The sequence below is a fragment of the Amphibalanus amphitrite genome, unplaced genomic scaffold, assembly GCF_019059575.1.
Source record: "Amphibalanus amphitrite isolate SeventyFive unplaced genomic scaffold, NRLGWU_Aamphi_draft 001812F_arrow, whole genome shotgun sequence".
Taxonomy (NCBI): Eukaryota; Metazoa; Arthropoda; class Thecostraca; order Balanomorpha; family Balanidae; genus Amphibalanus; species Amphibalanus amphitrite.
In genome coordinates, this window is record NW_024883305.1 from 15 (window position 1) to 71,000 (window position 70,986).

The 70,986-nt window shown below is 48.4% G+C and overlaps 5 protein-coding genes across 6 annotated transcripts in view; 3 read left to right on the forward strand and 2 right to left on the reverse strand.

Moving 5' to 3' along the window:
• The first annotated feature begins 643 nt into the window (after nt 1–643).
• On the forward strand, nt 644–38,458 carry LOC122375296 (KH domain-containing, RNA-binding, signal transduction-associated protein 2-like). The gene is made up of 7 exons (XM_043354599.1): nt 644–930; nt 3,309–3,470; nt 19,714–19,884; nt 20,769–20,932; nt 21,327–21,379; nt 28,772–29,300; nt 37,973–38,458. Exons 1-6 carry the CDS (start codon nt 889–891, stop codon nt 28,855–28,857), a joined length of 678 nt encoding a protein of 225 aa, XP_043210534.1. The 5' UTR covers nt 644–888; the 3' UTR covers nt 28,858–29,300; nt 37,973–38,458.
• A 7,579-nt stretch (nt 38,459–46,037) lies between these two features.
• Nucleotides 46,038–70,986, reverse strand: part of LOC122375295 — a 46,775-nt gene continuing 21,826 nt past the window's right edge. The window contains exons 2-7 of the mRNA XM_043354598.1: nt 53,045–53,204; nt 51,906–52,028; nt 51,460–51,564; nt 47,455–47,700; nt 47,099–47,198; nt 46,038–46,681 (exon numbers count right to left, since the gene is read on the reverse strand). Of these exons, the coding sequence (XP_043210533.1) occupies nt 46,491–46,681; nt 47,099–47,198; nt 47,455–47,700; nt 51,460–51,564; nt 51,906–52,028; nt 53,045–53,200 (921 nt within the window). The 5' untranslated portion in view covers nt 53,201–53,204 and the 3' untranslated portion in view covers nt 46,038–46,490. The remainder of the gene's footprint in view (nt 46,682–47,098; nt 47,199–47,454; nt 47,701–51,459; nt 51,565–51,905; nt 52,029–53,044; nt 53,205–70,986) is intronic.
• On the forward strand, nt 63,350–65,350 carry LOC122375293. Its single transcript, XM_043354596.1, has 2 exons — nt 63,350–63,796; nt 64,080–65,350. Exons 1-2 carry the CDS (start codon nt 63,459–63,461, stop codon nt 65,134–65,136), a joined length of 1,395 nt encoding a protein of 464 aa, XP_043210531.1. The 5' UTR covers nt 63,350–63,458; the 3' UTR covers nt 65,137–65,350.
• On the reverse strand, nt 65,298–67,216 carry LOC122375294. Its single transcript, XM_043354597.1, has 2 exons — nt 66,842–67,216; nt 65,298–66,720 (listed from the first exon to the last, which is right to left on the reverse strand). Exons 1-2 carry the CDS (start codon nt 67,047–67,049, stop codon nt 65,552–65,554), a joined length of 1,377 nt encoding a protein of 458 aa, XP_043210532.1. The 5' UTR covers nt 67,050–67,216; the 3' UTR covers nt 65,298–65,551.
• Nucleotides 70,206–70,986, forward strand: part of LOC122375292 (zinc finger MYM-type protein 1-like) — a 5,520-nt gene continuing 4,739 nt past the window's right edge. For both annotated transcript variants that reach the window (XM_043354594.1, XM_043354595.1), the window contains exon 1: nt 70,206–70,407. The gene's annotated coding sequence lies outside the window, so the exon portion shown is untranslated. The remainder of the gene's footprint in view (nt 70,408–70,986) is intronic.

A 70,986-nucleotide genomic window follows, 5' to 3' on the forward strand; every position in this document is an offset into this window, starting at 1 on the left:
GCGGCCACTTCGCCATAAAACGATCAGTTTTATATTTACCGTGGTGGCGCTATCATTCAATGGACGGCGGCGCCATATGGTGGCGAGGCTGGACGCTGCAAGGGTCTGCCATTGCTCGGAGCTGGCTGGATCGCTGCGCCCCGGCTGACTGAGCAGAGCACCAGGCCCAGATCCATGCCCAGACTACCCGGCGCCGAGGCATACGAGTTATCCCACATGGGATGGTCACTGTTTGGACTGGTTACCTGTTCTGTGTATGGGGGCGGGGAGGGGGGGGGGACATGAGGAGGCTGATGAACTGTGCTGAGGACCCCCTGTTAAGATCAGCGGTATTTATTGACACATAATTTGATATGACTTCGCCCGATAAATTCTAGAGCGCAATGCCGACGATGGACAATGTCAGATAAGCACTGAGAGCGAAACGATGGCAGTAATGCTGGCATGTTTCCTGCCTCTGTTTGAAAATGGTGACATATAATGCTGTCTGGGTCCAAGAACAAAGATCTACTAGATACCAATACAAATACCTACACTCAAAGCCCCATCAAAAATGTGCAATTTAATGCCTCTTTAAACTTGACGCATTAGTAATAATGTTTCTCCTCACCCTCAACTGAGGTATGAATATATAGATCCAAAATCAAATATAAAATGCTTTTCTGTGCGAGCATCGTGCAGTACGTACACATGACCTCTCTAGCCAGTTGGGCAGTTGGCCGGGCTTTGTACTCCTCAGACGACCAAGTTTGAGCAGGTCCATAGAGGCTGTGCGCGACGCCGCACTACCGGGTGACCTTTGGTGCGTTTCAGTTCAACTTTGTCGGTAAACTGCTCGGCCCGAAGGGCAACTCTCTGAAGCGGCTCCAGGAGGAAACACTCACCCGAATGGCGATCCTGGGACGCGGCTCCATGCGAGACAAAGTCAAGGTGAGATAAAGTAATGTGGGGGTCAGTAATGTATTCGTTTTTGAAGCGAGTGTTTCTGATCTCTCTTTGTTTATTGTGCTTTAACTCGCATGCTTTTATTATGTTTAAAAGTTTGTTACAATTACGGCAATAAGTGAGATATTTCAACGGAACATATTTGTTTCGGCTCAACTCTGCGATTATAAAAAACTCTTGTGTTTCAGCTTCCATAAATATTAAATTCCTACACCCAGCTGCATCCTTGACTTTTCAGCGTGGACTCATGTTCCATTTACCAGATTGCTCTCATTTTCCGGATACTTTTAACCAGATTACTCATTTGAAGGTGACTGGTGAAAACAGGTCAAGGCATATGCCGAGCACATGTCGATCTTTTTTAATGACAACAAATGTTGCGGTAACAAATGAATAATCATACGCTGCTGAACGTATGGCGTAGTCATAGTGCATCGGTAGACTGTGGCTGGCGCGGCGGAGCGCCGGTAGTTAGACTGTCCCGCAGCACGACGATGTGTTGCGGCACAGCCTACCACCAGCCCGGCGCCAGCCGAGCCACGGCGTTCACCCAGACGCGCGCGTCTCCCCGCGAGCTGAATGGCTCGATGGATGGGCCGCACATTTGGCTTTATCGTAGAACATTCCCGTTAAGATGACTTTCCAATCTGCCGCTAGTGAGTGCCATCGGTGAGTAGAAGTTCACCTGAAACTCAGCGTCAATGTTTGCCTTCTACCTATCGCAAAGCTAGCCTTAGTTTTCAGCCTTGGCGTGAAGAGATACCAGCGTAAGACTTTAAATCGGGATCATTTTGGGCTGCTGTTTGGAAATAAAGATATGTTTAGACCAGATTGAAAATGTTTGGAGTTCGCTCTCGGTGGTCTGGCGCTTAGCCAGCACGCAGGATAGAATGCATATCAAGCATCACCGTGAATAATTCCCACCAATACATCACGGGAAATTGAAATGGTGAGTTAACTGAAAGGCTTTATGGTAAGATATTATCAGATATAATTAAAATTTGGAGAAAGTGGGAGACGCTTCATTAGCCTATTCCACAATTAAAAGTTATTCACGTACAAGATGCAAGATATCCTCCTATTTGACGTAGTTTTTAAATCATATTGATGCTACCCATCGCTTGGCTCCCATTTTTATTCATCCTTCACTTCCGCGGGCCGCATTGCCCTATTTATAGGACGGATCCCACTGCTCCTCTTCCATCCCTCCCCTATGGGCCGTGACAGCAGTGAAAGCTCGCCCTACTCCTGGTGGCGCAGAGCTGGAGTCGACGGTCCGGGAAGAGGGGGAGGCGATGGAACCGGGACCTCCGACCCCCGGGATAACACCTCCAGCAATTAAGCCAATAGGACCACCGCGCTGGTGAAATTAAGTCGAAAAAGGCACTGATTGGTTACTGGGGCTCTGCTGAAGAGTCTAAATATTATTTTAATTTTTACATCATGACTTGACAAAAATCTTTAGTACTATTGGTAGTGCCATATGCTTCATTTATTTCATACATGTTGGAAAAATATAATACGTGATTCTGCAACAATTGCTAAATCCACGCTGTCATCAACTTGGGGTTTCTGGGGATTAAAAAGCCGTTTGAGATTGCTGAAACTGTTGACCGTCTCCATTTGCGGCTTTGAAAGAAATAAGAATTGGGTTATGGAAGATCAGCATCAGCGTTTCCCTGCACTCAGTGATGACTTTTTCTTAGAGATCGCTAAATCCCTATAGATTTATCTTATCCCCATGGTGACTGTTTCACAATACAGCAGATACTAACTATAATTGTTGCGTCTGGAACCGTTTTGTGGATTTCTATTCCCAGCGCACTTTAGAGGGAACAAGGAAGTAGCATTAAAAATAACCAACCGGGAAATACCACCCAAGACCAGTCCCCACCGCAGCTGACATTGTGACTGTTCTGGCTGACAGGCTGACAGTTTGTCTGATAGGAGTCTGATGTCGGTCTGATGGTCTGTGTGAAGTTGGTGTGGTGGTGTGTTGACTTAGGCCTGATGGTCTGTCTCTCGTTGGTTCAACGGTGGGGCTGACGTCGGTGTGGCGGGATCTGATAGCCGGTTTGCCAGCCTGACGGTTTGGCGGTCAGCTGGTCTGTCTGTCTGTCTGTCTGTCTGTTTAATTGGCTCACTAAATAAGGTTGACTGGTTTCTGGCTGGTCTGTCTAACTGACAGACTGTCTAATGACTCGCTGCTGGTCGGTCTGTCTGTGACGCGGTCTGCTGGTCGGAGTGACATGCAGGGTTTACTGGTCTGACTGACGCGCTGGTTGAACTGCCTGACTGACGCAGTCCGCTGGTCTGACTGACTCGGTCCGCTGGTCTGACTGACTCGGTCCGCTGGCCCCCAGGAGGAGGAGATGAGAAAGTCCAACCACCCGCGAACAGCCCACCTTCACGAAGAACTGCACGTGGAAATCGTCGCCTTCGCCCCGCCCGCCGAGGCGTATGCGCGCATGGCCTACGCGTTGACGCAAGTGCGACGTTACCTGATACCGGACAACAACGATCAGGTCAGTGGTGTCCGAGGCAGTGTTCGCCACGGGCCCCAAAATCCCCAGCCCAGCCCGGCCCGGGCCCATGGGTTCAGAGCCCGGCCCAGCCCGTAGCCCGCTCTTGGCAAATATTCCAAGCCCAGCCCGGCCCGGCCCGTCAAAAATAGCAATCTAGTTATTGTCTTAGTCTATTGCTATAATAAGCATGATTGATTACACTATTTTCAGAACAATTCAAATTGCATGAATATTAACGTGGCAATCATGACTCCCTTCTTTTCAATGAATATAATCATTTCAAGCACCTATGGCACAAATTTTAACAGTAACAGCAAGCACCTCAGTCAATTAGGTCATGATTACACACCTATAAAAAGTTTACATGATTATATTAACTACATTCTATGAGTAAAGTTATCTTGCAAGCTGATGTGTGTGAACATTATCATTCAAAATTGGTGACTCTAATGCATACTTGAAGGAAGTATTTGCAACATGCTCTATACTTCCCAGCACTTACCAGCAGAAAAAAGCTTGACTTATGGGAATTGATGAATGATGAATCTGTCTGGGATTGACCTTGCTGTTAAATTCACTCCATAGATCAAGATGCTGCAATATCAAAAGCCTGAGAAAGCATACAAAATAGGTGACACTAACTTTAGCACTGTCTTCCAAAAAAAGATAAAATCCATCCATTTATCAGCAAAACTGATTTAATCTATTTTCAATTCATGCCCACGTGTCAACCGAATCTCTGTGGACAACTATCTGCTACTTTCCTTGCTATTTTATGTTAGGCTCTTTTCAAGATATGGATATCGCTAGCAGCGTAAGCAGAAAACATGGTAAGCTTGAAATGTCATTGGGCACTTTTGCGACTTTTACGCATCATCATCATCAATTGAAAATAAGCGAACACTTCTTGATTGTCGCAGCTGCGGCAGGTAGCGAATTTGACCAATTGTATAATAAAACATATATGATCAAGTTTTTGTTTTGTTTTTCGTTCGAGTTTTCAGACTTCGTGATTAAAGTTTTATTTTTTATTTGTTTAATTTTGTTTTTCACCTTGATACTTACTTAAAAAACGTATTTATTTGATATACTGTTGTTATACTACCTAGATGCCGCCACATAAACATAGCGCCGCCGCGGCCGCCGCCATGATTGCAAATTTTGTTGAGAGGGGGCTGGTTTGTTGTGATTTATTTTGACAAATTTATGGACATTTAAAGAAGCTTTCATCGCGAAATACTCTGTAGAATTCCTCGTTACTTACAGTGTGTTTTGTGAGTATCCTTTTAAGGTTCTGTTCGTTAAAAAGCCGTCGGTGAAGGAAAAAAGACTGTGTTGGAATTGTCTCACTATCGCCATATATAAGTGTTAAACTTAATGTAGCCCTGTAGCCCATCATTGTTGAGTGGCTTCTTAGTTTTTGGAGTTGTAGTGCTAAGTAAGTTATTTTGATGACTACATTTTAACTTTTATTAACAAACTAATGATGCTAGAGATTCTCTGATCTTTTTGGTTGCGGAATTTTTATGAAAACCCTCCTATGTGTGACATGATGTGATATTGGATAATTCTCAAGATTCCCAAAATTCAATATCAAGTAGGTTTTCTTTCACATTGCTTAAATTTGGTTTAGTTTTTGTATTTTCCCAGTGGGTTTTGTTTGCATCAGTTTCCAAATTTTCTTAAATTGACATTAGTCGCAAAACCCATAGTGCACAAAGCTCTTGGCCCGGCCCGTCCATAGCCCGTTAACTAATGATATTTGGGGGCCCGGCCCAGCCCGTAGCCCAGCCCGGCCCATGGCCCGTTGGGCTGGCCCGGCCCGTGGCGAACACTGGTCCGAGGATCTCATTTGTCGCTAATGTTACCCGCAGATACGGTGATACCGGTACGGAATTGTGGTGGCTGAAAAGTGTCCAAGCCACAGCGACAACACTATAGCCGCGTTTACATAGGGCTAGTTGCCAGATAGTGGAATTCCGATACCGAGACATTTATTCCACTAACGAGACATTTCAGGCACATTCCGCTAGTTCTGACGACCTATCCGGCCAGAACGCCAGATAGGTCGTCAGAACCAGCGGAATGTGCCTGAAATGTCTCGTTAGTGGAATAAATGTCTCGTTATCGGAATTCCACTATCTGGCAACTAGCCCTATATGTAAACGCGGCTACTGACGCATTCCGATGCTTTATCATCACACTAACACATGCACAATAGCATGTTGACGCATTCGCATAACCCATCATCACATATTCGCCGATTATGTGAATGTGTTAACGCCCTGATAAAGCATCGAAACCCGTCAGCGTTTATACAGATTTGAATATTCCATGTAATTACCATAATTTTCTATACGTGAGCTCTGACCAAAAAGGACACATTTCACCCGGAGCCCGTATGCTATTGACATTCTCACCTGAAAATAACAAAACAAGTCTTTTCATCATCAACACATTATAACATATATTAAGCATTTCAAACGTTACGTATCGGTGCATTTTTGCATCGTATGTATGTTTTCATGAGCAAATACATTTATTAAACATCGTATGTTGAGCCACGATGCAATAAATGTAATAGTTAAGTCAACTGCATACATAGAGGCCGTTATCAAAGCGCCATTATCAGAATAATACAGTTCCCTGTACACTAACGACCTGCCTGCAGCAACTGCAGCGGTTCGGCAGCATGACCTGGTGGGAATGCAGTCGCCCATGAACCGCTTCCTCGTGGTTTTTACCAGCAGAGGTTAGAACGACTATTATAAACGGCGTTACCCGTCTAAAACATAAAGCTTTGAGCATGAATGTACTTTCAACGAATAAGCAACGATGCCCGCTGGGGTGAATTGTGAATCCGGTTCGAAGCGGACGTGGGCTGAGGCCTGCCACCATTCATTAATAATGCAAGCCTGCATGTTGTGACGTTTCCACTTTCAGGATGGCCTGGCATGAGATCGGGTGACCTGACCCACAGTAATCGAATGGTATAGTCTCCGCCGAGCTCATCTTTATAGGCAGCATCGCCATTTTATTTACTATGCACAAGCGATGCGTCTCATTTGATGGTATCACCAAGGATGCAGAGAAGACACCAGAAAAAAATTAAAATATGTCGTCCTTCGATAACCTGCCATTATATAAATTGCATTATCTTCAAAAATCATATTGATTATGAGATTGTCTGTTCGGCGGATATGTTTTTGTAGGGATGCAAAAATGACTATGTCCGGCAGAAACCATTAGTGGTCTCAAAGGCACTCGCAGCGCAAAGTCCTGCACTACCTTAAATGCCTCATTTAGGTAATGAGTTCACTAAGGGTCTCTCTAGCCGCCTGTCATACGCTTTGGCCGGAAATCTTGGGTTTCAAAGTGTATTTAATAACATTGTGTCTCATTCAAGGTTACAAGTAAATCATTTACGATCAAAACAAACCAATGCGTATTGCGTATTTACATGCATTGTATAAATCAATATCAGCTCGCTAAAACAGGTCAAGACGCAGGCATTGACGCTTGTAGGGTAGTATTTTACTTAAGTACGAGGTGTTAATGCACTCCAACTACTCACAACTCAGTGCACTCAGTGGTCGTTCATTTTATGTGACGACTAGAGACGTCAATCGGATACCAACTTTTTGGTATACCGATACCAAACCGATATCAACCTGGTATTTGGTATTTCAAGACTAACATATTTGGAATTTCGTTGGTATTTTGAATCCTCGCTAGGTAATGTAAAAGAGGCTGTGAATTTCGTTAAAAGTTGATATTTCCCTGATATTTCCAAGTCGGTTCGGCTTCAGTATATGCCCACGGTTCCTGTTGATATTTGATTTCGTATCGGTATCACAATTTTCCCAAATCGACGTCACTAATGACGACCACAGTCCACAAACCACATACAGCCACGCACACCATAGTCACCTTGAAGAGGCAAAAAGTGATAAAGTGAGGCCGGGCAGATGGCATATGGTCAGCACATGCCTACAGCCAGTAAAAGTGAGCCATATAGCAAACTGTCAGACATACATGCAGACACTAGACAGACAGACAGACAGACAGACAGAGCCAGCGGCCACCTCCCTTTCCACGGCGCGGTGGGTGCTGGACGGTGGACCAGACGGACCGGGCGTGGTGGCCTGGCCTGCAGTGGCCAGGCGGCGGTAGCTGGATAGGACAGTGGATGGACCTGCAGTGGCCGGCCATAGTCGGTAGCAGTGTCAGACGGCGGCCGGGCCGGGGTAGGCTATTATCGCTCTATCGCACACTGGTCGGAAACGCCCTCATGAGAGGCCATGGGCGATTCCGGAGTTTTGGATGATTTTTTATATAGATCGATTTGAAATTGATCAAATTATTATACTTAGGCCAAAAAAACTAATCCGGGTGACTAAAAATAGCTGTAATCAGCCCCCGAAGATGGGGTATTCCAGAACTCGGAAACTGACGCGGAGCAAGAGGTTTCTTGAGCCGGATATTCAGAGTCTTATTGCTGACAGACATTAAATTGAAATCCCACATATTATGCATCAAAATGTTCGTTATGAAGTTGCCGACTGGTCAGTGCAAAATTTTTGGTATACTTTTTCCCTAACTAAGATGTACTATAGCTTTTTTATGAAGGCTCTTCTACAGTGATTCTGGAATATAACTGCAAAGTTTAGGTAAGGAAACAACAGGTAGTCCCATCTAGTTCCACTCTGATTTTTTGTGAGATGAAGTAGGATTTAAATTTACACCAGGGCAACATAAAAGCTAACTGCGCATATTTGCGCAAAATTTGCAGGAGCCGCTCTTCCTACCCAACTACCGCCCGCCCCGCCCCAGTTTCGGCTCGGCCGCCGCGCCCGGCTTACGCTGACCTGTGTGGCCTGCACGCATCCATGCGTAGTTGACTGGTCATTAAAAACAGATGCGCTTGAGTTTATGAATTTTGTGAAAAGCGCGTTTTATGTATGCATTTATGTATGTATTGACATCAAAAGCCTTCCACATATTGCGTGGCGATTACGGCTTGCATTTAGAGAGCCTTGCTATTGACAACCATCACTCGGCTGAAGAAAGTGGAAATTGAAGCCTTCGTGAATATAAGACGCTGCAAATATAGGACACCTGTCACTGACGTCGGGTTACCTTGGGCCGTCTCTTTACATTAGATCACAATTCCGGTATTTAACCCTGGCCGGACCGATTGGTTTTCTACATTGACCGGAGAGGGTTGGTACAACTCCCTCGCCGTTTCGCCTCTAGTTGAGCTAGAGCCTCGCGGAAAAAAACAAGCTTGTGTGCCGTTATAAGACGCAAAAATTAGGTACTACCCGATTTTAAGGTCTTAGGTCAGCCAGTGACCTCTTAGGTCAGGTAAGTGCCACAAGGCACGGGCTCGGTTTTAGGTTAGGGGAAGTTGGGGCAATGCCGGAGTTGGGGCAAAGCCGAAATTCGAGATATTTCGAAAACCGTAAGACATGGATGCCACCTGTCAGTGATGCTCTGAAGCTTAAGTGACTACAATTATCGCATGTTTGTTACGAGTCGTCATTCGGAATACTTCGACTGTGAGGGCGCCAAGAGCGTTTTCAAGGTACGTTTCCCTTGTACTACATGCGCCTTTGAAGCTGCATTTCTTACTCATTATGCTACCGTTTGTCTGGCCAATTCGGTCAAGTAATCTTTAGCATGTCTTTGCATAAGTGTGCTGCCTATTTGAAATTTATACAGCACGTTGAAAAGTTATGGGCCTGCAAATGAAAGTATGGCAGGTTGGGGTAATGCCGAAAACGTGCGATTACGCACGTGTTAAAAGCACGCTACGTGGACTTTACTGCTGTAGAATAGCAACGCGTATTTTTAGTCACACAAATTACACTTTCAACCGACACAACGGCCTGTTACCTATAAGGAATGATTTACCTGGCATGTTTTTATTATATCACACAATTATAACTTCCAGTGTGCACCGCGTCCTCAAGCTCTTAAAACGCGTGTCAGCTTTGATCAATTCTGGATAAAGTTTGAGATAAAATGGCAAAACATCAATGTCGGCATTCCCCGTAGATCATTTCTCCCATTTTCGGCTTTCCCCGCAGTCCGGGGCAACGCCGAAAAAGTCACTTCTTTGATATTTTTAGTTTGTGCGCTTAACGGTATGCGAATTCATCAAATGCGCCTGGTATGTTTGAAAGGCAAAAGACTGGCCTCTCGAATGACGCCAACAAGAATAGCTTATGTTGTCTACCTTGCGTGCTACGGGCGTCAGAAAAAAAGTCTTCGGCGTTCCCCCAACTTCCCCTAATTACTTTGCCAAAAATGGTCGCACTGCCGCGATTTTGGCATAATCGTGTTTGTCTAGCTCAGGCGCGTTGAATGCTATACTTGGTGTTCGGGTGACAGTGTGGCCAAATTGGTTTAGCGTTAGGGGGAGGATGTATAAAAAAGTTGTATGAGGATGTCACTATTTTCAAAAAAAAACTCGTCTTCAGTGTCATTTTAGGTGCAGTTTTTACAAGTTATGTGGAAAAACTATACCTGACGTCAAGCTCTGGTGGAAAGTAAAAAAAAAATCAAATATTGTCATCAAAGATGAAAAAACATTGCAAGCGTGACAGTACGAGTATGACGGTGTGAATCGTACATTGGAACATTTTTAGTCTTTATTCCTTCACTAGGTATGCTTTCACAACAAAAACGTTGTGATGATGTAATTTTAAAATTTCTGAGGATGTCATTATACTTTTCATTGGGGGCGACTTTCCCCGCAACATCACCAATTTGGCCACACTGTCGGGTGAAGTCAACTTAACCCTCGCCGGCACAGGCCATTTTGCGTCCTTCGACGGCACAAGGGGGGGGGGGGGTACGACTCCCCCCTCTCGCGTTTGGCCCCTGATTGAGCTAGAGCCTCGCGGAAAAAACGAGCGTGTTGCCCGTTACGAGAGGAAGCCGATGATACCCAATTTTAAGGTCCTAGGTCATCAGGTGACCTTCCAGGTCAGGTCAATGACCCGAAAACCGGGAAAATCGGAACCTGTTAGAAAGTCGTAAATTGTGGCTGCTATGTGGTTTTCCGGGGTGCTGATCACGAATATTGTATTAGTTTTGATCAGAGATGATGTCTTTAAGCATTTAGACCAGGTCGGGTCAGGTCAGGTCAGGTCAACCGGTAGGGGTTGTGACGGGTATTCGTAATACGTGTCAACCGCCTCTGACAGCTTCGTAACATGTTACGAAGGCGCCAAAACTACTTCGTAAATGTTCAAATGGTTGCTAAATTAAAATTCAGCTCCAAAAACTAGCCTAGAAACATGTAAAACTCGAAAAAGTGAACCGAGGTCACCCGAGGTCACCAAAGGTCAATGACCTGACCTGACCTTCAGGTGACCTTGACACCCATCCTAATGTATGGGAGCAACATCAAATCACATGTTTGAGCTTCTGAAACCACGAAAAGCTTGCAAACGCGCAGCTAATGCGAGCCGACATACGCCGAATCGCGATTTCGGCCAAACATGGTCACGGAAAAGAGGTCACAGGTCAAAGGTCATTGGGGTCAGGGTCATTAAATTTTCAGGGTAGGTGTAAAATTGATCAATGCGAGGGTACTGAAAGTTTCGTCGCGATCGACCGCTTTTTACGCGAGTTATTCGCGAAAAACCTTAGGGGGGGTTGCATCAACCCCCCCCCCTGTGCCGGCGAGGGTTAAGGTGTTAACCTCGGGTCAAGGTCAGGTCAGAGCCCCTCAGGTCACGAAAATGGTTGAAGGAAGTCATATCGCATATCATTCGATTCGGCAGGTCTTCCTGAGTCCAATGGTGGCTTTCCCGACTCTCTAGCTCCATCTGATCAGGAGTTATTGACGAAAAACTTACATGGCCTTAGTGACGTCATAAATGACGTCACGCAAAGTCAACAATGCTTAAGTCAAGCACTGGACCTTGCAAGGAGTGCATGAAACCATTCCCGGTGCCCGAATAGCAGCTCCCAATTTCCCTTGTTGACTTAAAGTGGTGCTAGATCCTGTATTATACTTAATTATGACGTCATAACTTAACAGATTCACGTCATATATTTAGTGCTTGACATCCAAATGATAGCTTACATATGACAGAGAAGGTATGCAAAGTTTTATGAAGTTTGCTTCACTAGTTGTGGAATAACAAGCAAAAAACTTTTGCGGAAAGGCCGCTGGCCTCGCGCTGGAGCGTTTCCGACCAGTGTGTATCGTCCGGCTATTGAGGCGGCCTGTGCAGGGTGGGGGACTGCCAGACCCGGGGAGTGGGTAGGGGGGGGGGGGACTGCGGCCGGCCGCTTTTGTTGGGCCTGGCCGGTTTTACAAACCGTACCGCGCCCCGTATCGGTTATCAATGTTGGTATGACATGGCACAGTTGACACTGGTGAGGGTGTAGGTGACAGTCACACCGAGAAATAGATGAACAGGGGGTGAAATGGGAGGCTAGTGATGCTAGCTGGCGTCTCACGAATCGACATTGTAAATGTAACATACGTGCGGCAAATGTGACAATGTAGAATAGTTGGATGAATGGAACGGTGTGCATATATAAAAACATGTGACACATGTGGATTATTACTCATAAGACACAAACACATTTTTGCTTCTTTATTGCACTGTCGCCTAACCCGCGCCCCACTGGGGTCTGTGTATAACACGCCCTACTGGGGGGGGGGGGGGGCTATTCATAGCCCCCCCCCTCCTAACTCCGAAACTACTGGGCTGATCGTCAAAATTCAAACGGCGTCTGATAGCCCCGGAAAAACTGTCGAGCGAAACCTAATTTCATTGACCTCGAGGTCACCGATGACGTCACAGGTCAGGTCAAAGTAAAAATTATTAGCATTTTGGCTTGTTCACGTTTTGGGCTCTGGCCGCTGTCTTACAAGTCAGAACAGGCTCATTTTTGGATCACACACTCGGGAACAGATGCTCTTGTTACCCTGAGGGTACCAAACTTGTACTTTGATTTTCAGGTCAAGGTCAGGTCATCACAGGTCACGAAAATATTATATCATGCGTCGGTCACGTGACACATGTTTTATGGTCCGTTTAGGTCAGAGATTTCGAATTTGATGTCGTTTGTGTCATTCGAGGTCATTTTGAGTCGAATTTAGCTTAGGTCAGGTCACTTTCAGGTCAAAAAAGGTCAAATTTTGAAGTTATAATTTTTCAGCAAAAAAGGTGTCTATTGGATGCAGTTTGAGCTCAGGAACACGATGGTGCCATTTATATTGGTGTACGATGTCAAATACGTACTGAAATATTGATTTGAAACATTGATAATTGTGAATTTTTTTGCAATAATGCGTATAACTTGGCCATTTTTGAAGATATTTAGGTAAAACTTGCTAGAGTTAGTCATAATAATGCGTTCTATCACATATATTCCGGTTTTTTCGAAAAGTCAAAAACTTTTTGGAAAAAATGTAAAAATGTAAATTTTGAATTTTATTTTACAAAATTTTCGAAATTTTCAAAATTTTGAAAATCCGAGATAGCAGTTTGATAGCCCAGTCTATTCTGAGTCCTCCCATGCAAAGAAATTGGATCTAGCTTAAAATCTGAGCCCTTGGGAGCGATTGCCGTGGTTCAATGTTTTGCGTCGAAATCGGCCGAACATGACGTCACTCTGACGTCATTTCCGGCCGACCTATGGTAGCTACGAAGTTCAAATTTTGACACAAGGTGTCAAATTGATGCAGCCTAAGGTACTGAAAGTTTGGCGTCGATACGTCAAGCGGTTTGGAAGTTATTGCCGAAAAACGGGAGGGGGGGGCTATAAATAGCCCCCCCCCAGTGGGGCGAGGGCTAATGAACCGTTTTCCTAAACATATCCTGGACATATTTTTTCAATATATGTATATGTTTGTAAGCCAATGCAGCGTGTTCGACTTTGTGTAACCTAACTTCGCTGATTTGCGTTGTGCCAGCACGGCTGGTCGTTTAACTTGGAGCTTCTCAGATATCTGGACGCCTAACTGCAGACTTGTTTTCGGCCATATCGCAAATCAAATCAAAACTGGGCATAACAAGCACATCGATCAGAGTAGCAAACTATGTGCCCTGCAGGCTTAATTCGGGGCTTCCGGACAGTGAGAAATATGTAAAGCTTCAAAGTTTACAGCTTTCAAATGAAAGTCAATTTAACTGTGTCAACAATTCAAAAACAAATATTTCCATTTCCGCAATTCAGCTGAATGCACTTCGTTTTGGTTTGCGAAACCTTCTATAATGTCAGGTTTACCATACTTACCAACTAGCATATTGGCAACAGGATCATAAAACAATTCATAATAACCTTTTTAAGAAATAAATGGCCCGTACAAAAAGGCAAATGTCACCTGTCTGGTAAGGCACAAGACAAATTTGCATTATATGACAATGAATGTGCCATTCTATGAACCTAGCTAAATTAGCTGGCAATATCCACAAAAGACGCAAATAGTGACGAAGTGATTGCACCCAACAAGTTCTCAGAGCATCCACGCTGAACAGTGAACTGTTTCAGTGTTGGTCGATGATCGGAAGAAGCTCACATGGAGCAGCGAACATTGTGGCGCTGGGTCTCTCTGGATGGCCAGCTGCATGCTCTTTTGTGTGAGTTTCCGTGACCGGTTCCCCATCCCTATGACCAGTCACGCGAACCGTGCCTGCTAAGCGGCATCTCGAGAGCCGCTTAAAGTCATTAAAGCCATTACGAGCACTGCTGGGGCTGAAAAGGACCGAGCCACTCTGGTTAATGGCGCAGGGTGGTCTGAGGAAGAGCTTGCAGATATCGTTCTGGGCTGTTACTTATGGAAAATATGCAATGAGGAGCTTATCATGCAACAATTTCGCTTGCACGATTGAGCATGGTTGGCATTCGCCCAGAAGCTGCAGGGTCCCGACCTCAGGGAGTCAGGTGCGTTGCGATATTCATCTTCCTTCAGAGTCCAGCACTTCTTCCAGTCCAACGCGACAGGGGGCATTCTCACATACATGGATGACTTCTTACATCCACGGCCCTATATACCCTTCCATCAGCTGGAGAGACAAGCGTAGCATTGCTCTTATTCAGTCCACGCAGTCTCTTTCTTAAACGACCCTGGACGATGCTCTCAGTACATAAGGCCAATCTGAAACACGTCGCCGATGATGTGCACGTTCTGACCTTTTGAGGTGAGGGTTTTCGTGGATCATCTCGATCCCGTACGGGAGCGGCCACATGAACGTCTCAGAAAAAGGTTGACGTTACATTCATCCATGTGGAGACTGCTTTGCCTTCATCCAGCGCCGGCCTGGCAGATTGACATACTCTGTCCTTTTCCTTCTGTTTTATTTGGAGCTCATCGTCGCTGGTTCAGCTCGTACCTTCTTGTAGGTGTAGAGAAGACCATGAAGGCGCTGTCTGACTGTGGTCATAGTCCGACACGGATGCCAGTGTCTACTAAGAGCTTTCGTGTCAGCTTTTTTCGTGTATGCTGCGGCTTTTCCTCCAGCTAACTGAGCATCTTATCCACGTGGTAAACAGATATCTTGCAGGAGCTTGCCCCTCCCCTTCTCTTTGCTTTGGTGGGTGGTACCATGAGTCCATCACATCTAACCTACATCTCCATTGTTAGCATTGTAGTATATGATGATTTTCAGCTTCTTTGTTTTGGAGTCCACCATAACAACATAGCACTGCGTCAACAGCGCGGTAACCACCTTCCCCGGTTTTGGGTAGAAGAACACCGTGGTCTTATCGCCGTTGAATGCGAAAAGGCTGCTGCCTTCCTGGCAACCTTTCACTTCCTTAAGCTCTTCTGAAATCCTCCGGCGCCAGTCGATGGTACCGAGACCGACGATAGTTAGGCTAGAAGGCTGTCGGCGACTTCCATGGACGTGAAAAGCGGTCCATCGTGAGGTTTTGTCGCTTCCTTTTAGCTCTTCTACCACAAAGAACGCCAGTATCGGCACTCGGCACGGACTCAAGGTGGGCGTTCGGCGGCGCTAAGTCAAGCGCTGCTGGCTGCCCATTGTACGGGAACACCTTCAACATGTAGCGCAGTGACGATTCCGCCAAAGTACGGAGAACGCCGTGCTAACCTGGCTTGTTTTTCGTGAACATGCGGAAACCACATCGACCCTTGAATCGGACAAGGCGCTCGTTGAGCGTCACAGATTCCGACGGCTGGAGGTGGCGGTGCAGCTCGTGATTGAATTGAATTCGTCCAGCTGGTTCCGCAGCGGGTAGAACTTGTCTGCAGCTCGTCGGTCATCCCGGGTCGTTCGATCATCGACCGTGACGAACCTCAGAATAGTACAGAAGCTCGTTGCCCCCATAGTTGCACTGAAGATGTCAGATCCAGTTCCTTTTGAGAACAGTTCCAGAACCATCAGTCGGTTCTAAAATCCGCGCAAGACGCAAAAACGTCTTGCAGCATATGAACGCCCATATTTTTGTGACTGTTACGTCTTGCAGCATATGCTGCATCTTCGTGTTGCTGTGACCGGAGTAGGTGGTTTTCACACGCCTCTGCTCCTCTTCCAAAGTCTTGTTTGTCCATTTTACCTTCTCTGTCATCATTCCGCCGGCAATGAAAAGCCTGAATGCGGCCATTTCCTTCTTTGCCGCTCGTGCTTGCTGGCCATGCACTCCAGGCTCTTCCCGGATGTTAGCTTGGCTCCGATGTCGGCCAGCGGGTGGTGGCACCGTTTTTCATGTCTCGGGGACCCTGCGCGCGCCTCGAAGCTGGGCCGTCACCCTGCGGCGGCTCAGCAAGCAGGTCGGCCTGACGAAGGATCGTCTTAGATCTGGTTAACTGTTGGATGATTGTAAGAACTGTTGCGTCGTCTTCGTCTCCGCGTCTCGTAGCCTGTGACACCAGCACTGACAGTAAAGTAAGATTTTCACGCTATCCCGATAGTACATGTGCCGCGCTTTAAATTGCCGTTTGAATTTTGAAAACTGTTTGGTAACATCCCAAGATCTTAGGGGACCGAAACGTCTCCCCCCCCCCCTTCCAACGGGTGGTAAGGTCCGGGAACAGGCCAACAGTGGGAACAGTGGGATAGTTTATCACCCGGGCCGCCATTCTGTATACCAAGGATGCGTCACGTTGACCCGTGCCTTATGTCCGTCGATCCATGCCACAGCTCTGCCGGACTCTACACGGATTCGTCGGATCGCAATGCTCTAACAGTCTGACGCCTCACCACGCTCCACAAAGCAAGCACACAGACAATATACCCAAGGGGAGCCGTTGGCGTTGGTTGCATCGGGGAAAAAACTCTCTGATATGCCAACGCGTCCAGAAACAGGCGTGTTTTTGTGTTGCGCCTGTGGCTGAGATTCCGTGTTACGATAAGTAGCTGTTGTCCGGGCGCGGGCGGCTCTACCCAGCCGAACGCACTCAGCTCGATGCCCATTTGGTCTCTGCCGCGGAAAGACAGGTGCCGATTGAAAACAAAAAACAGCGAGGCTGAGGCAGAAAAATGGCCACCGATTTGCGTCAGAATGAATAGCCTGGTTGGTTGATGGTGGTGAAGTCTCCAGGGGGTGTACTTGTGGGCCAAGATTACCCCGCTGTTTTGACAAGCTTGTTCAAGAAGCACGCTCGAGTGTGTGCTTTGGCAACGGTTTTTAACGATATGCTTTCAAGTTTGAAGTTGTTTTAGTTATATTTATGTCTTGCGGGCTCATTAATTTGGGTTCTGGAGAACGTAAAAGTTTTGACTTAATTTTGGGGCCATTCAATTAATCGATTGAAAGCATGCACAAGCGGATATAATTTGTAATGTATTTCTATTTAAACGAGCGTTCTCAGTTTTGGCTGCCGGTGTCACTCGGTGGTGCCTTTAAGTGGTGCCTCTGGGTGGTGCCGCTGGTCACCTGCAGTGGTGCCGCCACGGGTGCCATCACCAGTCCGTCTCCGCCGGCGGTGATTTGGACCGGCCGCTGTCCCCAGCTGCGCCATTCCAATGCATGAAACGAGCCCGCCGGGTCAGCGGTGCCGTCAGCGGAGAGCCGCTGATCTCCGGGGGCGGCTGACGACTGGGGATGCCGGCCCGCGGTACGACAAACGGCGGCCCGCGGTACGACAAACGGCGGTCCGCGGTACGACAAACGGCGGCCCACGGTACGATACACGGCGGCCCACGGTACGATAAACGGCGGCCCGCGGTATGACAAACGGCGGCCCGCGGTACGGCAAACGGCGGCACGCGGTACGACAAACGGCGGCGCGCGGTACAAGCGGCGGCCCGTGGTACGTCAAACGGCGACCCGCGGTACGTCAAACGGCGGCCCGTGGTACGTCAAACGGCGACCCGCGGTACGTCAAACGGCGGCCCGTGGTACGTCAAACGGCGACCCGCGGTACGAGAAGCGGCGGCCCGCGGTACAGAATACGGGGACCCGCGGTACGACAAACGGCGGCCCGCGGTACGACAAACGACGACACGCGGTACGACAAACGGCCGCCGGTGCGCCCTGCGCAAATAAAGCGCCAAGTGGCCCAGCTGGCAATCAGAGGCTCTCCGCCATACCCAGGGCGCGGAGCTCCGTGATAGCGCGCGTAACTTGGCCCGCCGAGTTATGCGCTGTCAGTCGGGATTGTTTGAACTGTTTGTTTGCGTCCGCCCAAGTTCCAGCGGGTGGGCAGGTGCGTTCGGTAGAGCGAGAGCAAGTTTGATGTGCGCACAGTTAGAGCAATTTAGTTGGTGGTTACGTCCACTTTGTAATAAAGGTAATAATTCAGGACGCCTGATCTCTGTGATTGACCCGTCTGTGCATTATGACCACCTTTATTTAGCGGTTTGAGCTGATACTTCCCTGGACCAGCCACGTAGGTTTTTTCATTGAATACATTTAAATTCAACATTGCCTATGTTTTAGATCCTCCCTAGTCCCTGGCAACAAGCTCACAGCACAGACCAGCCCTATTTAAATCAATGGTGACGACACGCGATACTCTCCGTCGGTGCATGCATTGTTATGCTTACATTGCAGTCGGGGGCGACAGCTGGATGAAGGGCGCCTGACTGCTGCCAGACATGAAACGTCTGGTCTGGCATGACATGTCTGGCACCAGTGAAGCGACCTTCATCACGCCCAGATTGAACAACAAAGGCAGCGTTGCGACAATTCCCGCTACACTTGGCAAGCTCGTTAAATTACGAGACTATCAGGACATTTGGGTATTCGAATTGCTTCTAATAAAACAAAGTACAACACAAAACTACGAACACCTTCGTTAATCGCACCTTGCTTTTTGTGTTTATGCCTTCTTTTGCGGTTACTATAATTATAGTGCTTTTGAAATTCCAAGGTGACTTATTCATTTACAAGAGACATTTTGAGACTGCATCTCACGGCTGCTGATCAGTTCAGACATTTCGGCTGCCTAGCCAGGACGCGCTGCCGCTTCGTTGAGATAAATATCATATCGAAGCCTTGGTGAAACGGAACCGCTCGCCGAGGTTATCTCTCCACCTACTTATGTCCGTTTTCAGTACCGATTCCTCTTTAGTTCGCAGATGCTGAATATTCCATGCTGATGGCTCAGCTCACGCTTTTGCGACAATATGTCGTCTAATCCGAGCTTTTTAGCCGAGCAGTTGGGTGTAACGATTAAAGTTTGTTGTATTTGTTACCGTCTGTCGCGTGCGTGGAGTTGCCGAAGCCACCGATTTCTCTCTTGTCAAGTCTGCCGCAGCTTTGTTCCGTTGGACAACCGGAACTCACGCTTGTCGTCTCGCAACTCAATTGGAGCGGACGCAGAAAATGGGCACGGGAACGTAAAGCCTTAGCACGCTGAGGCTGACACGTAAATCGATAACAGAAACTTCTGGGGAAGTGTTACGGTGTGGTAAGTACATCTATCTGAGTATGAGTCAGGTCCGGATATGTGACAGGTCCAGTTGGGTCAGGTCGTATAACTATGTCATGTGTCACAGCTGTCATAGAATCATGACCGTTGTTGTTTGTCCTAATTCGTGCTGACACTCCGTGCACTGGTCCGGTGCAATGGTGCGTCTGCGTGTCGGTCTGGGTGCGGCATTGTGCCCGGTGTGGTGACAATCCAATTTTGGTCCGCTGGTGATCGTCATCCTCGATGATTCTACATTTGTTGACCCGGCAGACTCGCCAGGACTCTGACTCTGTCTGTTGTCCGACAGATTCGCCAGGACTCTGACTCTGTCCGCAGTCCGGCAGATTCGCAGGGACTTTGTCTGACTGTCTGACTTTGTCTGTTGTCCGGCAGATCCGCCAGGAGCAGATGCGGGAGATGAAGCGTCTCGGTCTGAAGGAGGACGGCCGTCAGCCAGCCGGGGCCGAACACCGCGAGTCAGTCGGCGCTGAGGCTGAGGAGACGGCCTCGGGATCATCACCGGGTCAGGACGCCGGACTGCACTCACCAGAGGACGACCCCAAGGTCAGGAGTCCACCTCCCGAGAACGACCCCAAGGTCAGGAGTCTACGTGGAGGAGGCGGGTGGGGTGTCTTTGTCTGGTAACTACAAATGTCCTGGTAACAAAATGTACAATTTAGTCCCTTGTCTTTACCAGCCGTAACTTTGCGCAAAAAAAAAATATCATAAATCTATCGGCTTTTACAAAGTTCCAATGTTTGTCTGCTATCCATAGTCCACGCGATCAAACGAAGTTTGATCCATACCGATCGTTTGATCTCCTAAATAGCATTGAAGTGATCAAAGTATGTTAGCAAGTTGTTCTGAAAAGTAACGTCCTTCCCCAAGGTCCAAGCTATAAATGCTTACTTCAGCAAGAAGTTTTTGCTTGCTGTGTTATGCAATGCATGACTGGTGTACCAAGCTATCGGGGCGCCTTTAATTAATTAAAATCAGGGCCTATTGCATGGCTGCATAAACATTTACCGCAGCATTAACTTCATGCTATACTCACTTTCTGTGTCAATTTTGTGCTAACGAACACTCTTGTCTATCTTCTTTTCTCTTCCCTCTCTTTTCTCCGGTCTCCTCTCTCCTCTTTCACTCTCTCGCTCTTTCTGTGCTCTCGCTCATCGCGTTTTTCCCTCCCTCTCTTTCTCTCTCCCTCTCCCTCTCTCTCTCTCCTCTCCCATTCTCTTTTTCTCTTTCTTTTGTTTTCTCTCTCTCTCTCTCACTCTCTCTGGGTCTCTCTCTCTCTCTCTCTCTCTCTCTCTCTCTCTCTCTCTCTCTCTCTCTCTTTCTCTCCCTCTGCCTCCTCATGCACCTATATTCGCTGTAGTGTGCTAGTGTACTTGTGTGTAGTAAGTACGTGTGTTTGTGTGTTTGACCGTGCTTTACTCCCCCGCCAGTGTTCGGAGGAGCCGGAGCCGGCCGTTCCCGTGACCAGACCTCCTGCGCCGCTCCCCTCCGCTCCGCCCCAGCGGCAGCGCGTGCTCAACATCCTGGACCGGGCGCGGCTTATCTCCGAGAGTTCGCGGGTGGCCAAGCTCACCAAGAGTGTCGACAGCCGCAGGTGGGAGCGTGCTCGTCAGGAAGGCTCGGGGCCGGTGTTTACAGACGCGGCGCCCGCAGATCAGCAGACTGCCGGCGATGGGTGCTCAGGTGGAACAGCGCGGTCGGACCGCGGACGGGGCAGAGTGTGCGGGGGAATCCGGACCAAATTGGAGCACCATTGGGAATGCGGACCGCGAGCTCAGGGAGCGGGATAATCGACAGAGGAGGGTAAACAACTTAGCGCGGTTCGCAGGTATTGATTTAGACAGTTGCGAACGGGTTTGCTGCCAGGTAGGTAGGAAGGATAAATGATCATCTACCACAGCCAAGATCATCTTATCTTATCTTTTATCGGCTCTCATGGCTCACCTGAATGCCATATAAATATTAACACTTGTTATTGTTTGTTTCAGTTTTACCCTGGATGGGGGCTACGAGCTTCCCGAGGCCTTCCTCGCTCCAGATGGTGAGTAGATTGTGAGATCGAGGACCACATGGTGATAATAAGAGGACGTTATTGGTAGTAGAATGTATGTGGACCATTATATAGGCAATAAAGGTTCATGACAAAAGGATAGTTTTTAATGATAGTGTTTAGTGACCTGTTTTATTCGTGACGAAGATGATGTTGCAATTTTTGTTTTTACAGATAACTTTAGAAAGAGCGTACATTAGCAATAGAAGTTGAAATGGGCTAATGTTGTTTCTCGCTGTCTCCTCTTTCACCAGCCCATCTGAAAAAGAGATGCTGAGAGCCTCTGTGACCACCTCCGGTCCTCTGTGTCTGTTTTCCCATGTTTGTCCGTCCGGCGTCCGAGCATTACGGCTTTCTGGGACTCTGCGCCGACCGGAGACCATATCCACCCTCTCTTGTCGTCGGGCCATTACCGCCGGGACCTATATTCTCTAAGCTCGTTAAGGGCGCGCACGCAAAGCAAACTTAGTTACCGTTTCCTGCTCTGCCGGTGCCTTTCTTGTGTGTCTCTGGAGATTTGTGCGCCAGTGCACACTCGGATGGCAAAAGCATCACATCTACACGCCCTGCATATATTATGACAGGAAACCATGAATATTTACTACATAAACAGGCGTATTTGCTGGCTCTCCCGGGTACAGATCAAGGAGCACGTTCTCAGAGACAGGGATCATCTTATTGCGTCTGTTGATGACTGAAGAGCTCAGTCACGATCGGAAAGAAAGTGTTGCAGGAGTTGCAGCGCGCTATCTTAGGTTCACTGATCAACAATGACTAAGTTTGGCCATCAGCATAGCCTGGCCGATATTGTGGAATGTCGATCGATCCGTCCTGTGACGGTTGGATTATTGTGAGAAATCCCCGCGTTCAAGTCACTCAAGTCGATACTGTTATATGGTGCTGGAATGGCTTAGCGGTGGAATATGTATCCAATAATCTGTTACACATATACCTAGCTGACCTGCTAGCCAGCCGTGGATCAGTCTATCTGTTCGGTCTGACTTTTCGGCCGGTAAGTGAGCAATTTTCTGTGGTATTTGTGGTCTCAACACACATGGCTGGTTTTCTCGCGACTGATGAGGCCAGTTCTGAATCTGAATCCTACGCTACGCGCAATCTTTCCGCAATCATGTAAACTACACCAATGCAAAGAAAATATGTCCCATTTGTTCAGCTTTGAAAGCCATCTCCCAGAAGGCAGGCATCTACTCCAAAGTCAACGCAACTTTATAGTGAAGTGCAGTGCTCGGCCTGGTTTACTTTTTATTCATTGAGTCTTCGCGATTTTAGTTTATTAGCGTTTGAATAATCTTGAATATATGGGAACAAAGCTTTGCGTACGTACTTTTTTATTTTTGGTTTATTGACTTATGAACGATGCTAGCTATCAGTACTATGATTGCTTCTACGATGGCAAATGGCTTCAGAATGCTGCACTTATCAAGACGATTACATACCTAGGCCTGGACCGCGCGTATTTAACGTTTTTGCGTCGATTTCTGCTTAGTGGTTTGATTCAATACTGCACGAATAATGGGGCAGCTTTCCTTCTTGTGCCATCTCATTGAGCAGGAATGATGGTTGGCGCTGGGGCACAGCGCAGCGCAGCATATCTGTTAGATGATGGGCCATATAGCTGAGCAGTCCCGCGCGGCCAATTTCGAGGCATGCTGATCCGAGAAGTCGAGTGGAACGGGACTGTATCTGGTGCCGGTATGAACAGTGAGCACGGTATGAACAGTGAGTCTGCGCGGTTGGAGTGATGTGAGGTATTCAAAGATCGGGTAGCCACAGATCAAGATCAAATGCAATATGGGATACTGAGACCCGTGTGTAACCAGACATTTAGCTGTAATTCTTTTATCTTAATTTTGTGCGTGTGCGATAGCTTCTGATCTGCAAGCAAGCCTTTGATCCTGCTAAAAAAGGCTTTCTGTCAGCTACGCTTGTATGTTTATTTTTCCTCGCAAACTTGGCGAAGTTCCTTCGTTGTTTGCGAGCTTGTTTTTATTGAAATCCAACAGAAACCTACAAGACAAACAGGCCGAGCTTCCCGCAAAATGACGACACCCGCTGCGCAGTGCCATCAGTGAAGCGAACAGATCAGGCTCCCATCGGAACAGCTGTCGGCCCTCCGCCACATTCCATCTCGGACCCGCTCGTAACTTGTAACACTCGATCCCGGCTGCGATGTACGGAGAGCCGAGGTGTATTTACGGGCTCGCCCCGCTCTCCGGCGGTGGCGAGTGTGCCGGGCGGCCGAGGAGGAGGATTAGGACTTCTTAGCGCGGGAGCGGAGGACGAGAGAGGAGGAAATCGGCGATGGCGATGGCAGGTGAAAAATTGGGAGCTGGAAGACGAGGGTGATACTGATACTGGGAGGACTGGGAGGATGGATGGAGGACTGAGAGGATGGGCGGAGGACTGGGAGGATGGATGGAGGACTGGGAGGACTGAGGTGGGACTGAGAGGATGGGGAGGCCGGAGGTGTTAAATAGAGGACGAGGAGGCCGACAGGCGGAGGACGGCATGACAATGGCGATGGCAGTAGGTATTGGCTGTGGAGGACGGATGATGACTGAGAGGACAGCGTCGCACCTCCTCGTCTCATTGAAGGCCCAAATGCACCGGCCTGCCTTCCCCGCCCCGACAATAACCGTCCGCCTAGCGATCCGACCACCCGCCGGCCGAGCCACGGCACTCTATTCTCTCAGCGCGGCCGAAATTTAGGTGCGCGGCTGACGGCGCGCTGGCATCGGCGGCCGGCCTCAATAGGGCGGCTGGGCCCGCTCACGGCCGCCCTGACCGCCGCGGTTTTGTTTGGCCCTTGACGGTGACAGACGGCCTAGTCGCCGATCCATTCTCGCCGCGCCGGCCAGACACCTGCTCGGCCTTTTTACCGGCTGGACGACGTCACACTTGGTGGGAACTGCCTGTAGTGTTCACCGCCGTCTCCGGATTCCGATGTATTCTCACAAACTCGCGGTGCAAAACACTAAGGCACTGCCGTGCTGTGCGGCCGGGCGGAGCCTCTCGACTGCTGGCTCTGACTGGAGCCGAGCAGGGTGCGGCCGCCTCACACTCGTATTACCGGGGGCCCGATGCCGAGCCTCGGACACCCGATGCACTAGGTACTCGATACACTACACATTCCCCCCTCTCGCAAAAAAAGGAACAGCATCACTGCGACACGTAGTAGTCCGGTCGTCTACAGACACGGTCGCTTCGCCTGGGACGCTGCACGCTCACATCGGCGGCGTCCGGTGACGGCTCGCAAGCTGTCTCGGTCGACGGGCGAGAAGCAGCGGCGAGCGAGGTCAGCGGGCCAGCGGCGTCGGCCTCGGAAGTCGTGGCGGTCGACGTGGTCTCGCCGGGCCCAGCGGGGGGAGATGCTGATGGAGACGCCGGCGCGTATGGGAGACGGGCCAGATGGGCGGCGTTCCAGGTCCGGCCGTCAGCCAGACGGTACGTTGCGGGACCGACGCGCCCAGTGACTCGCACCGGAGACGTGAACCGACAGGACGTCTTCGAGCGGTGTCCCTGCCGTCTCACGCAGACGTAGTCGCCCTCAGTGATGCGCGGCGTCGTCACGCCACGGCGGCGGTCGTAGGACCTCTTGTTGGACTGCTGTCGGCGTCGAACTCGAGACGCCACACTGTCGGCTCCTGGTGTTGACGGCTGAATGACAGGCAGGTTCAGCCTCATCTGTCGTCCATGCAGGAGCTCTGACGGTGACTTCCCAGTTGTCGTGTGTGGGGTGGCTCGATACACCGCCAGGCTCTTGCGTACCTCGTCAATGAACGCTGCTGGTGGACAGTCTGTGATCCACGACTTGAACGTTTTGTTGAAGCGCTCTACGGCGGAGTTGCCTCTAGGCCAGTAGACGGACGATTTGGTGTGCTTCACCCCTCGGGCGGCCAGATACGCAGTGAACTCCCTGCTCGTGAACTGGGGCCCATTGTCCGTCACGATCTCGTCGGGATAGCCCTCTTTGGCCCACACAGTTGACAAGAACTTGATGACGTCTTCAGTCTCAGTCGATGACGTCAGGCAGACTTCCGCCCATTTGCTTCTGTAGTCAATCAGAGTGATGGCGTAACGGGCAGTCGCTGGTGCTCCGTTGATTGGACCAACGATATCCATTCCCAGTTTCGACCAGGCGCGGTCCGGCAGGTCGACTGGCTGCATGGGCGCAGGGCGTGCGCGCTGGGAGAGGACTGCGTCGCTGTGCTGGCAGCGCTCGCAACTTCGGCACAGCTCCTCCACCTCACGGTTGATGCCGGGCCACCACGCCAGATTCCGCAGCGCCTGTTTCATGCGGACGATTCCGTCGTGCGCGCTGTGCGCCAGCTCCAGGTATCTGCGGCGGAGCTGAACGGGCACAACAACTTGTTGGGCTCCTCTCAGGATGACGTCGTCGTTGCGCACCCACAACTCGTGTCTCATCTTGAAGTACGGCTGGACTTCAACCGGGCAGGCCTTGGCGCTGCTCGGCCAGCCGCGCTTGATCTGATGACGCAGCTGCTGCAGCTCAGGATCAGCAGCTGATGCGGTGCGGACGTCTTGCTCGGTCAGCACGCTCTCTTCATTTGTCAGAAGAGCGATCACCTCTTCTTCAGTGGAGCTGTCTTCATGCAGGTCCGCTTCTTCGGGGTGGCCACGGACCATTGTCAGTGAGCATATCTCGCCAGGGTCGGGCTGAGACGGTGGCGGTTCCGGGACTTCTGCGCTCCCAGTGACCGCCAGCTGATCGATTGCCCCACTCGCGGGGTGCAGGTTTACGTCCAACTGCTTCAGCAGGTCCAGTCCCATGACGGCTTCTTCACCGTCGGAATCTATGATGAAGAACTCTGTGTTGGCTCGCCGTCCACGGTAGGTCACCAGCGCTGGCAGCGTGCCAAGCGCTTGAAACTGGTGTCGACCAAAACCGAACAGGCGAGCAGACGTTCTATTGAGATGACTGCCTTTGAAGAGACGTCTGGCGATGCCGAGTCCTAAAGCGGACACCGTGGCACCTGTGTCAACTTGCAGATTCACGGTCTGCGTGATACCTGGTACCTCCATCTGTACTTCGCAAATCATCTTATCGGTATTTGGTACGGCGCAGCAGAGAACAGTCAGCTCGTGACACCTTCTGTCGTCGTTCCGTTCACCAGACCAGCAGACCACGGCAAAGTGACCCGTCCGCCCACACTGCCTGCACCTGGCACCGGTAGCGGGACACCGACCGCGCTCATTGTGCTGGCGCCGGCCGCAGCTGGGGCACGTGTCCGGTTGCAGCTGGGCAGGTCCGGAACGACGGTCGGCTTGCAACTGGGCAGGGGCGGGGCGGCGGTCGTCTTGCCGCCGGGCGGGTCGCCAGGGCCGGCGCCCGCGGCGCTGACGAGCGTCAGATATCTGATGCAGTGACTGCGCTCCGTCGGCGGCGGGCCGCGCCGGCCCGGCCATGGCGGTCGCCTCGCGTCGGGATCGCTCGAATGCCTCGGCGATCTCCAGAACGCGGTCCAGGGTCAGGCCCTTATCCTGCAGAAAACGCTCGCGGAGAATCGGATGCACTGTTGCTTCCACGACTTGGTCACGTATCATTGCGTCTGTCATTTGTCCAAACGAGCAGTTTACTGCCAGGCGGCGCAGCGCCGCCACGTAGTCGGCCGTTGGCTCGTGCGACTCTTGCCGTCGCTGCCGGAAGAAGAACCGCTCCGCGATCACGTTGACCTGAGGTTCATAAAACTCGGCGAGCTGCCGCTCAGCCGCATGGAACTCGTCTTCGTCTTCTCTCCTCGGCTGGACCGGTAGGGTACGGTACACCCGTTGCGCCTCGGCGCCGACACAGTGCAGAAGGAGAGCCGTCTTCCTCTCCGTGCTGTAGGCCTCACCTCCCAGGGCAGTCAGGTAGTTGTGGAAACTGAAAATCCAGTCACTCCAGGGCAGTGCTGGTTTTCCTGGTCTCGCCAGGAACGGAGTTGGCGGCGACACCCCCTCGACGTTCATCGTCGGTAGTATTCAGGATCTCGTCCTCGTCGCCAGATGTAGTGTTCACCGCCGTCTCCGGATTCCGATGTATTCTCACAAACTCGCGGTGCAAAACACTAAGGCACTGCCGTGCTGTGCGGCCGGGCGGAGCCTCTCGACTGCTGGCTCTGACTGGAGCCGAGCAGGGTGCGGCCGCCTCACACTCGTATTACCGGGGGCCCGATGCCGAGCCTCGGACACCCGATGCACTAGGTACTCGATACACTACACTGCCCTCGTGTGTTATTCGGTGCAATGTGTATATGAACTGCCCTTTGGCAGTAACCGGTCTGACCCGGCCGAAAATAGCACCGCACTGTGGCTGAAAGGGCGGTGCGTGTGGAGCAATCCGGCCCAAAAGACAGGCATCCTATACCCACCCCAACCGTCGCACCGAACAGCACTCTGCCTGCCCTACTCGTCCCCTCAGCTGAAATCCCACCCTCTACGCGTCCCACTGACTGGCGTATTACCCTCCAGTCTCCACCTCCCTCCCACTCGCCCCACCCATCCCACCACCCCTGCTCTCGGGACATTTTGAGGGTGTCTGGCGCGGCGGCCGGGCGACCGCCTCCGTCCAATGATTGCACCACGCACCGCCGGCTGACCGGCTTTCATGGAGCGCCGAGTGCATCGGCGGCTCGAGCGACGTCCGGTTGTCGTTCTTGTGCCGCGATATTGGCTGGTGCCGGGCGGCGGGGATCACGACAGCGCAGTGCCCTACAGCACCGCGCCGCACACATGCAGTGGTGGTCAGATGCCAGTCCAACTGAACAGCGCGGCTAGTATAAATGAAATCATTTTGAAAAATGCGGACATGCATTATGCGTTGCACGCATTTAGGCAGGAAGGAAAAGCGTGCTGGGTATAGGTTAACTTTAACCAACTTGCAATTTGTCTTTCATTTCAAATTTATGTTGTTCTTTTGCGGCTTCCGCGCGTGACTACCCGTCATTTTGCATCAGCTGCGACCTATTCCTAGGAGCCTTCCACACATGGCTTCATTCCATATCATAATCAATTTCGAATCCCGATCTCAGATGTATTGACAGACCTCAATAATGCCTACCAGAAAACACCTTTGAGCTGGGCGAAGGACGACCGACTGTAAAAGAAATAATTGGTGTGCTTTACCGTTTACGCTCAGGCAGGATGAGAATTTATAAAAGCATCAGAATATTAATTTGAATTACCATAAGATAGAATACCAACCGAGCATCATTGCCTTGGTGCCTAACGCTCGCTTTCCACTGTGCTCCAGCTCGGAGCACTGACGCCTGTCCTCACTGTGTTCCAGGTTGGAACACTGACGCGCGTGTCCTTACGGTGTTCCAGGTCGGAGCACTGACGCCTGTCCTCACTGTGTTCCAGGTCGGAGCCCCCTCCAGTGGCTGGGCCTACGAGGCCCGATGGAGCGACGCCGCCTGAGACCGGCTCCCTACATCATCCCCAAGTAGACGGCCAGCTGACCTGGCCGCCGCTGACCCGGCCAGGTCACGTCCGGTGACCTCTGTCAGGTCACGCCCGGTGACCTCGATCAGGTCATGGCCGATGACCTCTGTCAGGTCACTTCAGTCTGGACACAGGGTCAGCTGAGAGACAACCGGACTCAAGCGGGCACGTTTGGTTGGCGCCTCTCGTAAGGTGTGCTCAGAGTGTATGATGTCCCAATGGTGCTGTAAATGGAGACTGTTGTGAACTTGTGGACAGACTGGCCGGTGTTGTACGGACCGGATGGTTGGCCAGAGGAGCCCCGGTGTAGCTCTCCCTGGTCAAGAAGGGACAGACACGGACTCACGGTGGAGTGGGCCGCGCCGGGAAGACCGGATTCCAACCAGTGCCAAGCTAAGAGCGTCTAGCTCTGGATGGAAGACGCAACGAAGTCTCACTCCGATGAGAGGTAAGTTTTGTAAGTGAGGGAGGAAGTTAATTTTCATTTGGTTTGTTTCCTGTGGACTCTGTAGTTCAACCCAGGTCCTCGGTCCGGTCCCGATAATCCCTCAGAAGGCTCACCAGTCACCACCATACCAGGGTCTCCACTGAACCCAGTGATACTGTTCGTTTCGGACTGTTCTTTTCGTGGTGTGAGCTGGCTGGGGTCACGAATTGCGTGCCGTCCCTCACCTTCTCTGGCTGTTCATATATTTCACCGGCTCCTGGGAACCGCCACAGGTGTCTTGTGGTTTGCTCGGGGATCCAGACACCCGCTCACTGTCGCTGGCTAGCACCCGGTCCGCTGCTGTCTACACTCCACAGTTCACGCCAGTTCATATAGCCTTCGAGCCGCCGTGGTTGTCCAGTGTCCATGCTAGTTCAGTTGGATACCTATTTAGTAACCTACGCTAGTTCCTTATTGTTTGACCGACTACCCAGTATACCCACCCCACATCTTTCCGTTGGACCGGAGCGGACCACCTATCACTCACGCCAGTTCATTTTAGTTAGGCAGGTTATCCACGCCATTTAATTTTAGTTAGGCCGATTATTCACGCCGATTCATTTTAGTTAGACTGACTGTTTACCCATGCCAGACCATTGTAGTTGAACTGGTCATTAACGCCAAGTCATTGCAGTTGGACCGACTTCCCACGCCAGATCATTGCAGTTGGACCGATTACCCACGCCATTTCACTGTAGTTGAACCGGATACTCACGCCAATTCAGATAAGCGTCGTACTAGCTATCCATATTGTTATTGGATCAACTTCCCTTCACGTACGTGCAAATTATTCTTCAATCAGTTACCCACACCAGCCTTGCCTTTGGATTGTTGCGGTCTGAAGCTGCTCACCAGGTGGCAACAAGCGAAAGGAAAGGCGGGCTGACAGTCTGCTCTTTACCACACAGTTCAATGTCTCTGCCCTATGTTATTATCTCATAACTCCATAATAGCCTTTTCAGGCCACAGGAGCCTGTTTCCATCAAAACAAGCAAAAAAGCAAACAGGACACCGAGCTGAGAGGGCAGACAGTTTCCGGAAAAGAGGGCGAGCCCATTCCATTTCAAGTCTAGGTTATTATAGCCCATAGAAGTGTTCGTGTCTTCATGTCGTATAGCTCGTGAAATATTCATCATAACATCATCAATGTGAGATCTGCGGTTCTGCACGATCTGAGTTAATTGTTTTCGATCATTTCGATCAAAAAATGTTAATTGGAATAAACGAAATAGTAATTACGTATCGGTTTCAATAAGAAAATGGGATTTCGATCATGTTATTGTTACAGCAGCTTACGTGAAAAACGTACCACATATGTACCAAGGAACCGTCAAACATTGCTCTCCTCGCGAGGCCGAATTAAAGTTCTACGGGCTCTATATCGTTCCTCACAAATTGCTCTCCCACTGCGTAAAGTGGTCTCCCAGGGGTACTTAGCCTGTAGCTTGAGAGGTGCGTTGCCCAGAGCCAAGGCGGTGCTTGACGGAATAACGACGTCTGGCACTAACTATAAGCATTGTTTATCCATTGATATGCATGCGGAATGACTTCCGTAGTTACCTCGCTCTATACTTTGTGACCCATTATGCTGTCCGGAGTGTCGATTACAGCCATAACCTAGCCCCTTAGGCTTTCGTATTATATTTGTTTCATTTACAAACCACCACAAAGTCTCCGTGGATGCTGTGCAGCGGGTGTTGGGTATATGTGACATATGTGACTCGCGGCAGCTGTTATTCAACTCAGACGCTCTAGTGTATCAGGATACGGCCATTAGTTTCACAGTATTCATTTGACTGTCTCGCTCGTGGCATCCCACTATAACTTGTTGCTGACGCTTTTGACAATCAACCGAATCATATCACGAGCTTTGATTTATACATGGATTAATGACTCTGACACGACATCAGTTTATGCTGACACCGAATGATTTATGACGTACACAAGAATCACAGAATATCTCAAAAGGCATGTAATCGTGATGTTGCACGAAGGTAACTCGGAGTTTGCTAAACCACGGGCTGTGTTCTCTCGATGCTGATCCACGGATTACGGAATATGTGCTAATCCACAGGCTGGGAAAACACGGTCTCTTGGCGCTGATCCCAGGACTGTGTGCATAGTGCTGATCCTTGAAGTGCGTTGTTGCTTATTCTCAGTGCATCTTCGATCCAGAGGCTGTGCTAAACACTCGCAATTTGGTGCGTAGTTGGTTGGTTTATATGGACTGTGTAAACACTCCCTGTTATGCGATGCTCCGATAATTCACAAACTGTCCTGCTATGTGATACGCCCATAATCAACAAACTATTATACATACACCCACTGTTATAGACTCGCCGCTATGTGATACGCCGCTGCGTCATTGGATCGACCGGCCGGGCGCCGTATTAGCCGCCGGAAGACATATCCGGGGGATCTCGGACAGCTCGTCTACCCACTCGAGGCGGCGCTGACACGCCATATAAACAAGTTCCGGTGCCGGGCCGCGCGTCAGATGACATTTCCCGAAACGGCCCCCGATCCGCGGTATATACTGTCCGATTTGACTGAATGCAGCGGAGATGGACGCAGCGCTGGTGATTGCCAGTATTCAGATCGTACATCGTCAATGAGCGCCCAATGCGTCGGCTGTTACGCTGCTGGATAGACCGTATTAGTGGACTTTCCGGCATCGCTGTAAACCAAACAACCGGCCAATAGTTTGTTGAGCGTCTGCTCAAACTATTGAAATGTAGTCCGACTCCGAGTGGTGGCATAAATTGTAGGCGAATGACAATAAAAATAAATGTCTCGTAGATTTTCGCATGTATTTATTTACACCACTTATACTTGAAACAAACACAAGCCCATGAATGTTGAGAAAAAATTGTTAGGAGCAATTTGTTCTCAAAAAGTGAACAGCAAGTTTGTCATGGATTCAATTGTCATGTGTAGCTCTTTGTTTCAATCATGTGACCTTATTCGTCGCTCCAAAAATGCGTTCATCATTAGACAAATTCGGTGTCAGCATGATGCGATGCATGGAATTGCAAATTTTCCCTGCTAGTTAATGTCGACACTTGTCTGGATGACTTATCGCTCTCATTCATCACCAATCGGTTCGATGAGCTGACGCGGCGCCGTCCGCCGACCTCGCTGGCTCTGTAGATTGTGTCGCGGGAGAACAGACGATGTGCAGTGCGCGGTCGTGAATCCACGCCCCCGACACGGCCCGTGACCGCGCTACCCCTCCCCACCCCGATCGGCGCCCCATCCCCATGTGACGGATGGCCGGGCCGGGCACATGAGCGAGCTGAGAATTCGCTGGGAGGCGTTGGTGAGTGACGGCGCGCCGCTCCTTGTCGCTGGCACCGGTGTGTATTTTATACCACGGCGGCTCCGGCTCGACGGGCGCGCGGCTGCTATCCCGATATTGCGCCGCTCCCTGAAGTAGATGAATGCTGCAATTTCGGGGCAAACGTCACCGCTCGTCGGCGCTCCGCACTGCCGAGTATTACGCCTGATTGCCATTTTGGTTTGTAATATGGTCGTTACATGCTGTCTGGCAGCGGACGCAGTGATGATACGAGATATAGTACGAGATGGTTCTTCGCCCTTTTCCGCACAAAAGTAGGACACCCCAATCCAATGAAGCTGGCTGAACCTTTGGGCTTATGAATTATCGAAACATGCTGGCGTGGGATCCCGGATCTGTACTACAAGAAATGCAAGATTATGATTATAACTGGCCATAACGGTATATGTCTGCGGCTCTCATGGCCGTAAAAATACCATTTTGCGTTTTATGCACAATCGTGAAACAAAGGTCCCATCCCCATTTATAGGTATGCAGTGCCCGCATATTACATTGGGGCACCATATAACCAACATGTTTGCCTCTTTCACTTTTCCTCTCCTTATGCTGTTCACAATATCCATTGGGAAGCGCATCATTGGTCCTATAAAACATTGGAAGCGGAACTTCACAAACACGTCATCAGTAGATCATTAATTGTGAACACGGCGTAACGATAAAGTGGTTGGACACATTCTACGAAATAAAACAATAATTATTGACTTAGCCTTTTTTACATCTTAAGTTGACGTTCACCATTTAGATTGTTTAGAAACTCGCCACCATAACACTTTCAAAACTGTCATTCAAAATGTCACCCTAACCCTAAAACTGTTAGAATTTCATAACAGTGATCCTTGCATCATATGAAATATTTCAATTACATGTTATCACTCAAAATGTGACTTCGCACCATGCAGGCTCAGAATTAGACGTCGGGTGGGTTTGCACGTGTCAGCTGCGCCTCGCTGGCGCACAGACCGTCGCAATGGAAAAAATCGCATCGCATCGCAAAAAAATTTCCCTAGGAAAAAAACCATCAGGATTTTTCTGATGGTCTGATGGTTTCTGATGGATTTGGCTGATGGTCTGATGGTTTCTGATGGTTCTAGCTGATGGTCTGATGGTTTCTGATGGTCTTGCTTGGTGGTCTGATGGTTTCTGATGGTCTTGTGTGATGGTCTGATGGTTCTGTGTGGTGGTCTGATGGTTCTGTGTAATGGTCTGATGGTGTTGTGTGATGGTCTGATGGTTTTTTGTGATGGTCTGATGGTTTTTAATGGTGTAGCCTAATGGTCTGATGGTCACCCTGCTGACCATCAGACCATCAGAAGATGCATGCGCTGATGGTCTGGTGGTTTGACTGACGGAAAGTCTGATGGTTTGATGGTTCAATAGTTTAGGCCTTATATCAGAAAAAGATTTCATCAGAAAGCCTTATAGCGCTTCGGGGCCGACATCGCGAGTGCTGAGCTCTAAATAGCCAAATTTCTTTCAATTATTTCTCGTGGTCCCCAACAAACACTTTAAACAGCTACCGGAAATTCCTCTAGCGAACAGCGTTGCCAGTTCTCAGAAATAAGTTTATTCTAAATGCATGACGATGAAAAACGACACACTAAAATAATGACTTATAATTAATAAAAATTTATTTTGTTTTAAAAAGAAGGGAATAGGAAATATAACTTGCCTTTCTCATGCATAATTTCTCGTACTTTCATGACCAATGAAGTTATTTAATTGCCAAAATCGGTTAGAAGCTTTCTCTGATAGAAAATAATATTCTTAAATCATTAAGAAGTGATACTTGTAAAAATTATTGGGATATTTGTTCTTTTAAAAAGCAATGAAAACAAACATATTTTCAAAAATGCCGGCGCTGCGTGAAACGCTGCGTTGTTGTTGGCGCTTCATTGCGGTTGAGATGTACGCCTATGTACATTTCCAGTTCCTGAAGGATGGTGTAAAACGTGTGGTGCATAACAGTGACATCAAAGACTTTTTCCCAAAAAATGTGCAAGATTTCGACCCAAGTCTGCCCGTGAAGGTCCTCTGGAGAGGTTTCCGTGATGAGATTCCGACATCGTCTGCGGAGAGATACAAGGGGCTGATCCTGAAATTAGGAGGAGAGGCAAAATAAAACGAAATCGGTAAAATTTTGGGGGGATAAATTATTTGTCAATTGGTGGTGGTATAAATATATTGGTGTTCATAATCGTACCTTTTATCACCAGGATCACCACGGGCTCAGAAAGTGATTGAAAGGGAGCGCCTCCAGGATCAACAGGAACCACAGAACACCGCCAAGGAGCACAGTGACTATCAGAATTCCTGAAACAGTCGCGCCATCAATTGATGGCGCGACTGTTGATCAGAACCGTCAGACCATCAGAAACCATCAGAGTCAGACCATCACAAACCATCAGACCATCACAAACCATCAGACCATCACAAACCATCAGACCATCACAAACCACCAGACCCCTGAACCATCAGAAACCATCAGACCATCAGAAACCATCAGACCATCAGACCAGTGGGCCAATTTCCATGCACCATCAGACCATCAGAAAAATCCTGATGGTTTTTTTTTTCCTAGGGAACCTCACCGCTCGAGCGCGCGCGCGCGAACGCACGCTCCGCCGCTGTGCCGGCGTCCGCAGCGCGCCCAGTGGCGGAGTCTGGTACTAGCCGCGCGGCGGCGCCGACGCCGTACACCGTCACGACTGTGACCAGAAATCCGTGTCTGCCGTCGCAGCGTATGCCGTCACAGGAGATATTGCACATGTCAGCTGCATTACCGAGATCACCGCTGAGGACCAGCTCACCGCTACGCCCATGAATAATGTCCCGCTGGTTATCTGGAGCCCATGTAACTTGGGAATTGTCATGTCATGTCTTTCGAGCCAAATAAAAAGGAAAGGGTCCTGGAATTCATTGAAGCTCTTTGTCCTCTTTCCAGCGGGGTGAAAGCTAAACAAATTACAAAACAAAACAAAACAAAACAAAACAAAACAAAACAAAACAAAACAAAACAAAACAAAACAAAACAAACAAAACAAAACAAACAAAACAAACAAAAGATGAAAAGATACGCTTGACCGGTTTGTCGCTCATACACATTCCAAATCATATTCAATTATTATTCATAACGTGCTTTTAGGAAAAAAAACTGTTCAGATTTGCTGCCCAACGCAAAAAAAAACTACATAAACAGATATCTTATAATTGATAATCATTATCATTTCGGATCTTATCCAGATTTCCTGAACTCATTGACATTAACATGACAATACCATCAACGCGACTGGGTCACTGTGACTCTCTGTAGTTAATTTCGGCGCCAAGTGGGGAAGTTTCTCGTCTGGGCTGACACTCTCGAACCAGACTGGCTGCATAGTTCGCTGGGGAGGAGCGGGGTGAGGGGCTGTGCTCAGGACAGCAGCCAGCTGACCGTGCCCTCTCGAGACACAACTCTGCACGGAACGTTAGGGCTCCAATGAATCGACCCGCGCTAGGACGCATAGGAGGTCGCCAGAGCAGAGATGGCAGAGCCCTACTGTTGGGTGGTGAACGGGCGACAGACAAGTCAGTGGCTAGACTGACGGATCGGGAAGCGCTGCCGAGGAGCTACCGCCTGGAAATAACTGTCAGAATGGGGTGCTGGTCGCTGTGGGTGCGTTGTCAGTCGTTATGTCGACCCGTCTGGATGTCGGCCCGTCTAATGGTCGGTCTTGGCGGTGATTTATCGTGCAGACCTTTGTCCGACCTCTGGCTCCACCTGCAGGCCGCGCCCCGTGCGTCCGGCCACAGGGGAGATTGTTTGGGGTTGGGCCAGATTTCCCCGCGGGTCACCCCTAAATGATGCACGCCCGGCCGACTCGTCAGGCTGCGGGGCGGCCGGCCCGTCTCCCTGCGGAGACACTCCTCCTCAGCCGGGAACGAGCCGCTCCGGTCCGCAGTGCACCAGCCACAGCTGAAACCCGAATTTACTGGCGATCTCCAGAAATCCCTGGAGATTGAACTTGGGCGGTCATTAGCGAAGAACCTGAAACCAACTCCCGCGCTCCATAGCAACTTCATGTGCAGATCGATCCGTATGGGCCGCATTCGTTCGAGAAATAAATCCCGAAAGTTGTCGCTTGCTATTCAATGGCAGCTGTATGCAACCGTCGAACGTTTTGAGAACTCAGTCTATGTGTGCATAGGGCAGAGCTACCAAAGTGCCACTCCCCCCACCCCCCATCCCTGCCTCCCCCGAATTAGCACGGATGGCGCACGGGTGGTCGGTCCGCTCTGTACGGGTGATCGGGGATCGGACATCACCCAACGGTCGCCGGCTGATGGCTCAGCTACAGCTGGTATCGGGCGTCATCGAGTAATGGTCGGCGAGTTGGGCTGTGGCCGGCGGAGCGGAGCGGCGGCACCATATTGGTGGACAGGGCCTGCGGACAGCGGCTCAGCGCGAACCCGCGCCAGGTTATCACTGGCCTGTAATTGAAGTAATTGAGGATTCCCGGGGACGAACGGCTACATAATCGGACGGCTGGGCGGCCAGATTAGCTCTGGCCAGGCCGGATCTGGTGCAGGCCCGCTTACCGGCTTATACACCGGCGGAGGCGGGCGGTCATATGGAGCTCATGACATGGTGCAGGCCGCGGGGGGGGGGGGGATAGGCAATCCTGGTACAGATAGACCCAGTTATAGAAACCCTGACACAGGTCGGTCAGATATAGAATACTGACAGAGAGCAGTCGGATATGGAACCCTAACACAGACCAGTCAGATATAAACTCATTACGGTTACACGGACCGTTCAGTTCCGTTCAGACCAGTGACCCTGACTCCTGACAGAGAACGGCTAGCCATGAACACCCGAACAGTTTGACAGGGACCGGTCAGCACGGCCGGCCCGCAGCCGCCGCTCGGCGCCGTCGGTAATTAAATGTAATTGAATCTGACAGAATTAGATACAGCGGCGCCGACTCACAAATGAGTTAATCACTGCACCTGTCACAGACCCGCAGAGATATGAAATCAAAGCGAGATTAATGGCAGCCCACCAATCTGCCCCCTTTGTTACCGGACCAGGAGACACAGAGGATGGGAAAATTGCGGCCGAATGGCTGATGTCAGTATCAATTGAATCATTTAATAACAGGAGTAACAGACTGCGCGGTGATGTGGTTGTCACACATAGGTTGTTCTCCCATTCCATCTCACTGGCAACACAAACAGACACACACAACAGACACCACACACTATAGGCTAACTCAGCTTTGTCTGTCACCTGCAGGTGTGACCGGTCCTGGACGCCAACTACCGGTCAGCGGTAAGCGGTCAGACGATCACCTCACGGATCGCTGATACTTCACGGAGAGCACATGGTCACCTCACGGGTAGGCTCGTGACTGAGAGGGACACCGCGCCGGGAGGCTCACGGCCGGCGCACCGCGAGTGTTGGTGCGTGTGAACTGCAGCCAGCCACGACAGACTTTCTGTGGTGATACAGACATCGGATCAGCTGGACCTTATAAGGCCTCTCTGACTCGGGAAAGCACTCAGACCCAGTGGCCAAAGCGTGCACAGAGCTAATGGAATGAACCGATAATGAGAATTCTGACGGCTGTAACTGGTCAACTTCATTCGTGAACACGGCTCAACTGACTACTGTTGATGTGTGTGCTACGGCAACTGTATGTTTGTGAACCTTGTAGAGCAGCTTTTGTTATCTTGTTACTGTTTGCGATCCTTTTCGTAGGTATATGATCTTAGAACCGAGCTGATTGATTGAATGGATGCTGAACCATGCAGTCGTGGAGGTGTAGAAGCCCTTCACAGCTGAGAGAGACGGCTGGAAAACGGCGGCGCTGAGCTTCGTAGTGTAACTGGTGTCGAAAGTGGCTTGAAAATGACACTATGTATTGGTTTCAAGAAAGGGGTTCTATGACCGGCAGCTCAGACATATAAGCTCACCTGAGTTTAATCGATTTTATCCTTGCAATTGGTTAACTGCAAGATTATATGAAACCTTACTTTTTCATAATTGCAAAGGATAGCGAGGAATCGCTAAAGCTAGTATCGCGGTTGGGACTCTTGTGTTGAAAGCAATAGTACGCACTTGTCACCTAAGTGAACAGCCGGACTCCGTTTATGAGGTGTCGGACCCAAGTGAACCACGCTATTGAGTATGGGTGCCAAACAGAACAACAACCATCTTGTCATATAACTCGTTATTTATCCAGCAGAGCAGTAGAACCTTACGATGGTCGACATTTACTGGTGGTTAATTTTTTCCCTTCAATCAAGATTATTCCGTAAATAAATAAATACGAGAAGTGTAGGTACCTATCACCTAAAGAAGAATTTTGTGGGGTAATTTTATTCGTTCACAAACAATGCTGGTTGATATGTATGTCTGGCCAGTGTCTGGCTGTTTGCCGTTCGGACTTTGGCGACCAGGGCAATAGGTAATGTCTGCATGCGTGCCTACATACTCGTATTTATCGACCCAGTTTGGTGATGATCAACGGAGCCTAATTTGCTGGATGTGTTTTTAACCTTTGCCGATTATCACTACCCGACAAAGTTTTCACAACAATGAATATGTTTTGTAATAAATGTTATATGTATATGAAGGTTTATATTGGGCATTCTAATAATAAGCATGTATTTAAATGTGTGTTTAATTGATGTACCCTTAAATAAATTTCAACCTTTGTACATGGCCGTAACTGAACAAAATAAATAAATGTTTGACCTGTAATCAACTTCGTTGTTTACGGTATCAAAACTTATTTAAACATAACACACCTAACCCTTAAATCTGTAAAAATATATTCATAAACAGCTATATTCATAAATGGTAGTATACGCGTTCAATTATGCTAACAGCTATGCGCTATATATGAGTTAGCTACATTGCCAAAAAAGGCAATGTCAAGTGGTCAGGTGGCGTGGGAGAGGGAGGTTCCGATAGATTTAGTAAATCCGGCAGAGTGGAGCCAGCATAAGCAAAACTTTATCACGTCGTGATCGATTTGAGGTGATCACACACTAGCCGTTTTCACGACGGGTTATCTGGCGAATGCACCTAAGTCGACCAAATCTGCACACATCTCTATTAAGACAAATAATGAATTTATTTCAGTGTTTTAATCGAAAATAATGCCTGATACCTTGAAAAATCAGGTAATATAAGCAACTAGTGCAACCCAATTGATAACTATTTGGAAACGTAATGGACCTATTTTGACCAAATCGGCACCAAATATGCACCAAATGTGGACCAAATGTGTACAAACTACAAACTAGCCGTCGTGAAAACGAGTAGTGTCTCTAACGTAAATGTTTTCGCGGGTAGTAAACAATCATCATTTAAAACAGCATGTCATAAGTACCTACGAGTTGGGGAAAATGCTCGAAGCATATCTAATCACAAGCAAAAGCGCTTCTTTGAGTAGAAAGCAGTACAGCTCCTGCGTGAGTCTGAGGAAGATGCAGGCTTGCAAGCGTGATTAGGGCTCTAGGCTATCTTCTGCAGGCCCCGTTACGATTGCATTTTGCTGCCAAGTGTTTGCATTGTTGTGCATCTTTTGGCAAACAAAATTGCAAGGTTTCTGATACCATTAAGCTCATTTCTAGAGGGATCTCTTCCGTCCAACTTCGCTAGCCTGACTCACGCCCAATGGATAGGAGGAAACCATTGCCGCATTATTTGATCAGATGACGGCGCGAGATGAGAAGATGTAGGTAATTAATTGGATTTGTTGGCCTAATGGATATACACAATCAGCTAATGGTCCCCATACTCTGATTGCATAAAGCAAATACCGACTGGCAATATGTTTCTGCGATTGTTGACACAACGATGTGTCTGACTGAATCACTATCTCGTGTGTGTAGAAACTGCTGATCGAATGCGAGAGGTCAGGACCTGCAACGAAACAACCTTTGTTCAGGATCGACTCTTGTCTCATAATGGGTACTTGGGAATTGCCCGTTGCAAATATTGAGACCGAAGATGATTTGTAAGAAGACCCAGATTTATTCAGCCATGTCCTTAAACTTTTCGCAAATTCAGAATAAAAAACAATGCGTGGCTGTAGCAATCTAGCCGGCAGAGTGAAGGCATCCATGACTTCCCACTGTTTTCATTCTCTCTCTCTCTCTCTCTCTCTCTCTCTCTCTCTCTCTCTCTCTCTCTCTCTCTCTCTCTCTCTCTCTCTCTCTCTCTCTCTCTCTCTCTCTCTCTCTCTCCCTCTCTCTCTCCCCCTCTCTCTCTCTTTCTCTCTCTATCCTCACCCTCTATCCTCGTGTCTATTTGTGTATCCATTCTGCCGCGAACAACTTTTTCGTTTTATAACTTTCTTTCTATTCACCAGTGCAGGGAGGATTAGGCAAAAATGTACTCTTTTCAACAGTTCAACAAATTCAGCACAAAAGATAGAATGACTGAAAGCCAACATATCAATTTGGACTTTTTGGCTTTGATGCGACGAAGTGAGTTTTTGAAAAGATGTTTGCTTCTATTGAAAGCCTTGGCTAATGCCTTCGATCGAAGATGGTCTGGCACGGTATTGGTTTGATCTTTGAATGCGAGCTGGGAAATATACTTGTCAAAAGCTTTACAACTAAGAAGTCTGGGAAATAAGCTGCGTATCCGAACGACGGACGCTGACCAAACGTTTGAAGGAAGGCGGGGTAGCACCGGCAGCTGGGTAGCACCGCTCACCAAGCCCCTGTATACCCCCGCCCGCCCAGTCGTAGTTTGATGTAGGCTCACCGATGCTAAGGCCACAGTGGTATCCCCTCACTGCTGTCACGGGGGCGATGGATGGACACGTGAGCCAAGCTCTGCTCTTCCATTGAGTCTCTTTCTCTACGCATGAAAAGCATAATTTGTTTCATGTGACTTGCTTGCACGTAATCACGTTTTATTTTCTGTGAAGCTTCTACATAGAAGCAGGATTCATCTCGTTATAAGTTAGGCTTAGACAAGTGGAATTAGGCACCCGTTTTGAAATGACGCAGACCCCGCCCATTGTATTTTCGCTCTTTTGGACCGTTTACTTTGGGGCTTTGGGGCTAACTTTGGGTTTACTTTGGGGCTTTTGGGGGGCTTTACTTTTGGACTTACATTTACTGGCTGGGAGGTCAGGTAAGCCAGTTTTTTATGTTGAGTGATATATGACCAATCAGAACTTTACCCTCGAGTGGTTTGGTGATCCCCCTCCCCCCTCCCCGCTCACACACCTCCCTCCTGACGTTTTCTTCACGATTGGTCGGAACACGTTAGCGGTAGAGAGCTGAATATTGGCATAATTGATCTCTAATTTAAACCGAATATTTAACACCGATCGCATTTTCAGTCCAGGTCAGGCCATTGAACCATGGCGTCATAAATGAGCCTTTTCACTGTCCTAAAATGCTAACACTTCACATGACCTCATTGCCAGGGAACCTTTTGCAGGGATATGAAATTTACAAGACATAGTAACCTCTCGAGGGATCACTACTTTTGCCTATTTCGAATTTTTCATTCATTCGGTCATTCATCTTACAATCATGATTATGCCCTGCATCATATCAAAACAAACCTATCGCATGAGGTGGAGTAGGACCCACCCACTGAGCTCGGAACTGGCGCCCAGCCGTTGTTTGTGTGTTGTGTGATGGCTGTGTCCGCGTCTGTGTGTGTAGATGTGCTGAGGCTGCCCGTTTCGTATTGACGTAGGTGTCAGTCTGACGAAGACGTCGGCCTGTCGCGGGGATCGCCGCCGTGATCGGACCGATAATGGATGTGGCGGAGTGGGCGACAGCCCGGCAGCTGCCGCCCACCGCTCATCTCCCGCCGGCCGCCGCCCATCGCTCAACGTCTACCGCCCGCCGCACAGCACAACGCTCACCGCCCGCTGTCCACCATTCCCCGTCCACCTCCCACCGCCCAAAGTCCACCTTCCACCGTACTATTACTTCCACCTCCCACCAATCACCGCCTTCCGTCCACCGACCTGACTTCCACCGATCAAACGTCCACCGCCCACCGTCCACCGCCTACCGTCCGCCGCCCACCGCTTTCCGTCCAGCGCCCAACATCCACCCATCAAACTTCCACCGACCAGTCCTGCATGAATATTATAACAATTTCACAAACGAAGCTTGCAGGACCAGTCCTTTGTGAGCCATGAGGGACGGTCATACATGGCAGTGGATCGCCCATGATCGTAAATACAATACAATACAATACAATACAATACAATACAACCTACACGACTATCTGACTAGATAATTTTCCATGTAAGGCCTTGGAACGTGCAAGGGAAGATTTCAGAGAAATTTAAAACCATCTCCGACATGAACATTACTACCAAAATGCAGACTTGAAGAGAAATGTTCATTGTCCGGAGACGTAAGTCAGCATCGAATTGATTATTGGAATCCAGAGTCTCAGTCTGGAGTCGGAGTCGGAGTCGGAGTCACGGATAATCCACCATCGACTCCGCAGCGCTCCAAGTCACTAATGTAACCGTTTTCTCCCCAGTGGCGCATTCAATTTCTCGTGCATTGTGTAGGCCCACGATAATTAATTTGAACCCATGCGGCAACCAGGCAATAAATTACATTACTTCAGCAGTAAGGGGCATTAATCAAGCTAGTCTTTTAAAGTTGGTCGCCACCATGACCGCCTGTCCAGCTCAACTTAACGTGGAACACGATCAGCGAGAGATTAATAATGCCACTGCACCCTGCATCTTAACGTTAACGTTGAAAGTTAGCTGTAAGCCTTCATTTAACGCCATTTTTCGCCGTTTTAAATGATGCATAATTAATGCATCGTTTTCCTAAATGGTTTTCTTGCCCTTTGTTGCATCTTTTGTGCATGAATATATGTTTACCTAGAACATATACATTATGCAGTGTGCAGTGTGCACTGGCGGATCCAGAAAGGTAGGTAGTCTTCTTGGACGCTGTGGGGAGGCACATGACCCCACAAAAGTTTCTCCAATTCCCAAAAACTACCGGATTTAGATTCTTTATGCACTACTGAGCTGTTTAAAGCAAACTTTTCCTAATAAATGTTGTTTGTTTTCTTTTGATTCTCGGAAAACACCTTTTTATTTTGTCGATTTCGGGCGCCGTGGGGGGAGGGTTAGAACACTTGCCCAGAATGTCCCTTCCCCCCCCCCCCATGGATCTGCCAGTGCCTATTTGTGCACTCAGCACTGTGCATACCGTTCGTATATCATATTCGCTAAAAAAAAAACACACACACACACCGGCTTGGCATCGCGATTACCTGATTGGCCAGGTCCACTTTGGCTGGTGAACCACGGCTGCGGGGTCGGGTTCAAGTTGTATCATAGCGGTTCGGACCGGGCGGGATCAGTCATGCCTACCAGCAGTGTTCGCCATGGGCCGGGCCAGCCCAATGGGCCATGGGCTGGGCTGGGCTACGGGCTGGGCTGGGCCCTCAAATATGAAGGATCAATGGGCTGTGGATGGGCTGGGCCAAGAACTGTAAAGTGGAGCCAGGGGCTCGCAACTGTGACAAAAACTAACTACATAGCTTATTACAGTGTGCAAGACTTAAAAACGAGTTTATAAAGCACGCATGCAATGTGCATTGTGCATGCTGCTATCAAAAGATTGTTCCTTTGGGTACTTGTGTGGTGGCAATAATTTTCAATCTATTCATTTTTGACGGGCTGGGCTGGGCTGGGCCTTGACGCTTTTACCATGAATGGGCTCGGGCTGGGCCGGGCTGTGAACCAATGGGCCTGGGCTGGGCTGGACTGGGATTTTGCGGCCCGTGGCGAACACTGCCTACCAGTTGTAGATTGGTGGGGCCTCGGCTTGCCCACTCGTTTGGTGCGGCCGCCTGACGGTGAAGGCTTCCCTTTGCGAGCTGCCACCTTCGTTTGGCAGCAGTGGTGCGCCGGGTTCGTGTTGTTTCGCCCCATGTGGTGGGGAGGTGAAGTCGGAGGCCCCCGGCCAGTGACCGGGTCATTCTCGCTCGGTGGCCCGTTGGGTTCGGACGTCCGCTGTTGTGTAGGCTGACGCACTCTGGGCTCTGTCCCTCCTTTCACGATTCATTTGTATGGTTTGAGGCCGAGTTCGCGGCCGCTCAGCTGCAGTGCTTTGCCTCCACTGGTTTGTTTGTTTTGTTGGGTTAGGCCCTTTCGGTCCAATTAGACCATTTCAGAGCCGGGAGGATGATAGGATATAGGAGGAGACATTGGTCTGGGCAGGCACCCTAGTGAGTCGCCGGGGCTGAGCCCGTCCAGAGGACAGGCCACCCAGCCCCAAGGCACTCACTGCACCCGGCTACGGGGTGCGCTCCCTCAGGAGCAGCGGTGCCGCTCCAAGGGAGCAGCCCGCATGAGATAACGTTGCCTGTCCAGTCTGGAGGGGGGTTGCGGCTTGGAGGAGAAGGATTTTAGTATCCTGAGGATAGAAGCACGGATAGGTCTGCTCCACTGGTTTAGTTGTGCTGCTCTTTGTTTGGTCTTTGATAGGAGTTTGGTAGTAGTTCACTCGTTTTGTTGATTCCACATTTTGTCTAATTTTCATTGATTCACGCTCTGTTGGTTTTTCCTTATTCTTCTCGTCATTGGCCTTCTGATTTATTTAGGATTGCTACTTGGTTTTTATTTGCCTTCCTTGGCTTGCTTAGATGGTTATCGAATAACGATGCCTACTAGGCAATGTGTGGAACGACAGCAGCTGGGTTGTGGTCAGGGGTGGGGCCGTGCCGAGGGCTCTATGACACAGCGTTGTGACCACCAGAGCTGCGGGACCAAGTGCGGCCGCCCCCCCCCCCCCGCGCAGTAGCTCACGTGGCTGAGGGTAATGAGGGGTCGGTTCAAATCTAGCGGTCACTTCTCCCTCCTCCTCCCCGGAGAGGATAACGGGAGGGGGCAGACACAGAGCCCGGGGACCGCTCTCTCAATAATGGGACGGTGGGGAAGGCTGTTAAACGGGCCATAGCCGTTGACAGTGCCACAGGGACACGTTAATTGTGTCCCATGATAGCGGACGTTCCTTCACAAGGGAAGGAAATATCGCCAGCACATGAGGCACTCGCGTGTACTAACAGTTAATGGCGTCCCTCATCGTTCCACGTACCAACGTTTATCAACGTATTATATAAAACAGCGAATAAATATAACATTAAATCACCAAAAGCATGGCAGTGAAGGTGAATGTTTTATTCCATAACATTTAAAGTTACTGCCATGCCATTGACCGGCATGCTATTATATATTTATACGGGAATGCTATGCGTGTTAGAACGTGAATGCAGCAGTCTGCAATAGCTGTTATGGACGGTTATTGAGTGAACCAGTACATATGCATGTCATTGATATGTTATATTCTGTCACAGTTCAAATAAGGTACCGATAGATAAATCAGTCCACTTTTAAACAAGACGTTCTTTTTAACCCAAGATACCAGATAGTTGCGAGACCATTTACAAAACTGAAGTGTCCGCCGGAGGCCAAAACCCCAATGCAACAATAACAGTTCAACATCTCAGCACCAGACAAAACCATGCATAGTTGAGTTATCTCAACCCTACGGCCTACACACAATACACCATACACATAAATGTATCGCTCCAGGCGCTCGACTCTGATTAGAGCGGTGACTTTTAACATCTGGTGGAAGACATCCTAAGTAACAATAGCTAAGCTCCGGCCCGCAGCTAGCAAAACGATAGCCAATTCAATGGAATAAGCAACATACTGTACTGGATTATGCCCTCCTATAGCTTTGCAAAATCTTTTTTTTTTCTTGAACGTCAATAACTCTCAGAGCTGGAAGTTGCGGGCTGCTTTGATGACCTCAGCGACACTGCCGGTCTTGAACGAAACCTCTGGTTGCTGGTCCCGCCGCCAGAGGACAGGGAAGTGCTCGGAGGCTGCGCGGTCGCCGGGCCGCAGCGGCGCCATCAGAGGCGGTGACACGTCCCAGGGCCGACTGGCCACCACGGCATCATCGCCTGTAAACAACAGCAGCCGACCGAGCTCGGAAACCGAGCCGGTATCGGCCGGAGCTCGGCGGATCGGGATCCGCCGGCCGCGCCACATCGGTCCAAACTAGCCGTAATAGGCCCCATCCTCTGACCGGCGCCCGTCAGATCGTGTTCGACTGACGAGTGACGGCAGCAAGGTCGACAACGGGTCGGAGCGTGAAAAAAAAATGGCTGCACCATGCAGGAATTGAAGTTAAGTCATCAATACTTTAATAAAAAAAAATCATTGTAAGGGTTTGATGAAAGTATTTCACAAACTTCATATTATTTTCAAGAAAAAGGTAAAGAAGCCCTTTCAAAAATGTTGATCAAAATTTGAAGGCCGCATGTTAAGTCCAACAAGGCGTCATGTATTAACAAGAAAAAATATATCGCCACACTCACCGAACCACCTTGTGGAGAGGACGCGTCTGTGTGTCGTCAACGAGGTGTTACCGGGCGCACCGTGCACCGTTTTCATGTGGAACACTAAACAGTCGCCCGGCTGAGGGAGAGAAACAGAGCGGGATTAGCTGGACTCTGTGCAAAAATGGCGAGAAAACAGCACACAAACGCCGTGGCTGGACTTAGCCTGAATGCTGCAAAAGAGGCACATGTTTAGTGTTTACTCGAACAGCAATCCGTTTCAGCAAGGAACTGCCTTCGACCATGCGTCATCTCAATTTATTAGCAATCGTGTTCCTAAAAAAAGCGCAAGACTCCATAACTAATTAGGCTCGAGACAGACGCCGCTGACTGACCTCGACGGCCCAGCTGAGCAGCTCGTGCTTGCCGGCCTCAATGTCCTCCTCAGGCACGTCTTCGTACACCCTTTCGGCACCGCCTTCCCCCGCGGCGGCGTCCGGTCCCTCCGAGAGCGGCGGGTAGCGCCGACCAGTGGCGAACTTACGCGGGAAGAACCACGAACTCCACAGGTGCGAGCCGCGCACAAACTGGATGGCCGCCTCCAGAGGCACCGGGTCTACCGGCATCCAGATACTGCACACCTGCGGGAGCAGAGCGAGACTGCACACACTTAGAGGCCAGATACTGCACACCTGCGGCAGCAGGGAGGTACTGCACACACTCAGGTAGCGGTCAGATACTGCACACCTGCGGGGGCAGCGAGATACTGCACAAACTCAGGTAGCGGCCAGACACTGCACAACCTCAGAGACAGGACAGACATTGCACACATATTGCGGAGCACGAGCCACGAAGCTACCGGTCACATTCAGACAGAAGGAACTTACAGCACAGATACTGCACAGATACCGCATAGATAATCCACAGACACCGCACAGATGCCGCAGATAATCCAAAGGTGCTGCACACAGTGCCGCAGGTGTGCACCAGGTACTGCATGGTGGAATGGCTGCATGGGTATCCTTCAGACGAGTGATCCAGCTTAGGGCATTTCGGGTGACTGGAAAGGTCAAACCAGCCCTACAAAGGATACAGTTTGGTAGGCACTGTGTTTAGGCAATGTCCGTAAACATAGGTCGAGGACATTCCACCAGCCCTCTGTGGAGCTACATAGTGACTGGCTCACAGTGACTGGCTGGGATATCCGGGGGGACGACCTTATTTAACCCGCGCCCCACTGGGGTCAGCGTATAACACGCCCTACTGGGGGGCTATTCATAGCCCCCCTCCTAACTCCGAAACTACTGAGCCGATCGTCAAAATTCAAACGGCGTCTGATAGCCCCGGAAAAACTGTCGAACAAAACCTAATTTCATTGACCTCGAGGTCACCGATGACGTCACAGGTCAGGTCAAAGTAAAAATTATTAGCATTTTGGCTTGTTCACGTTTTGGGCTCTGGCCGCCGTCTTACAAGTCAGATCAGGCTCATTTTTGGTTCACACACTCGTGAACAGATGCTCTAGATACCCTGAGGGTACCAAACTTGTACTTTGATTTTCAGGTCAAGGTCAGGTCATCACAGGTCACGAAAATATTATATCATTCGTCGGTCACGTGACACATGTTTTATGGTCCATTTAGGCCAAAGATTTCGTATTTGATGTCTTCTGTGTCACTCGAGGTCATTTTGAGTCGAATTTAGCTTAGGTCAGGTCACTTTCAGGTCAAAAAAGGTCAAATTTTGAAGTTATAATTTTTCAACAGAAAAGGTGTCTTTTGGATGCAGTTTGAGCTCAGGAACACAATGGTGCTATTTATATTGGCTTACGATGTCAAATACGGGGTGAAAATTGATTTGAAAAATTAATAATTGTGTATTTTTTTGCAATAATGCGTATAACTTGGCAATTTTTGAAGATATTTAGCTTAAACTTGCTAGAGTTAGTTTCTATCACATATATTCCGGTTTTTTCGAAAAGTCAAAAACTTTTTGAAAAAAAAAAATGTAAAAATGTAAATTTTGAATTTTATTCTATAAAATTTTCGAAATTTAAAATTTCGAAAATCCGAGATAGCAGTTTGATAGCGCCGTCTATTCTGAGTCCTCTCATGCAAAGAAATTGGATCTAGCTTAAAAACTGAGCCCTTGGGAGCGATTGCCGTGGTTCAATGTTTTGCGTCGAAATCGGCCGAACATGATGTCATTCTGACGTCATTTTCGGCTGACCTATGGTAGCTACGAAGTTCAAATTTTGACACAAGGTGTCAAATTGATGCAGCCAAGTGTACTGAAAGTTTAGCGTCGATACGTCAAGCGGTTTGGAAGTTATTGCAGAAAAACGGGAGGGGGGCTATGAATAGCCCCCCCCCCCCCAGTGGGGCGCGGGTTAAACGGTTCAAAGCAGGCTGGGACCGGATCTCCTGTTCACTGTTTTCTTATTTCAGAGTTTGGAGCTTGTGTTGTTGTTAGACCTAATAAATGCGAAAGTTCCTTGATACAGATGCAGTGTAAACTGGGTAGAGTACCTACCAATATCTGTAGCAGGTTCTGAGTCAGTCATCTGGAACTCTGGCAGTGGTGAACAGACATCCTAGATTTGGTTAACGAAATGTGATAGTGACATATATGAATTTTGTATGTGAGAAATCAATACCTAATGATGATCGTGAACCAAGAGAGAGTTTGCGTAGCTCGAGCCCGGATCACAATACGGCTGAAAGATGAGCCAACTTCGCACTGTTGTTTCAGGAAATGGACATGGGGCATAAAGCACACATGCATGGTGCACACTCAAAACTTTTTTACTACCTCCTGGAGAGTTCATTTTCATCAAACCCGCAAGAACATAGTATATTGAAAGGGTAACTCGCTGCTACCATTATGTGCATAGTAACGGTACGTGGTAAATATGAACTTATTCGCCAGCGAAGAGTATTAATACCATGTAAATATCAATATTACTCTCGCGATCCAGAACATCACGAAAACTCTTTCCTCCTGGGTATCGTGACTCGGGTACAGATAGTCGTTTCATGCGTGGATCTTGTTTACCCTCGTGAAGATGATATTTGAAATGGAAACAATCAGCCAATCAGAAACGAGATCGGCCGTTTGCGGTTTGAAGGCCGCGCGCATCTGTCAGTTTTCGGCCGTTGGTCTCCGAGAGCGGATGTGAGCAGTGTCGGTGCCGCGCGGCGTGGCCGTTGGTGATTGTGCTTGTGTGTTGTTCATCGCCTATAGAGCCTCTGTGGACATTTTATTGTAAGTACCGATGTGCTAGAGCATTGCGTGCCGTTGAGTGGTGCTAATTTGACCTGGTTAACAGGACCCCGTGCACGGCCACGTGGCCTAGTGTTGTGAGTACGTACATTAATTTTGTTGTGATGCTACAAGTTTATGCATTTTGTTGGTGACTGTGAAAAAGCCTTGCACTGTAGTGATCCAGTCTCATTATCTCACGCAGACGGGCGACCACCCAGGAACGCCGTCGCTCACTTCAAATATTGTGCGCTCTGCCTAATCCAATATGAGGGCGCTGAATGTCTTGTATTTATATTCAAATTGCATTCAAGTTGTATCGTGGTGTTTATTTACCGCTTGTGCATTGCTGAACGCTTTGTATAAATTTGTATGAATAAGTGAAGAGTCTCACAATGTTCATGGTTGGTGTGCCCCTCGTATTGTTTGTACGGAAGCCAAATATACCTACATTGTTGCTCTTGAAACATTTTTTTTTTTTAGTTGGTGAGCTCCGGTTAACAGAAGCTTCGTGAAGCTTCTGAAGGAAGCGTCTGTGGGTCTGTTACCATCCTCTGGGGGTTTACACTAAAGGAAAGAGTAAACATTACCATGTGACAAAGGGTAGGCCATAAGAATATACTCTCTGTAGGAGGGTAAAGCACAGAGTAGATGATGCGTTACTCCCTAAAAAAGGGTTCCGTTAAATATTTACCCTTTCAAAGAGTGTAACCCAAAAAATGTTACACTCTAGACAAGAGTAAATCAAAAGAGTTTACCATTCAGAAGATGGTAAAAAACGTCTGTGTGTCATGTTACCCCTCCCTGGCGAGTTTACTCTTCATGAAAGAGTAAAATTTACCATCTGGAAGGTGGTAAAAAACGTCTGTGTGTCAAGCTACCATGCTATGGCGGGTTTACCCTTCAGGAAATGGTAAAAAAGTTTTCAGTGCACTTATTGCATACACAGGCAGGAACTGAAAACAGGACACGGTCATTCTCCGAGATGACAATAATCTGGACGGACGATACGTGACCGTGACTGTGCGCTGCGCACCACTGTTCGCCGAAGGGAGGTATAATGACGGTCTGTGGCTGCGTCCATATTCGTATGTGCGGAAGGGGACAGAGATGGTGGTGCTCCGTCTCTTTCACCTCACCTTTGTGCCGTCGATGGGGTAATAGCTCTGGTCGTGGTGCCACGGCGTCAATTTAACCGTGCCCGGCTCCTTCGTCAGCACGTGCTCGTGGTAGATGGCCGATACCTAAGGAAATGGTGCGTTATCGGTCAAATTGCCGACACGTGAGGACATGGTGCCTTATCAATAAAATGGTTGATACCTGAGAACATGTTGCTTTACCGGTCAGCATCAATGGCGCGATAGTAAGACGTTATAATTCCATTTCCATTGCCATTGAATGGCACCTCTCGGCTCTCGTCATTGGAATAAGTCTCTTACTGAGTAGGTACCTATTAGACAGTAACTGAATAATCACGCGCATGTTTACTCAAAAACGACGTTTTACATTGGGTCTTCTGTTAGGATTGTCGCTAATCAACCGCAGAACGAACACTAACTGACAAACAGATTTTATATGAGCTGACCTGGGACTCCATCAGTCTGCCGGCGATCTCAGCTGCCGGCGACTCCGTGATATACTCTCGAAACTGGGGAATCTTCTCCCAGTTACAGTAGTCGTTGAAGTAGGCGCCCTCGCTGTCATCACCCTGTGTGGAACGGCGTTGCATCATGAACTATTGCCAGCTATTCAATGTTTTTAAAACTATCGCATCAAACATGACTGCGGCTAACAGAGCGGTTGCGCGGGGCTGACTCTGGTCGGGGCAAGTGTGGCGCTGGGGCGGCGCGGGCGCCGTCTGCCTGTCAGCGACCATCAGCACCAACAGCGCGCTGGAATACAGGACTGAAGGACTGGGTCGGTGCTGTTTATATGTCGCCCGTCAGTAGGATCGTCGACACGGTACCGAGGGGGAGGGGGAGGGGCCGGTTCAGTTCGAGAGGACGACCGTCGCGTCGGTGTCCCCTCACAGACGACACTGACCGACTCCGACATGAGGTGTCAGCGGGTTGTCGAGACGTCCTCCACGGTTTATCAAACGAGTAATGAGCATAAATACATGGTGCATGCATTATATATGCGCACAAACACGTACAGTAGGTAAGACTATATCGATGCACCTACCTAAAATATGAAATTATCATCTTATTTTATGTTAGTTAGGTAATTGAAGCAATATCTAACTTTTCATCAGAAAGTATTCGTTACTACACAAATAGACTTCACTTTTAGTGTTTTTATTACTAAGCGTTTTCGACAGACAACATCAAAACTAGCTTCGGGTACGTATTACCTACGTTTGCATTTGCAGAAATTTTAAAAAAAATTAAACTGATACGTACTACCCACCGAGCATGATTGCCAGACTTGATAGGTTATGCAGACATCACATAATGCCAGAGGTGCGCATGCTTTAGAAAACAATTAAGTTGCGCCTCAAGCGGAAGCTGTAGGCTCTTTAGTGCCAAGTCTTTGCGTTCCTTCCGTACATTATTTTATCCCAAAAAGAAAAAATAGTGTAAGCATATTAGCTGTTGTATCGTATTGACCTAAACGAGAGTAATTTTCTCCCGGCACCACCTCAGTAGCATCATTTCCGACTGAGTAGAGCTATTCCCGTAAGCACCGTGCCCACATGTCCCCCATGAATATCCAATGACCCACCTTGAGTGACTCGGCGCAGGGGCTGGGCGCCGCCTTGTTGGCCTCGATGCCCTGTCTCACGGCGTCCACCCAGCGCTCAGAGAAGACGCGTCTCAGGCAGACGGCGCCGTCCATGGCGAACTGCTGGATGTCCAGCTCGGTCACCAGACGCGCCATCGCCCTGAGGACAGACAGGGTCAGCTCCGTGACCAGACGCCCTGGGGACAGACAGGGTCAGCTCCGTGACCAGACGCCCTGGGGACAGACAGGGTCAGCTCCGTGACCAGCCGCCCTGAGAACAGACAGGGTCAGCTCCGTGACCAGCCGCCCTGAGGGCAGACAGGGTCAGCTCCGTGACCAGCCGCGTCATCCTGCCTGAGGACAGGGTCAGTATCATCGTCACCACAGCGACCACTCCTCCTATTTCCTTGAGGACAGGGACATCTTCGTCATCATCTCCCTAAAGACAGGGTCAGTATCATTGTCACTATCTCCCCCTGAAGGCAGGGTCAGTATCATTGTCACCATCTCCCCCTGAAGACAGGGTCAGTATCATTTTTTTCACCATTTCCTTGAGAACAGGGTCAACTCCGTCACCAGTTGTACAAGCTCCCGTCGGACAACACGATCACAACTGTCACCAGAGCGACCCTCCCCCCCCCCTTACCCCTCGATCAGCAGTATCACAAGCCATACTATTCTGACGATGAACAGTCGCTCTTCGTTCCGTGCTCTCGAGCCAAGCCCGGAAGAACTGGCGGCACTCGGAGTCTCGACAACCCCAGCACTGCGCAGCACGCATGCAGCGATAAAAAGCCCCGGCTAGGAGTTATTCGTTTATTTTCGATCTCGTCCCAATGATAATTACAATTCGAGATGAATAAACAAATAAAGTATTCCAGGATTATAAAGCGGCTGCGATGCTTTCATAGCAAGTATATTTTAGCGCTTAATTCTATTGCAGCCATATCATTTAGGTACCTAATTATAGACACGATCACAAAGTACTAGAAAGTGGGCATTTATTCTTCATTCAATAACATTTCCTGGACGAATTTAAGGCACCTAGTGAATAGCTATTAAATTGTGCTTGCTGTGCAATACTCCAATAGTAGGCCTATATCATAAGAACTTCACTAAAATAGTAGGGGAAGCCGGGGGAAGCCCGGGCGCGGGGGAAGCCCGGCCACCCCGTTTCCGGCTAAATTATTCACAATAAAATGCTCAACTGTTTGTCCTTTCAGCGTGGCAGCTAAGGTAACGACAGCAAAAAAGTTAAGGCTGACAAAAATTGCATATTGTTAAAGTTATAGCGCAAAAATGATATTTTAATGGTTTTTAGCTAAAAAGTGAGACATCTTGCACTGTTAATGTTATACCATACAGTACTAATATTTATACGAATGTTATGTAAGGACAGTTTAAGTGTTTGTAGTGAGGGGTCGACGACGCAGGCTGGCTTAAGTATGACATTTTTTCGAATATCGCTGTTCTAAAATAAAAATTAGCACATTGGGGTAACCCCGGGCGAGTGGCCAAGCTTACCCCCAACCGAGAGCAATGCCAATAAACCACTGTTTTCCATGAGATAATAGGTACTGAGCAGGTTTGGTTTACACCTAGATCAAAGATAAATTTCGAAAATAAACATGTTATCATAGACAAAGCCAGTCATGTCACTTAAGGTCAACTAGGGTCAAACTACGTTTTTGCAGATAACGCGACAGACAATGAAGCTAGAGCTTCAAAAATGGAGTCGTTGTGTTCTTCTTCATCAGCCGAGTCGAATGACATGCAATATGATGCATTAAGGTAAAAAGAAAAATACATTTTAAGGAATTTTAAAATACACATTTTTTTGTCAATTTCGCATCACGATTTTCATCGACCTGTATTGTATATGTAGTAGACGCTAGCTAAAATGCCAGTAGTGACATAAACTCTAAGATGTCCAGAGCTAATCAGTACCTTAAAATTTCACTTTCCGTTAATATTTGGAAAACACATAATGGTTTCATCAACTTGTTGTAAAGCGCTGGGGAGGTGGCCGGCGTTACCCCTATGCCGGGCTTACCCCAGAAAAATCAACACTTTTTTAAAACTCGATTTTCTCAACCTTATACTTATTCCACAAAACCGAATTTTTGGGAAAACACGGCCAATGAACTTAGGTAGCTAGCAGGATATCAACATTTTATACAGCATGTATGGTATGTAATAAAAATGAAAAAGAGCTTACTATGCCGGGCTTCCCCCGGCTTCCCCTAACTAGTAGCCAATAAATTAACTAGTTGTACGTACATTCCTACATCAGTAAAACAAACCAAAATGCAATTTGCGTGTATTTCATCACAGGTTATAGCTGTACGGTTTCCGACTTACATACTAGTCTTGATAGGCAAACCATCGCTTATTAGCCCGCTAGTTGCTGGGGGGGGGGGGGCGTTAAACGCTCCCACTTTTTTCGCCGGGCCATAGCATAAAAACGGCGCGCCGCAGGCGCGCCAAATTTTGGGTACCTGTAGGGAATTGATTGAAGTTGATTGTGACAAAGTTTCAAAAAAATCGGTCGGAAAATTTTTGAGATATCAAGGTTTTAGTGACGTCATGATTTCTGAGTTTTCGACCAAAAACGGCATATGTTCAAAAAATCATATAAAATCACAGCATAGACATACAGACATGCCGTAAACGCCATTAGACTGCCAATACCATGGGAAATCAAATGGCTATCTTCGATTTTTGATTATCCCGGCAGGCGGTGGGCCTACCAGCCACCTTCCGCGCGGTGGGGGGGGGGGGCATTTTTTTGCCCCCCCCCCGTATCTCCGAAACTACTGGACGGATCCGGAAAATTCAAACGGCGTTCGATAGCCCTGTCAAATTTGTCGAAGGAAACCAAATTTCATTGACCTCGGGGTCACCGATGACATCACAGGTCAGGTCAAAGACAAAATGTTTCACCGTTCACGGGGCTTCTAGGGAAAGCGCTATAACACCGAGTAAAACGCATTTTGTCGAAAATCAGCGATGAGGCGTCAGTTGTCTAGTACATATGTTGCTATTAGAGGTCACCGGTCATACCAGGTCAGGTCACAGGTCAGGTCACCAAAGGTCACCAAGGGTCACCACATGAGCCCAACTTTACTAAGGTTATGCGATGCATGTTTTATGGCCAGTTTTTCATTTCCAACTCAATGGTGTTGGTTATAAGACCATCAGGTACGGTTAAGGTCACTTTCTGGTGGAGGTCAGGTCAAGGTCATGTAAAAAAAGGTCAAATTTCAAAGTTGATATTTTTGCATAAAATGGGTATCGATTCGATGCAGCTCGTCACGGGGAGTCTAATGGTGGTCTTTGTTTTGCGCTACGAGGTCTAGTATTGCTAAAAATTGAGCTTGAAAATTTGACGTCATCAATTTTGAACAGTTTGTTCGCTATAACTTGGCCAAAAAAAGAGGTATCGATCTCAAATTTGGTATGTAGATAGAATGCGGTAGGGACTATCACATATATTCCGGTTTTTTTGAAATTCAAAAAACTTTTTGGATTTTTCGGCTATTATATTCGAAAAATCTATTTTTTTTATTTTTGGGGGTCAAAATCCAAAAAAATCGAAAAACCGAAATAGCAGTTTTGTAGCCCTTTTGATTCCACACCTTTTATGTCTGAAACATTTTTAAGTATCTCTAAAGCTGTAGGCCTGACAGCTCTTCCCGCGAAACCTTTTTTTTTTTGGTCGAAAATGGCAAAAATGACGTCACTCTGACGTCATTACCGGCCAACCTATCATAGCCATTTGAAAAATTTTTGGTCACCATGTGCGCTAGCTGCTCCCGGGAGGGTACTGAAAGTTTGGTGACGATCGGTGCAGCGGTTCTCGAGATATATCTAAAAACTAAAGGGGGGGGGGGGCAAAAAATTGCCCCCCCCCACCGCCTGGAAGGTTATCGTTCCGCATTTTCCAAAATCTTGAACTGAATCTTGGCAATTTCTCGTGACTACCTCACGACCATGATACATGCATTTCATAAATTTAACTTTTTGAGCCAAACGCGTACACATATGATAAAATGAATGTCACCATCGTGTTCTACGCCCCAAATTACCCATAAAACATGTGTCACAGGCTGCGAATATCAGTTTTGATTTTCGGGGATATGTGCCTACCCGGTTGACCTGACCTTGACCCTGACCTATGCTTGACTGACCCCTACATGGAGCTGACACTCTTGTAGGCCTTATATGATGGATTGTGCACCGTTTTGACAGAGTTTATGACGAGAGGCGCCCATTGCGAAGTCCTGAAGTCCATGCTACTGAAAGCCCGATTTCAGGTGTTTGACCTGACCTTGACCCGACCTGTGACCTCAAAATTCAACTTTAAAGTACTCATCTGAAGCGTCTCGTCGCGTTCTTTCGTTTGCCGCCTCGTGCGTTTCGCTGCGCCTATTGGTTCTCGAGTTATCGGCTGGGGGCGTTTAACGCCCCCCCCCCCAGCAAACGGTGGGTGGCGAAATACCCCAGCAACTGCCGGGTTAGACTGTGCGGGACAAATTTGACAGTATTTCTCGCTAGTTCGATCTACATATACCACTGGGTAGAGTATAGCCGGCATGCGAGGTAGCTAGACGCTAGGCGCTCGGGGCGGCAGTCACGCCGCCGCGCTGGGGAGACTGGGGAACTGAGGGAGCTAGGCGCTAGGCGCTAGGCTAGGCGCTATAGGCCAGGGTGACAGCTGGGGAGAATGGGGAGCTGAGGGAGCTAGACACTGGGCGGGTCGGCAGCCACGCCCGTGCACTGGGGAGCTGAGGGAGCTAGACGCTGGGCGGGGTGGTGGCCACACCACTGGGAGGAGCTGAGGGAGCTAGACGCTGGGTGGGTCGGCAGCCAGGCCACTGCACTGTGGAGCTGAGGGAGCTAGACGCTCGGTGGGATGACGGTAACTCCATTGGGAGGAGTGTTGCAGGAGCTAGACGCTGGGCGGGGTGACGGCCACGCCGCTGGGAGGAGCGGTGAGGGACTCGCACACCATGTGTGTCAGTGTGGTGCTACTGTAGCTCGACCGCTGCAGCTCCCCGGTCCCGCGGCTGGCGGGCAGCAGGAGACGCGAGCCGCTGCCCCCCGTGATGTAGCCAGTGATGTCGAACGGCAGGTCCGTGCCATCCGGGTTTCTCGGTTTTCGGACGCCGCCGCTATTGCTGTAGGTGACGCCGATGAACTCCAGGGAAGTCGGGCGCGCTGTGTCCGCCCACAGGAAGTCGAGCTGGCTCTGTGTGTGGAGGCTGGCCAGGTCGGCACCCGACATCATGCCCTGGCAGTGGGAGCGGGCGTCGTCGTAGCCAATCGCCGAGGAGGAGACGGCGTGCCAGTAGTAGCGGCCGTCCACGAGGCTGCTCGGCGCCGGAGTAGTTGGAGTAGTGGTTGGAGGAGTGGTTGGAGGAGTGGTGGTCGGCGGAGTGGTGGTCGGCGGAGTGGTGGTCGGCGGAGGAGTGGTCACCGGAGCGGCCGCGGGTCGGTAGAGGCTCAGCTGCGGCGCGTCGGCGGGCGGCTGGCCGCCGTCGGCGGTCGACTCCGCCAGCCTGCAGAGGCGGTCGGCTCTCTCCCAGTTCAGCTGGCCGCAGGAGGAGAGCGCCACGCAGAGGGTCGTGCAGCTGATCAGCGAGGGCGCCGACACCTGGTGGATCCAGGCGACCGGCTCCAGGTCCTGGTGGCGGTCGAACCGCTCGGCGCCGAGCGCGGCGGACACCAGCAGCAGCAGGGCGGCCGCTGCGGACGGCATGACCTCCGGAGACAGCGCGGGGAGGGTGGACCTCCGCCTGACGCACCACACCGAACGCTCGGGAATTTCCGTCAAAGGTCAACAAAACCACGACCTCGAACAGTGCGGAGTAGCTCAACTTCTGCCCTTGCTTCCTTTGTATCCCGTCTAGTATCTGCGTTTTATATCCAAATTCTCTGCAGAATAGGATCTTCCTCTAACTTCCTCCTTGCTTCCTCTTTGCTTCGTCTTTTGGAGTACGAATTGAGCTGCAGAACACTCCTGGGCTGAGTTACCACTAGTTCACACAAATGCTGCTGCAGTTGTCACTGGTAGCATTTCGATTTCGATTATTCCAAAACTGGCTGATGAGTCAAAACCTTTTGAGAGGCGCCACACTTCACCCGATTCCCATCAGGCTTTACGGACTTCTGAAGTGCCGCCTGGTTCGGTTGTTAGGGTCTCTTTTCCGACGGTCACGGCGCGACGAGTCATTCAATCGATATGTCGAAATCGTACTCCGTCAATGAAATGAGCCATAATTGCTGCAATCCCTTATTACGCTTCGATTGGTTTGAGGCAGCTTGCCACTCTGACCAGATTGGTGCAATTTGTCAATGTCTTGGTACGCTACACTAGCATCTGATCTGTTATTTTAGGACAATTAAGAAAATGATTTTGTCAAAGAAATAGAACCTCAATCGTATTCTTTTGTCGTATCGCTCATGAGCCGGTTCGTTCACAAGACAAATTGGTGGCGTAATGTTCGTAGCGTTCATGAATGAAGAAAAGTGCTCGGGTACGGTGTGGAAAAATAGCCATTACTCATCCAGGCTCTATCGTGTATGCAGCTTTGTTGATAATGGGTACCTGGGCTGCATTGTCCATTGAAGGTTCCGACTCGGACTCAGCAAGGCAATTAAGCCGCATTCCAACTTGATGTGAATGACTCTAGGTACGGTTGGCTCTATGTAGGTATGCATATGCTCGTTGTTTCATTTGTGTGGTTCCTGATTGGTGGTTATCATTTCAAGATACAGGTATGATCGCACTTGCATAATTCGATAAAACAATACCAGCTTCCCATGGCGTCAAAATCAAAGGGATGACATGCACAAATTGTTTCATTAGAATCGTGTTAAGTGCACATTTGTGGGTTAATTCATTTAATGATTTAATTGCCATTGATTTCACATAGCCAAAAATCAGAATGGGTATTTGTGTTAAACCCGCGAGGGGCTTGGGTCTCAAGCCGAACGCGCGGGGCTGAGGGGGGGGGGGGGTAAATTTTACCCCCCCCCCCCTGTTATCTCCCGACCTAATGGTCCGATTTGGAAAATTCAAACGCCAATCGAAAGATCTCATCACGGACAATGAAAACATGTACTTAATATAAAGTTTGAGGTCAAGGTCAAGGTCAGGTCAAAGGTACAAATTGCAAGTTTCTACAGTATCGGCCTTGCACCGCAGTTGCCGAAGAATGGAGTCATGGACTGAGAGTGATTGCCCAAAACGTGTTCTTAGGCTACCAAGACAATATTTGTTGCATACAATATCATTCAGAGGTCAAGGTCAAGGTCAGGTCAGGTCAGGTCAGGTCACCAAAAACAAAATATAGAAAAGGGCATGTGCGAAACATATTTTATGGGTCATTTTATTCATAGAATTCAATAGGCACACTCAATAGGTGATATGGACCCCATCTGGATGAATTTCAGGCCGAGGTCAGGTCAAGGTCAGGTCAAGTGAGGTCAAATTTTGAAGTTGGTTGTTAAGGCCTAAAAAGGTGTCTATCTAATGCAGTTTTTCACGGCGAATCGAATGGTGCTATTTTTGTTTCCGTGCGAGGTCTAGAACTTCCAAAAAATCATTTTTCAAAAAAAAAATGTTTGTCGTGACGTCATAAAATTTTGAATAACTCCCACATTTTGAACCAATTCTTCTAAAAGTTGGTATGTAGGTGCACATGGACCACTTCTCTGACAAATATCCCAGTTTTTTCAATACACGCAAAATTTTGGATTTATAATTATTTTCCCAAAAAGTCAGTTTTTTAATTGGCCCAAAATCAAAAATTTTCAAAAAACTGAGATAACCATTTGATAGACAAAGTAGAATCACGTATAACCTTTTTGATACGTCTTGATTCCCTTAAAAATGAAGATGTTAGCGGCGTTTGAAATTTTGCCGTTTTTTAGGCGAAAATGGCGAACATGACGTCACTAAAACGTCATTTTCTCAACAAATTTCCGAAGGATTTAGCTCAACTTTTTAGGGAACGTGTCAAATTGATGTAAGAAAAGGTACTGAAAGTTTGGCGGCGCTGCACTCCGCCGTTTTTGAGATATTGCAAAAATTCGCGAAGGGGGGGGGGTAAAATTAACCCCCCAGCCCCGCGCGGGTTAATGACGGAAAATTCAATTCCGCTAAACTGGATCATGTATAAAAATATGGTGCATCAGAAATTTGTAAATGTTGACATTTGTTCGAGGACTTCAGGTTCGTGAGCTGATGAATCTCTTGGCAGCATAACGGATGGCAATGCTGGTGATCCTGCATGCCAGCCCAAAGCACAAACAATAATCGACCAGATTTCCGTGACACCTCATTGGACATTGACTGAAAAGTTATCTGCACCTTGTCCGTTGAACCCAATCTACTAGCATCACTTTATGCCAACAAATTTTGCAATAACCAACACTTCCCTATAACGTGAAGGCCTATAGGGTGTGTCGCTAGTCACAGATCACGGTGCTCCTATGATTTTCCTTTGCTCCAAGACAACCGAAGACCAGCTGTACAAGTAAAACTTTCGAGAAATTAAAACCCATCCTGCCGGCCCAGGGCTGGTAAAGTGTTATGTCCTATTGACGTCGTCGGGGACACAGTACCAGTAAAAGTTCAAGTACCCGGGGTCAAAATTACCACATTTAGTAAGCTTTTACAGTAATAAATAACTTTCAAATAAAGCAGAAACTAAACGCAAGTAAAAGATATCATTGAATCCACAACGTATATCCCCTTTAACAAGGACATAAAAAGCCCCTATACCTAATACATACCTACAACATGGTTATGAACAATTAGTAGCCACAACTCACTTCCGTTAACAGCAAAACTACCGTCGACAGTTGCTAACGAAAACTAGATCAAACTAGATGATCAAACACATACTAACAGACGCTTAGACACCGACCCCGCTGTCGGCTGTGCTATTTCAAGCGGGGTTGATTGACGACCAGTTGTAGCCAGCTATACGACTAGACAAACGACTAGATTCGGGACCGGGGTCGGACCGGTTGGACATGGTAAATTCATGCGGGGTCGATAGTTTCTAGCCGTCGTCGTTGTGAGCTACCGATGCAATAGCGACACCTATTGCATCTGTTCGACGATCGTAGCGCCCCCTACCCTTTCCGGGTTCTTCGTCTGTTACGCTACCCGCTGACTGAGTGATGCCGTGACATTTAATTAACCCTCTAGTGCCCCCGGTATCATATCTGTAAGTCAATTTGCAGAAAATTCGCCTGCTAATCATAGAGGTGAAAATTGTTGAAAACCCTGCTGTATCAGAAGTGGTACGTCTTGGCAACCACCTGGGCCTCGTTTCATAAAAGGAATTACCATGGATGAAGTAGATTCCATGGAATTACTTACGGCGTTCCGTCAATTATGCCAGATTTGGCGTATTTGATGCCAATTCGGTTTCATAAAGCCGGAGACCGGAGTAATTCACGCCATCGAAAGTACGGAGCTTCATTTACGGCAAATGCTCGATTCCGGACCAATTGATGCCATTTGGGTTTCATAAAACGACGTAATTAAAGGAAATAGTTCACTTTCCTGAAATTAGTATTTTGCTATGGATTTATGATTTTTTATGCTCAAAATGATCAGAAAATAAAACAAAACGTTTTTGTAAAAAGGATTATTTTCTATATTTTAGTATAAGAAGAACTATATTCTATATAAAATAATGTTTGACGCGGAAGCTTATTACGCGTTGACCAATCATATTGCGTAGGACAAACCCATCGGCTGTAAGCAGCATTCTGATTGGCTGACGATGACGTGACTGCATTCCTCAGCAAGGCACGCATTCCTCTGCAAGGCACTGTTTTCGGAACGAAAAATGGAATATCTTCGTCTAGGGTGATTGCTGGGCCGTAAAAGCTTCTGATTTGTGCTAGTCTCAGCGCAAGCAACAAAACTGCTATTCCAGTTCCAAACCACATGTTAAAAGTGAACTATTTCCTTTAACGCCAACTATTTTATCAAGCTCTTGATATCAGTGGTGTAAACTACGCACAAAAATGTTGCGTGATTTTGAATTAATGTGAAGATTCGAAGCTAATTTTTAATATATTTTATAATGTTGAGCCCGGTGAGGAAGAAAGAACAGCCAAAATGAGAAAAAGAAACTGCAAATCTTCCGTACCAGTCGCTTTTTTGTGGCCACTATTCGCCTCGGGAATCGCCGCTGCGAGTGAGTGGCGCTAGTGTAGGTAATAGGATACCGAATGTGGCGCACATAGCGCAATAGTGTGCCCAGCACGTGTCAGTAGCGTCTTTCTGGAGGTTTTCGGTGTGAGGTGTGGGAAGTTTGGGCATTTTGCTGATATTCGTATTTAGTATAAGTATTTGATCTGTATACGTAGGTTTTAAGCTGGGAAAATGCTCTCTTTGGAGCATATTTTGAAGTACCTGGACGCCAGTGCGGAACAAGTATCGGACGGAAGTCGACGTTGCCTCGTTGAGGGGGAGAGCATTGTGAACAGCAACTTCTTGCTGTGTTGCGGCATTAAAGCTGAAGACAGGGAGAAACTGAGCAGTAGCAACAACGTGAGCATCTTTGCCTTGTGTATGCAGACGTCCAAGATGAGTGGTCAGCCACACGAGATTAATATTTTACTGAAACAAAGCGGTGAAATATCGACGGCAACCTGCTCATGCAAGGCGGGTCTGTCTGGAACCTGCAAGCACATTGTTGGATGTCTTCTGTTCGTGTACAGGTAAGCGTAAAGCACAATAATGCTTACACTTACAAAGAATAAAATTTAGCGGGGCACTTGACCTCTAAGATCATAATAACTAATAAGCAAGCCTCTGTCTCTGAGTAGCTGGTGTCAGCCAATCATTTTTTGCAGGTTTCTTATCAACATATGTTACATCATTGAATAAATGAAAATGTGCTGCATTCATACACATTTGTAAGCAGTTGATCAGAAGCTAGCCTGGCAATGTGTTTGTGCTTGCAAAGTGCAATTTGGTTAATTTTTGTCTATCTTTTGACAGGACTACCGTGGCGAAGCTGGAGGTGCTTGGCTGCACAGACGTCAAGCTTCGCTGGAAGGAGCTTGGAATGAAGGGGAAGGCCGCCTACGCCCCTTGCAAGGTGTCTGAGCTTTGCCATGTTGGAAGGTCATCTTCTATTGACCCTGTCAGAGTGAGTGAAGAGCGTTCAGCCGCGTTTTTTGACCTCATCAAGGCAGCTCCTTCGTGCAGTGTGAGCAGGCATGTACGCTCACGTCCTGTGAGACAGGGCGAGAAAGAGATTGTGAAACCATCAGAGATTCACACAATCATCAGCAACACAATGTCGTGTGATCAATTTGTGACACCTCTAGAGCCACCTCAGCTGGGAGGGGAGATGCTGCAGGTGTATGAGAGTAAGGTCGCTGTTGACCATGAAGCAGCGTGCAGGATCGCAGGGTTTGCTCAAGGGTCAGAGGAGTGGATGAAGGCTAGGGACCTCAGAATCACAGGATCAAAGTGTTATGAACTGTACACGCATGAAGCCAAAGGTGCTAAGGCAGATTGGGTGGCAAAGCTAGGTGCCATTGAAAGAGCGAAGGGCTTTGCAGGCAATGCTGCCACACGCTACGGCCAAAAGTGTGAGGGTGCGGCCATCCAGATGTATGAGGGCATGTGTGAGGGAGGAGAGTGTATCGTGAAATGTGGTTTATTGATCCCACCTGCGTGTCCATGGCTGGGGTTCTCCCCTGATGCTGTGGTGGTCAGGGATGGGAAGCCTGTCAGGCTTGTGGAAGTGAAAAGCCCAGTGTGCGGGAAAAAGCTGAGCCCACTGCAGATGCTGTCACAGAAGTCGCTGGCCTATGTGGACTTTGATGGGGAGAACGGTGAGCTCCGAAAGCGGCACCAGTATTATGGTCAGGTGCAGCTTGGCATGGCGATCCTAGCTGTTGACAAGTGTGACTTTGTCATCTATGGCAAAGACGGCATCGCCATACTCCCCGTGTACAGGGATCCTGTGTTTCAGGAGCGTCTCCTGCAGTCACTCCGCAAAGTGTTTTTCACAGTGCTGCTTCCACAGATGTGCAGGAAAGTGTGATTGTGAAGTGCAAAGCACCGAGGGAACATGTGTGCTTGTGTGTGAAGTTCAAGTGTTATGAGATGGGAACATTGCTGGCATGCACTGATGTAGTACTAACTCCAACAGCGATCATGATGTGTCACAGGCACAGCTCTGGTTATATATATGTTTCAACTGTTGTCATCTTCAGTTTTGTAGCAATCGTTTTGTGGATGTCACAATAAAGCATGAACAGAACTTTTCACCTATATTTATATCATCACTTTCACATGAACTTGAAGACATAAAGGCATGCACATGACACATGAAGAAGGCACATTCACATGGGTGGCATGAAAGCGTTAACAGAGCAGGTGGTTGACCGCAATTTGCTTTGCTCCTCAAGCATCAGCCTTTGCGCTCCTTGTTTCTTTGCGAGTCGACTTCGTGGGGTTCAGAACCTGTCATCAGCAAGGATTGGAGCCTGGAGATTTGTAATTCCACATACAATAATGATGAGCTCATCAATATAGTTCAGCATGGACCATTTCAGCTTGTTTTTCATCACAGCGAACAGTTTCAGTCTTTGGATAGCCCTCTCTACATGCACCCGGGCACGAGCTATCTCAGCAGTTTTTTTGGCCTCTGCTGGTGAAAGCTGTTTCTTTGCTTTGAGAAAAGGGGGCCTGATCAGCTCTATTGCACTGCTAAGGCAGTCCTCTTCTATTTGGAACCCTTTGTCAACCATGACGGCATCAATATAGGGCTCTAACAGCTGTGTAATGCCACTGTCATTAAAAATAAACTTGTCACTAACCCTCCCTACATATGCGCTGCTCACGAAACTGATGCTGCCACATGGTGCACACCCTACCATGAACTTGATGGTGTGATCACTGTAATATTGAGAGTATGTTCGCACACGACAGTTCAGGCAGTGACACTTCTCTACAACAACCTCTGTACAGTCCAGAATCACACGAGTTTTGGGGAACTTCTTGAATGACTTTGGCATCCAGTTCAGAACCTCCTCTTTTGAGGGCCAGTCAATAACATCCTTAAGCGTCTTGGCTAAGGCTGGCACAACAGCCTTGAACAGTTTTGCACAAGTTGTCCTATCAAGCCTGGCAAGCACCCCTAAGGATGTAAAACTCAGGCCAAGTTTTAGCCGCATCATGGATATAATAATCCCTTTCCTAACATCCTGCAGAGATGGCAGCTGAGTCTGAGCATGTTTTTCAAGTGCATCAAGGACTGAAAATGATGGGATTCCAGTGATGACTCTTAGGTCTTGGTCACTTTTAATGAATCCACACACATCACCTTTTTCCACACTATTGAGGGACACTTGAATGCTGGCATCAGCCATTTTTGAAATACCCTGCTGCAGCTCCAGAAGAGCCTCAGCAGCTGCCATATCCCGGTCACCTTCATCCAGCTGAGGTTCATCCTGCTCTTGCTCATCTGCACAGGCTAGCTGTACCCTGCCAGCACGACGAGCCACCCTGTCTTCCCTGGCAGAGTCTCTTTGTGCTTTCTTGATGTCCCGGTCGGTTGATCTAAGCGGGATGTTCTCAGAAGGGACTGCTCCTTTCTTCAAAAACCGCCTTGCGTGCTCATGGGCTGTAAAAAAAGAATGTCATTAATATTAAATGTCATGCAATGCCAGCCATCTCCAAGTCTAAGAGAGCAAACTAAGTAGGTACTCAACAAAACAAGTCATTCTCAGCAGTCGATTTCTCACCTGCTGGCAGAAAGTCTGTTGGCTTGAAGTGCTTAGAACAAACACGCATTGATGGTTTCAATTTCTTTCCTGTGCGTATAGCCACTTCCCATATTTTTCGGTCTTTTTCGTCCTTAGGGGCAAAGTGGAGGCTGATGCGTTGTTTCTTGTCCGTTCTCGAATTGCACTGTGGTACGCAACAGTTTGAGTTGCTCTTAAATCTGGCCATGGTATCACTTTTTGTAACTGAATACTGTAGAGTGGAACACAACACCAGAAGAGCTGGAAAACAGCGAACGAGCACAGATCCAACGCTTGAAATGAGCGCACCAATGGACGCACAAGGCAGGACGCGCACGGCCCGCGACGCGCCGATCACACTACCTCTGATTTCATTCCCTACCACCAGATGTCAGCCACTTCGCATTCCCGAGGCGAATCGGAACTTTGTTTATTCGCCGCGCCGCGCCACTTTCGTAGTTAGGCACTTCTGCTTAGCTGGCTTTCTGCTGTTTTTAATATATTGTTTTAATAAAGGATGGTCATCAATATCAATTTTGTTTTTTCATACATAATTTTTAAGATTTAAATTCAACATAATTGTTTTATAAATTCTCGTAAAAAATAAGTGTTGACATGAAATTGTAATTTGTAGGACGCTTGATAAATTACGGTAACTACGCAAATGTGCTTAGTTACGGAGGTGTAAACAATTCCAGTTGTGGCTTTGTGAAACGGATTTATTTGCGCTCCGTAGTTTGAAAGGGTGTGAATTACGGAAAGGTGTAAGTTACGGCAGAGTTTTATGAAACGAGGCCCTGGTGGCAAAATTTTTGAGTAATGATTTCTCAATTTCCCACCAGGTGATTTTGAAGAGGGTCAGTTTGTCCTTTGCCGAAAATCAATTTGAGATGCAAGTGTAAATTTAAGCATTTTGAAAACAAAAAATTAGTTATTTGGAAAGAAACTTGGCGTACCGGGACGGCTGGGACCACTTCTGCGCCTGCCATCTATCGGGCAGAGTATGAAACTACAGCGGGCGCCGGCCGGCCGCGCCGCGCGGCGCCGTTACCGGGCTATGGAGGCGAATGAAGTGGTGTAAAACCAGACGAATTTTACGCTTGTAAAGCAAAAAGCGAAAAATGTACACTCACCACAGTGTTCAGCAAAGTCCTGGGAACAATATGGATATAATTTGAAGCTAGTACGATGCAAACTGTTGGTTCCCTAGAGCAGTATTTACATACTTGTAGGAGATAGGACTTTAACATTACGGGAGCTTCTAAACTGCGCTCGCAAAGTACTTGATTGTAAATATTTTCATTTAGAGGCAAAAATCTAAAAATGTACAGTCAGAGCGTTGTTCCCAATGCTTCTAGGTACACAATGAGCATAAATTTAGCTCGAAATGTCATCACACATTGGTTCCCAGTCCAGTTTAAAACGACACTTTGTGCCGCAGAGCCTATCTCTTCCAATGGATGGCGGCTGGGTGGCGGTTGTAGTGGTGGACAAGACAATTCTTGAGTGAAATGAAATCATTTGCTTTCAAAGAAGAATTTTGAAGAACTTGTAATAATTGACAAATGATCGTTAATTACAGTGTATAATTTCAAGTTCATGGCAAATGCAAATATTTCAGTGGCGGCGGAAGCAGGGGGGCAAGGGGGGCAGCTGCACCCTAAAGTTATGGAAAGGGGCGCCTCGAAAATCTGTAGAGGAGGCAGGAAGTTAAGAGGTGCGGCAGCCATAAAGCTGAGCAGTGCGACACCGCAACTGATAAAGGCACTTGCGACACGAAGAGGGTGGCAATGACGTGGGAAAAGTTTCTTTTGATATGCTGAAGAGTGGAGGGCATCCTTATCTGAATCAAAGGCAGATGCTGCCGACCCTGTCGAATATAATCTTGCCAGGCGATAAAGGCTGGGAGGGCGCAGCCACTCGAGAAGCGCGCCATGCGGAAGAGGGGCGCCTGCATGCGAAAGAGGGGCGCCTGTGTGTGGGACGAAAAAGAAACATTTATGGAGACGTCTTTGAAGGCGATAGCCTCCGAACGCCAACACGAACATATGAGGGCTTATAGCGTTGCAGGCTCCATGCGACAAAAAGGGGCGCCTGATGGCCGATATTCGAGATGAAATTAGTTTGTGTAACATTTATTGGGGGCGGTTTGCCGTTTACAACATATGAATGTTAGGGGAGGTCCGAGATTGGGGCCTGTAAAATTGCACTGTCCGTATGGGCGGCTACAACCCTAGTGCTAGGGCGTATTTTGCGTTTTTTTTTTTTACTGGGGAGATGATTATGACCAGGAATAGCACTCTGCAAACTTCTATGGGCGCCTGTATAGGGGCGAAACTGATTTTCCAGTGCAGGGACGGCCATCGGCATTGTGGGGCGGCATTCATTCCACTGGGGCGTCTGCCAGTGTTGAAGGGCGGTATTCATTTCAATGGGGCGCCCGTTGGTGTTGATGGGCAACATGTATCACCTGGGGCGCCTATCGGAGATTGGGGCGGCATTAATTTCACTGAGGCGCCTATCGGCGTTGACGGGTGGTATTTATTCATCCGGGGCGCTTATCGGTGGTATAGGCCGGCATTCGCTTCACTGAGGTGCCTATCGGTGTTTTAAAATTTAAACCGGCAGTAAATCCAATGGTGTCTGGGGCGCCTACCGGCGTCGAAAGGCGACATTCATAATTCATTTCACTGGGAGGCATATTGGTGTTGATGTGTAACATTCATTCTCCTGGGGCGCCCGGCAATGAGGGGGCGGCATTTATTCCGTTCCCCTGGGATGGGCCCCTATCGGTGTGGAGGCGTCGCCGTCGTATTAGTTTGAAATGGGGGCACCTCTGGGTGGTAATAGACGCATTCATTTCGCTGGGACACCTACCAGCGTTGATTGCCTGTATTCATTCATTTCGGGCTCCTATCGGTGTTGAAAGGCGGCATTTATTTCACTGGGGCGTCACAAACCTGCTACTCCCACCATAAACCTCAGCCTTTTCACTTCACGTTAGCAGTAACTAGAAGTCTCTTAAAGTCTCGGCATAGAGTCTCGGGTATCATTGCGTCGCGTCGGAGCGATTAGAAACCGGGTTCTAACGATCGAAATTTCGCAGCTCTAACCAACTTGCCGGGAGGACGGATGCAACTTAAACGCAATTTAAATGAGTGTTTTTTTTAACGCCGAATGATGTTTCATTAAGAAATAATTTCGCTACTGTAATAACAGTACATACAATGTCTACAGTACAATGTCAACAGTACTTGAGTTGTTGACATATAAATAATGTTCTTGAAACATAGCTCAGCTCATTCTGCTTCCTCATGCAAACATTCTCGCAACTTCTGGACGTTTGTTTTCGCGATCGCGTGCTTGAGGGTTGGCACTTGGCGATAATCTGTTGCGCTGGTGTAGAAGTGTTTAAGCGTTATACCTTCTACTGTTTATCTATTTTGTCGCGTGATGAATTCACAAAAAAGGTCAGGAAGCCAAAATCGCAGGCGAAAGCGTGAAAATGAAAAGAGAAGGCTGCTAGAGCTGACGAAGATGCCGAAGCTTTCCTCGATGTTTTCGGCGTGAGTATTTCTTGTTGTATTGATACTTTTGACTTCAGTCACTAGTTATTATAGAGTTATTGCATAGGTATGATGATATAATGACGTATTATTGAAGTAAAAATTCACAACATGTTCACTAAGTGGCAAATACCTTGACCTTGTCAGTCTCTGGTCTGGTCAAAGTACCTAGCGTCGCCAACTGGGGGAGAAGGTACCTACTCCACTAATTAAACAACGATTCGATCTTGGGGTCAAAACGTAACGGTTCAACAGAACCCTTATTTTCGTAGCTGTGGATTTTGCGTCTCTTGAGAGCGCATTTTCAAATTTTGCGGTAATGAAAATTGGAAAAGGGGCACCTGGTGCCGTTTTAATTTAGAAACTGAAACGGCTTGACCGGTAGGTACCTAGTGCATAAATATAATGCATGGTTAGTTATTATAATTTGAAATTTCAATTTCATAACTTCTCTTTTCGTGGAGTTTGAATGTTTGTTGATCGTCTGATAGTTACATAACTTGACGTTTGTTACCGCTTGACAATACTCATTGCATAATTATCCCGTAATTCTGAGATTGAACTTTCGTAGTTCGTACA

Excerpts from the sequence above, each read along its gene's own strand:
- LOC122375296 (XM_043354599.1), top strand. The coding sequence starts at position 889 with ATGGCGATCCTGGGACGCGGCTCCATGCGAGACAAAGTCAAG. Across the intron at positions 3,471-19,713 it reads TACCGGACAACAACGATCAG|ATCCGCCAGGAGCAGATGCG; the intron begins GTCAGTGGTGTC and ends GTTGTCCGGCAG. Across the intron at positions 19,885-20,768 it reads CACCAGAGGACGACCCCAAG|TGTTCGGAGGAGCCGGAGCC; the intron begins GTCAGGAGTCCA and ends CTCCCCCGCCAG.
- LOC122375293 (XM_043354596.1), top strand. The coding sequence starts at position 63,459 with ATGCTCTCTTTGGAGCATATTTTGAAGTACCTGGACGCCAGTGCGGAA. Across the intron at positions 63,797-64,079 it reads TGTCTTCTGTTCGTGTACAG|GACTACCGTGGCGAAGCTGG; the intron begins GTAAGCGTAAAG and ends ATCTTTTGACAG.
- LOC122375294 (XM_043354597.1), bottom strand. The coding sequence starts at position 67,049 with ATGGCCAGATTTAAGAGCAACTCAAACTGTTGCGTACCACAGTGCAAT. Across the intron at positions 66,721-66,841 it reads AACAGACTTTCTGCCAGCAG|CCCATGAGCACGCAAGGCGG; the intron begins GTGAGAAATCGA and ends CTTTTTTTACAG.